This window comes from Phoca vitulina, unplaced genomic scaffold (genome assembly GCF_004348235.1).
Source record: "Phoca vitulina isolate PV1807 unplaced genomic scaffold, GSC_HSeal_1.0 scaffold1, whole genome shotgun sequence".
In the NCBI taxonomy this organism is placed as follows: Eukaryota; Metazoa; Chordata; class Mammalia; order Carnivora; family Phocidae; genus Phoca; species Phoca vitulina.
The window spans coordinates 101,040,056-101,111,560 of record NW_022589704.1 but is presented as its reverse complement, the minus strand read 5'-3'; positions in this window follow the sequence as shown (position 1 = coordinate 101,111,560).

The following is a 71,505-nucleotide window of genomic DNA, read 5'->3' as shown; positions in this document are numbered from 1 at the left end:
GGCTGCCCACCACAGGAAGCCACCAAGAAAGCAGTCTGGGGAGGGGGCTGTTGGCCATCTGGGAAGTTCAGACTGGCCCCCGCTCCCTCCCACACACGGGACACGGACATGGGACAAGAAGCCAGGCCTCGGTTTGATCGTCTGTACCCAGAAGGATTGGGATCAGGGGAGCCTGGGCCCTGCTAGCTCTTGTCCGCCAGGCCCCAGTGCTGGGAATTGGTGTCCATGGTTCTACCCCGGGCCCTCAGAAGCCACGCGAGCCACTGCCACGCCTCGAGGCTGTGCCAGAGCAGGGACCTGCCTGACCCCAGCCCGTCTGCACTCACTGGGCACCCCACCCCCCCCCCAACAGGAACAGGCAAAGTCACAGCAGGTGTGATATTCAAAATGTTTGACACCTGGAACAGTTCTGTAGCTTAAAATACCCACCCAAAGTTTTAAAATATTGTCTTTTCTTTGCCAAATATGCTATGCCTTTCCCCAATACTGGTTACCAAGTGATGCAAGTTGTAACACAGATTACTTACCAAGTCCATCTGAATTTCCCTTCACTTCTTCCCCAGACATGGTGGGTGAGATCTCTCGTGGGACATGGCTCTTTCCAGATTTTAAAATGCCCTTTATCTGAGCTGAGCCCTCATCGGATGCAGGGACATGCATCGCAGGCTTCCACCTCCACCATGAGCGTCTTCAGGGCCCAGATGGCCAGCGTACCTGCACCCAGAGCTTCCCACATGGCCTTGACCCAGACGGCCTGCTCACACGAGCGTGTCCGTAGCCCAGGCCGGGCCCCCTCCCTGCAGTCACCCTAGTAGTGGGGACTTCTGCATGAAGGGCCTGCATCAGGCGAGCCCCTCTACCCAGGCTATGGGGGCAGTAAATCCCCCCACTGGGCCCCTGGCTTCCTGGAAGGAGGGAGGGGAACCGGGCTTCGGGAAGATCCTGACTTGCCTTCCTACTGTCAGTCCTGGGGTGATAGCCCCGCCAGAGTCACTGGGCTCTCCCACTGCTTGCAGCTGCACCATCCATGGGGCCGGAGACCCCAGCTCCCCTCTGCCCGCTCCCTGTGGGGTGGGGTGTCAGCCATTGGCCAGTCAGCTCCAGAGGAGGCTCCCAGAGCAGGCTGTGGGGAGGAACCGAAGAGCTTCATCCGCAGCTCTTCCTACCACCAATGGGTAGACTGAGGCTCAGGAGGGAGGCTCTCTTCTCTGGCGTCAGACTCCGAAATAAATCCTCAAGTGCACTTTAAATCTGTCAGCGTGTGTACTCGGGGCTCCAACGGACCAAGTGCACCCCAGCTCTGGCATTTGCCAGCTGCATGGCCTTGGACAGCCCGGCAGGCCCCTCTGACCTTCAGCTTCCTCGTGCCTTCCTTCAGCAACACACGGTGAGTCCTGCGATGTGTTCCAGGTTTGAGCGCACAAACGTGCACAGATAAATTATAGATTCACAGATAAAAAGCAAAGCCCTATCCTCCTCGTGTTTTCAATCTAGGAGGTAGTCAGAAAGCAGAGCAGCAAGTAAATACACATGCACTGCAAACAATGATGCTTGCCATGGAGTAAAAAGAGAAGCAAGGCAAGTTTCAGGAAACAGGAGAGAAGAGCCCGGCGGGGAGCAGACAGGGCTGGGGGGAGCCTGGGAGGGGATGCTAAGGCCTTGGAAGGACTTAGCTTTGCTCCATGTGGGGTAGGAGCCCTTTACTCAGAGGAGCGGGGCACCTGACCTCATGGTGGGAGGGCCTGGTCTACTATGTGGTGCTGCTGGGAGAGGTGGGCAGTGAGCAGGGAGCTGCAGGAGGGCGAGGCTAGGCGCAGAGGGCTGGCAGGGGTGGGGCCTGAGAAACGACTGGAGTCAGATAGTTCTCTGCACCGGAAGTAAGGCCACATCCTTGGCCTGAGGTGACTGTGAAGAGCGGAGTCACACCCTAGGCCCTGTTTGGGGTGCACCTCGCCTCCTGGGCCTGCAGCACCTGGATGACCTCCTCACGTGCAGTGAGGACTCAGGGCAAGAGCCTGCCTGAGGCGACACAGCCAAGTAAGTAGCCTGACTCCATAAATGTCAGGAGGTCCCTGTCCTTCCCGGGGCCCGATCCCCCAACCCAGGCCACTGGCACCAGGGAGGGTGCCAGGTTTAGCAAATAAAAATATCAGACCCCCCAGTTAGATTAAATTCCAAGTAAACAATGAGTAAAATTTTTTTTTTTAAGTATACGTATATCCCATGCAATTGTTGGGATATACATATTCCAAAAATTATTGGTTGCTTATGTGAAATTCATATTTAACTGGGCATTCTGTATTTTCTCTGGCAACTGTAGCCCCAGGGCCAAGGTGAAAACTCAAAAGAACAAAAAAGGGCCACTCCGCCGTGTTGCACTCCTTCCAGGCTCTGGCTAAGCCCACCACTTCCAGGGAGCTGGCACGAGCTTCCCTGGCCCCTCTCCCTGCCAGAACCCCGCCCAAGCAGGTGCTCTCTGAACACGCAAGGCCTTTCTTGGCCAAACCGCTGACCCCTGCTGGGTTTTATCCAGGGTTTAAGCATGTTGATCTGGCCTCCAGGAGTCAGAGGACCTGGTCCCTGTGGTATGACCACCTGGAAGAGATCACCGGTTTCTCTCAGCTTCTGTTTCTCATCTCTGGGCTCCATTCATCTCAAGAAGTATGTACGGAGTGCCCACTATGTGCCAGGCCCTACGTGGAGCTCTGTGAGGGGAAAGAGAAGTCAGACACACCCCAGGAGGGAAGACAAAAGGGCAGTTGAGGCCAATGAGAACAGTACAGGAAAGGAGGTGATCCAGGGCGAAGGGCTTCGTTAAGGGATAAAGCAGTGGTCCTGAGCTGAGGAATCAAACCCCCCGTCCTGCTGCTTCTGCTCTGTGATCCTGGGCAGCTTACTTAATTCACCTCTCTGAAGTCTTGAATCCAAACTATGAAATTAGCGCTTTTCCCTTGCACATTCTTTTTTTTTTTTTTAAGATTTTATTTATTTATTTATTTATCAGACAGAGAGAGACAGAGAGACAGCATAAGCGGGGGGAGCAGCAGAGGAAGAGGGAGAAGCAGACTCCCTGCTGAGCAGAGCCCGATGTGGGACTCGATCCCAGGACCCCGGGATCATGACCTGAGCTGAAGGCAGACGCTTAACCGACTGAGCCACCCAGGCGCCCCTCCCTTGCACATTCTGTGTTATTCTGATAGTATTAGGTGCACTCTCACAGTTTGGTTTGTTTAAATCAGAGCACTCAGTGGTGGCAAGACTGGAGTAAAGATGTGGGATATGTGAGTATAAATTTTATACCGCAACCTGACACAGCACAGTGGAAACAAGAGTAGTCCATCAGGGTTCGAACCCCGGCCCCACCGCTGACTCAGCTCGATGAACTGGGATGTCTGTGCTGTGCCGTAGTTATCCTCCTGAATACTGGCAGCCAGGCCTTTACCCTCTAGGAAAGAAATCAGATTAATCTCTGTGGAATCTGAAGAAGAAAGACCCAGGTACCTGCCAAATTGTGTGGCTCCTTCTCCTGCTGGTGAAACTCACAGCCCGCGGACCACACCTGTGAGCGTGGAGCCTCTGCTCAGCTTTGTAATCTCCCATCTTAAATATGCACAGGAAGCCAAGGATTCCAGACACCTGGGGACTCCTCTAATGGAAAAGCCACCAAAACAAACAAGGGGAAAAGAGGCAGTCTGGCAAAGAGCAGCAAGGAACGATCATTAGTCCCCTCAGGAGGTAAGAGATTCCATTACATTCCAGAAACAAGAAGAGGATGCCATCAGAAAGAACATTCAGAGGGGCGTCTGGGTGGCTCAGTCGGTTGAGCGTCTGACTCTTGGTTTTGGCTCAGGTCATGATCTCAGGGTTGTGAGATCGAGCTCCGCATTGGGCCCTGCGCTCAGCACAGTTCCTCTCCCTCTGCTCCTCTCCCTGCTCTCTCTCTCTCTCTCTCAAATAAATAAATAAAACCTTTTAAAAAAGTGATAAAAGGAACATTCAGAGACCAAAAAAAAGGAGCTTTTGGAAATTAAAGACATGAGGGCAGAAGTTACAAAATTAAGGGGAGGAGCTTACCCAGCCTAGGGACCAAGGACAGAAAAGATAGAACATACAAAAGAACAAATAAGAAAATTTGAAGCCTAACCCACAAGACCTTCAAGTAATAGGCATTTCAGAAAGATAGGAGGGGAGAAAATTGCCACTGAAATAATCCAAGAATATTCCGCAGAACTAAAGAACATGAGTTCTAGAAAGAAAGAAAGACAAAAGGCCCCGCAGAGGAAGTGAAAATAGTGCATTAATTGGATATTCTCTGGGACAGAGAAAAGATCCTCTGCTCTTAAGAAAGAGCTAAAAAATAATCTCATACGGAAGGTCAAGAATATGAATGGCTCCAGTCTTCTCCACTGTTTTGGAAGCCAAAACACAAAAGAATAAACTCTTCGAACGTCTGAGGGAAGATTATTCCCAACCTGGAATGTCAGACCGCAGCAAACCAGCCATCAAGGGCTACAGCATCTTCGGCCAGGCCGGGGCTCACAAAGCAGCCACACTTCTTGGGAAGCTGCTAGAAGCTGTACTCCACTACCGAGAAGGAGTAAAGGGAGAAGAAGGAAGATAGAGGATTCAGAAATCCAAAGGAGAGGGACCAAGGGGCTCCCCAGGATGACGGAGAAGGGAAGCCATAGGATGGCAGCCGTGTCCCTATAGAGAGGCAGCCAGGCCAGTCTGGAATAGTCAAGCCTCTGGGAGGGACATCGCACTGATGAACAATGACGGAGTGTCCCACATAAGTGAACATCTTGGGACAAGATTTAGATGATTGACAGAGTCTGCGGTACAATGCGTGATAGGGACTTCAAAAACGAAGCAAACACTGAGAAAGAGAGACCCAGAGAGAGATTTATGAAAACAGTAAATCTCTCAGCAAAGGGAAAATACTCACAAGGTTCTGCATAGCTCACGTCTAACTAGGGGTCACAGCTATAATTTAATTTAGAAAAATGGTATCTAAGCAAAATAACACAATAACTATTTTTGAGGACGGGGGTGGAATGTGCGCATGTGAGGGAATGTGCGCATGCGCGTGCTTGGCAAGGAAGAAAAAGAACTCAACTCTCATCTGCCTGGCGGGAAGTGAATAGGTGATGGTTACACTGCGAAGCCCAGAACTAGCCCTACATGCATGGCATTTAGCAACCGAGAGGTAGGCGGCAAAATCGTGAGTTTCAATAATTAAAATAGACCCCCCCCCTTGGGAAAGAGGCAATCAGAGAAGAGGGTCCAGGATTGCTGTTTTTTGTAACAAGCCTTGTAAAACCAGGTGTAAATTCTGCCTACGTGTGAAATTGCTTTGAAAAAACTGAAACAGCAAAAGAGGGGTAGGAAGGAAGGGAAGGAGGGAGGGAAGGCGAGAAAGAAAAGAATGAAGACAGAGGAAAGAAAGGAAGGAGAAAAAAGGAGGAAGGCAGGACGAAAACAGACAGGAGAGCAGTCCCTGCGGGTGGTAACCCCTAGGTGATGAGGTTGAGGTCGCAAGTACTGGTTCTTGGTGGGGCGGCGTCTCGTCTCGAGGTCCCCACCTACTACTGCTGCTTTAATCCGAGCCCGGGGCGCCCGAGAAGCCTGGCTGGCAGCCTGCGCTGGCCGATGCAGCGCTGAGCCCTCCAAGCCCCTGCCGGGATGAAGGGAGCTGGGGCAGCCAAGTGCCAGGGAGGAGACCAGCCGAGCTGTGAGTGCCCACGCTGGCCCAGGACGGCCCCCACCCCCACGAGCCCTTAGAAAGCCCTGCAAAGAGCATCTGAGCAAGGCTGGGAGGTCCCCACTTCAAAGCCCCACGCTAATGCCTCCCGACAAGCGTGGCCGAGCCTCAGGGTGTTCTCTTGCCGCTGACAACGTCTGTTCCCAGGCAAAGCCAAGGGGAGCGAGGCGGTGTGAGGCCAGGGGCACGCTGCGACCAAGCAATGGCCTGGTGGGGGAAATGTGATTTCACCCCCAGGCCCACCGCCAAGCATTCATGCCCATCCAGGGTTGGGGCCACTTCGGGCTGGCCGGTCACGGGGTGTCTCCCCCAAACACCCTCTCCCCCTCCACTTCCCACCATGGTGGCTCTTGGGTCCCAGCCCCAACCCCACCCCTAGGCCCATCCACTAGGTCTCGAGTCACTTCTCTCCCAGATGGAGAGGGCAGGGGGATGGATGCAAGGAGGGCGGGTTTGGAGGAGGACAAAAGCCTGCTCTGTCACTTTCTCCAAGTTGGTGATACTAGGCAAAGGATTTAATCCCTGGTCCTCAGTCTTCGTCATCTGTAGCGTGGTGATCATATCTTCGTCAAAGGGTCGTTGCGAGCTTCATAAATAATGCAAGACCATGGCCTTGCGTGCAGCAGGATGTCTCGTTGTCTCTCACTGCCTAACGCCCTCCCCCAAAGCTGAGCAGTTAAAACAACCGCCATTCCATTTGCCCATGATTCTCATGGGTCGGGAATTTGGCAGGGTTTGAGAAGAAGGTCTGCTCCACGCAGCATCAACGGAGGCTCATTCAGCGGCTTCAGCTGGCCTATTGGCTGAGCTGGAAGGTCCAGAATGGCTTCACCCTTGCGGCGGGCAGTCCATCCTGCCTGCGGGCTGGGAGCTCAGCTGGGGTTGTCGGCTGGGGGCATCAGCTCTCCTACAAGTGGGATACTCCCCATGGCTGCTGGCTTCCAAGGAGGAATGTTCCAAAATGCAAAAGAAGACATTGCAGATCTCTTAAGGACTGGGGCTGGGCTTGGAAGGTAGGGTGTCACTTCCAGTACATTCTATTGGTCAAAAGGTAGCTCATAACCAAGGGGAGGGGGAAACAGACCCACCATTTGGACGAGGAGAGTAGCATCACTTTGCAGCCATCTTTAATCCATTCTTATTCCTGCCTCTTCTTGGCCAGGGTCCATGCTGTGGCTATGGTCAACACCCGTTCGTACATTCAGTCACTCAACAACAAATATTTATTGCGTACACACAATGCACCAGGAATACAATCAGTGAGCAAGAAGGTAGCAGTTGCTGTTCTATAGGAGATTAGACCCTTCCAAAGGAGACGAGCGTTGAAGCCATCAATTACGGTAAAGGGTGATGCAGAGTGTTTAGGAGGTCTCAGAGCACAGGGAAGGGGCGCCAGGTGAGGAAGGGCCTCCACAGACAGGACACCTAATGGGAGGCTGGAGCAGGCCAAGGAGTTGGCCAGGCACAGAGGGGCAACATGCTGTTTTCTACACATTTTATTATTACGTAGGTATGGCAAAACCACAGCCGAAGAGGCAGTGCCACTGAAGAGAGAACTGATTATACTCACGGATCCCAAGAGAAGGGGGCACCCAAGACATGGGGGGACCACGTGAGGAAGCCCTGACGCTGGTCAGGAGGCAGAGGGAACAGGGGAAAATGCGGGCCAGAGCCTTTATTGTGATTTCCGCAGGAAGGTGAGGCAGCGTTGGCAGGCTTAGGATTCGCTACTCCGTACCATCCCAGTGGGCCCCTGGTTGCCTGGTGCCTGGCCCTGGGGGATCAGGGCAGCAAGATGGCGGTCCGGAGTGTGGGAACCCACAGAGGAGCAGGCGGAGGGTGGGCTCCAGATGGGTTGGCTTGTATTTGAAAAGGCCACTCACAGATGTCTTTTTTTTTTTTTTTAAGATTTTATTTGTTTAATTATTTGAGAGAGAGAGAGAGAGGAGAGGAGCAGAGGGAAAGGAAGAAGCAGACTCTGTGGGACGTGGAGACTGACGCAGGGCTCGATCTCACGACCCTGAGATCATGACCTAAGCCGCAATCGAGAGTCGGACGCTTAACTGACTCAGCCACCCCCGTGCCCCACAGGAGGGTTTTCTACCAGGAATTAGAGGGGCAGTCCCTCCAGGGTCAGCCGTGCCCCAGATATTAAAGCAACAGAACACAAACTATAAAAGACAGGATTAATGCAGGTGCTCCTGGGCCAGGAGGTGGCACCAAAAGAGGACCCATGTGGTCCAGTGTGGCTGGAGATGCCTGCACAACCCCGTGAGGGTCTTGGGAGCTAAGGGCAAAGGTGCCAACTGAAGGGCTTTAGACAGGCGGCGCGGTTCAATTTTGACTTTACAAAGCCCACTCTGGCCAAGGGGAAGAGAGTGGGGGCAGCAGCGTGCCAGGCTGAGAGACGTCACCACACTACGAGACACACATGGTGTGTGAAGGAGGCAGGAGGGTGAGGATGGGGGGCGAGGACAGTGGGCTAGCTCGTGCCCAGGAGCACCATGGCCAGCATGAGGGAGAGGCTGGGGGAGGTGCCAAGGATGATGAGAGGTTCCTGGCCTGAGAGTAAGGATGGATATGTCCTCTTTCATCTAGATGGACAACATAGTCAATGAGCAGCGTGTGAGCGGTAGGGCCTCGAAGTGGACAGGCCCTATGGGATGCATCTGCCCGGAGTCCAGAAAAAAGGTCCGGACTGAGATACCAAATGGTGACTGTTGGCAAAGTCAGGCCAAGTTACACCTCAGTAACAAACCCCCCACAAATCTAAGAAACTTGGAACAGCAAGGGTTTCTTTCTGGCTCATGCTGTGGTCCATGGAGGGTGAGGCGGGACCCTAGATGGGCATCTCAGAAGGGCCCTGATTTCTTTCTTCAAAGAATAGTGTCCCGAAGGCTAAGGAATCAAGTCTGGGCTTCCCCATCCCTACCCTACGCCCCCCAAGGCCCGGTGCTGATACAAAGCTGGTGCAGGTGCCACTGGGGCTGGTTTTCTGAAACTGACCGATTGACCCAAGCCAAGTGGAATTGGTTGGAAGGCCAGGGGCTCCAAAGGATGGAGGGAAGCCAGTTGTCCCAACAGACCAGCCTGCAGCCTCCATGGGTGCCCAAGAGCAGGGCCAGCTAACAGACAGCCTCTGGAGTGGGAGAATTCCTATAGTTCCAGGCCTTTCTCCTTACTCTGACCAAAAAGCACATTCCAAGAAGGAGTGTCCACTTGGCCACACATAGCCATGTGCCCACCCGAGGCTGCATCCACTGATGCAAGGTAGGTATTTCCTGGAGGAATTTGGGGCATTGCAATCAGAATAGGGAAGCGGATAAACCAAAGCACATCAAATGTCCGCTACCACTCTTCGTGAGATTGTCTGGGTTCTTGTTTGTTTGCTTTTGTTAAGATAACAAACATACAAAAAGGGCCCATTTGCAGTTTCTGCATATGGATAGACTTGTGAGGCCAGTACCCAGATCAAGATGTAGATAGTCAGCCCTTCCCATTCTAGATGCCCCCAAAGGTGCCCACCCTTCTTACCTCCATCCCCATATTCAAGTTTGTCTGTTCTTGAACATCATATGGATAGAATCAGATAGCGTGTGCGTGTACCCCGCTGCCATGGTTCATCATTAGGGCCACGAGGGGCGCTCACATCATTACACAGGGCAGTAGTTTGTTCTTTGTTCTTTTTGGCTGCTATGTAGTATTTCATTGTGTTACTACGCCACTGTTTATTTATAATAATAAATATTATTGTTATTTATAGGACCTGATATCCTAATGATGGATATTTTGGGATACTGGCACTGTATATTTTTGTCAAAACCAAACCAGAGAAGGCAGACACACACTGAGGTCAATGTGAAGAGCCTGGTTGTTTAGTGGTTGCCGTGAAGTTCTCGATGACGTCATGCTCATCTGCTGCCTGGAGCCACCGTGGCCCCAGCACAGCATCCCCTGCGTGGGCGCTAACATGTGCTCATCCTGGACTCCTGGCCTCGTGCTCCCTGCACCCCGCCCTGGTGGCTGTCCCCTTGGAGAGCTCTGCTCTTGACTACCCAGTGGACACGTTAGGGTCTCATGTGGGCAGGGGGATGAAGCTAATCCCCTGAGGGCAGGTGCTGTCTGTAGCCAGCACAGGACGGACTAACACACGGTTAGTGTGTTATGAGGCTCCGGAAGTATGTGTGGAATAGATGGAATTGAAGAGAGTTGACACAGAGATGCCACCCCGGGCTGGAGGACCATGAGAGGGACGTGACTTGCAAGCTCCCAGAGGCCTGCATCCGCCTGGGCCTCAGGCCAGGTTCCTGCCTGGCAAGGACAAGGACGGACTCTGTACCTGTTTTTGCAACAGTCAGCAGAAGACCGTGTCTCGGTTCCCTCGGGCCAGGCTTTTGCAACCTGGCCTATCAGAGGGCTGAGAGCGAGGAGGGAAAGCAGAGGAACGGCCTCTCCAGACCCACTCCCGCTGGCTTCCCCAGCTGGCTGGCCACCCTTGCCACTGTGGTGAGAACCCCAGTGACCTTGCTTTCCCAGGAGAACCCAGAGTCAAGCACACTCCCCCCTCCCCCACCCCACCCACCTCCGGTTGAAACTGTTGCAGATCTCCACCAGCTCCTGGGACTTCAATGGGCCTGTCAGGAGGGTGTGCAGACTGAGCTCAGAGGGAGAGCTGAAGCAGTTGGCAGGGTAGGGGTAAGGGAGGCACATGCAAGAAATCCAACTCTGAGCAGCCCTCCAAACCAGTGACAGCATTGAGGGCTACTGGAGTTGGAGGGAGGGCATTGAGATTTGGGACCTAGGAGCCCCAGGAATGAATCCCAACTCTGCTACCTCCCTGCTGTGGGACCTCGGGCAAGTCACTTCACCTCTCTGAATCTCAGTTTTCTTAATGGAAAATGGGACTAACCCTAAACCTTAAAAGACTGTAAGGAAGATTAAATCACAGAAGGTCTGTGAAAAACAGCCTAGAAAAGGGGCTGGTAATCCCTCTCTTGTCCTTTTCGCCTTTGGATCTCTGCCCATTGGAAGGGAGTGGACAAAGGTGGGTAAATGGGACCCAGGAACCCAAGAGCAGCCCAGTTGGTCAACAACTGAGACTGATGGGCAGGGTTCTGGGAATTTGCTGAAGGTCCTCCCCTCTTCCAGTCCTTCTTAAAATCCAGCCTCTGGGATCAGCTTGGAGCATTGCTTTTTAAGAAAAGCCCCAGTCCTAGGGCACCTGGGTGGCTCAGTCAGTTAAGCGTCTGCCTTCAGCTCAGGTCATGATCTTAGGATCCTGGGATATAGCCCTGCATCAGGCTCCTTGCTCAGCAGAGAGTCTGATTCTCCCTCACCACCCCCCCTTATGCTCTCTCTCTTTCTCTCTCAAATAAATAAATAAAATCTTAAAAAAAAAAGAAAGAAAGAAAGAAAAGCCTCAATCCTCAGACCAAAAGCTAGAGATAGAAGGGTATAAAAAGAACCAAGAAGAAAATCAAGTTCTTTTCCCTAGACTAGGGTAATTGTAAATAAATGAATGAGTGAACAGGGTGAATGGAGAAACTGAATAAATGAGCGAATTGAAGAACAAAGAAATAATAGCTAATACATAAAACACTGTGTGCGTGCTGAGCACTCCAACAAGTGTGTGTCTCAAGCCTCGCAAAAGGTCCTATGAAGTAGGCACTACCATCATTCCCATTGTACAATTGAAGAAATTGAGGCACAGAGAAGTGAAGTGACCTGCACAAGGGCAGCCGACCTGTAAACGCTAGGTCCAGGACAGCAAACCCAGCCTGCTGGATCCTAAAGCTTGGACCTTGGTGCCCCTTGATGAGCACAAAGTGAGTAGCTGGATGGGTAAAAGGGTGGATGAGTGGATGGATGGAGGGATGATGGGTGGATGGACGGGTGTATGAATGCATGGATGCAGAATGAAGAAAAAAATAAACAGGTGAATGGGCAAGCTTGGATGACTGCAGGAAATGGGCTGATGCCCAAAGTTAATCACTGATTTGTTCCTGGCATCTGCCCAAAGGACAGGAGTCAGGAGGAGTTAGGATGATGTTAATCGATGCCTGGAAACCAAGGCTCAGCCCCACCTCCACTCTTCAGGCCTCCCTGCTGCTGCTGAAATCCCACAATTCCCAGTTCATTACTTCAGGATAAACATTGCCCTCAGCCAACCTACTTTTACACCTCAAATCCCATGGGAGGGGCCTCTCTGCAGTCTGAGCACCCTGTGGTCTGAGCATTGCTGGGAAGGGGATGTTGAGGGCAACCCCTGAGCTGGGAGGATGTGGGAGTGTCCCTTCCCAGGCTCCAGGGATTGTTGCCCTCTCTAGGCCAGCCACACCACTCCCTCCCAAGCAGCAGAGTCCCCACACTCCTGGTGGAGCCAAGCCTTGCCACAACAAACTAGATAACAACCCTCCTCTGCTCTCAGGTTTTCCACTAGCAGAAGACTGGATGCCACACTGTTTACACAGCAGGAGCCACATGGTAGCTTCCCCAGGCTTGGGAGCCACTTTGGGCAAGAATGCCTTTCCACCCTGTCTCCTAGGAAAACCCTGAACAGGGCTTCTAGCTCTCCCTGAAGAACACTTCCAAGCCCTGGACCTCAGTTTCCCCACTTTCCAAATAAGATACATTACCGGCACCATCTACCTCTCAGGAGTAATTGGTACTTGTTTCAAAGGGGAAGGAGGAGTTCAATTAAATTGCACCTGTGCTGGTCATTATTCTAATCCTTCTACAAATAAAATGAGTTTAATTTTCCTAAAGCCCTAGAGAGTACATCATATTATCTTTCCCCCATTTTATAGATGAGGCAAATAAGGCACAAAAGGGTAAGAGCATCAAGCCCAGGTGGTCTGGCCACAGTTTGTATTCCTAATGCCTTGCTAGACCAGCTCTACGCTGAGCCCAAACCAGCACCATACTTGTCCCTGCCCAGCCCCCCCACCCCTCACACCCAGAGGTCCCCATCCTCCTCATCCTCAGCCTCCTGTACCGCTAGGCTGACCATGGGGAGGACAGGCTTTCTTTACACCAACAGCCCACCCGCCCATCCTCAAGTCATTCCTCTGGACAAGCTAAGCACCCTTCATCCTCACTTTTCTCCCCTTGCCCTTCTTGCCCAGCACCAAAATCTGCATCTCCCTGACCCTGGCAATTCCATCAACCCCTGACAAATCCCTCTGCTTCCAGCCCCCCACATTCCTACCCAGTGGAGGCTACCCCATCCCTCACTCTGACTCCCATCCTCACAGGGTGCTACACTCTTCCTCTGCTGCTATTACCTCCTCTTTAGAGATGACGGGGGCTTTGCGCTGCTTTTTGGAAAGAGAGGGAATGCCATGTGAGGCTAAGCACCCAAGGAAAAGGGCCAAGAGTGAGGATCGTGTAGGAGCACAAAGTGTATCTGTTGGGAGCTATGTGCTGCTAGCATGGCCAGAGATGCCCAGAGCTGCCCACCCCCATGGGAAGCTGTGAAGAAGTGACCATACACTGGCCCTAGAAATTCCAAAGAGGATGACTTCTCTCAAAATCAGAAGAAATGCCAAGCTTCAGTTAATCACAACAGAGTTCAGTGACAAAGGGACTGCTTGCAATTAGGAGTTTTTATTTCTTTAATTCTTGCTTTAAATTGTGTTCCTTTTTTGTTTATGTGTCTTAGGGTGTTTAGGTAATAAATCACACTATTATTTTAATATTCTGTTGTAAAGATATTTAATTGTTTTAATATTGTGTTTTGTGTGCATGGTTAAAAATTTGATGTTTCTGTTGATGACACTCGGGGGCCATATAACCCTTGGGCCTCTGCAGCCAAACTCAAGAACCAGTTTTCCTGGGTGCAGGCACAGTGCTGAGAAGGCAACCCCAACCCTAAAAATCCAGACCTGCACAGAGCTGCAGGGAATAAAGAGAAGCTAAAACAGACACCAGTGGGTCTGGGAAAAGAAGAGAGGAGGAAAGAAGAGTAGGGGGAAGGAAGAGAAGAAGTCTCTGGGAACGTGCTTGGAGGGACAGGGATCAGTGCAGGCTGTGAGGAGTGGTGGGATTACGTGACCATCTTAGAGAAGAGGCATTCCAAGTGGAGATGACATAGGAGTGAGGATGTGGAGTCAGACCAGGGTCAGGGGAAGAACAGTCAGAATCCAGCCAGTCTAGAGAAATCAAGCACATGGAGATATAATACAAGGTGATACTAGGTTAACTAAGGAAACAGGAAAGCACTTGTTAAGACACAAAAAACACAGACCATAAAGAAAAAGAATGATAAATTTAACAACATCAAAATCAAAGATATTTTAAAAGTGAGCAGATTAGCCACAAACTAAGAGAAGATATTTATAATGCATATATCTGACAAAGGATTGCTATCTAAGTAATATATATAATAAACTCTTACAAATAAATTGGGAGAAGATGGACAACCCAATAGAAAAATGTGCAAGAGATGTGAACAGGCAATTTGGAGAAAAGAAAACCAAAGTGGCCAATAAACATATGAGAAGACATTCAATTTCATTATTTGTCATGTTGTATTATGATTAAAATTAAATAAATTAAAACCATAGTAAATTACTATTTCTCAAAAAATAAAAAAGGGGAAAGTCTGACCATAGTAGGTGTCAGTGAGAATAGGAAAACCAGAAACCCTCACACCTTGCCTATACCTCCACTTGGGAGAGCAACTGGGTAATACCTGGCAGAGTCAAAGATGCCCATGCCCTACAATGCAGGTGCTGTGCTCCTGAGTATGTAAGTAATGCAGTTTTTAAGAATGTAAATTACTTGACACTCCTCTTATCCAGAGGTGGGCTCTATGTTCCTTCCCCCAAAATATGGATGGGTCTATGACTGCTTCAATCAATGAGTTCAGTGGAAGTGATGTTAAGTAACATAAAAAGCCACAGGGCTTCTGCCTTGTTTGCTGGGATACTGACCCCTGGGTCCCTGAGCCTCCACATAAAAAGTCTGATTACCCAAAGACTACTATGCAGGAGAGATCAACAATAGATGCTCTGGTCAACAATCCCACTGAGCTTAGTCTTCCAGCCAAACCCCCTTCCAGACCAACTCAGAGTAACTCCATCGAGTGACCCCACTGAGTGACCACAGTCAATGCCATGTGGAACAGAAGCATCTCCCAGCTGAGCCCTGCCCCAAATTCCTGATACACAGCATTGTGAGATATAAAATGGTTGTCGTTTTAAGCCACTAAGTTTGGGGACAGTTTGTTATGCAGCCACAGATAACTGGAACCACATCCAACAGAAATCCATGCACGTGTGCACCAAAAAATATGCACAAGAATGTTTATTGTATCACTGCTTGCAAAAAAACAAACAATTGGAAACAATCTAAATCTCCATCAAAAGTAGATTTTAAAAAATCATGATATATTCATGCAATGGAATACATTTCAGCAGTGAGAATGAATGAATTGAAGCTACATGTGTCAACATGGACCATCGCAAAACAATATTGGGCATAAAAGCAAGTTGCAGAAGGATATGTACAGCTTGGTAGCATTTATATAAAGTTTCAAATTATGCAAAACAGTACAATATCTTGTTTATGGATACTTACCTATGTAACAAAAACATAACCACATGTAAGGGAATGAAGAACAGCAAATTCATTATGATGGAGACAGAGTGGGAAGGGGTCCATAGGGAGCTTCAATGTTCCCAGTTGTTTTATTTTTTTAAAGAAAATCTGGAATAAATATAAAAATATGTTCTGCTCTGACAAAGCTGAGAATGGCTCCTGCAGGGGGATATTTCAAATATATAACAACTCTTAAGATAGTGGCACCCAGGTGTGCCCCACATCCCACCCATGGGCTGGGCCAAGCATTAACCCTTTAATTGCCAGGAGGCAGAGAGGTCTAGGAGGTCTTCATCTTGGAAAGCATGGTAATCCAAGGGCTCAGGATGGCAGCTACATACCAGCCTGTATGAATTAGTATTTTAACAACCTGGACATCCCAGCTGAATACAAGCTTGGGATTCAAGAGTATTAATTACATTAATTAATTATACTATTCTCAACTTTTCTGCCTGTTTGAAATGCTTCGTCCTTTTTAAAAGGATGTAGGCAGGAAGGGTGCTGACCATCACAGGAGTCGAGGACAGGGAGGCAGAGCCTCCTGGCCATGGTAGAACAGGGGACACGGCAGGAAGTAGCCTTCGCCCTTCCTAACCAAAGCTCCCCCTGTCCCTTATAGCCAGCACTCCTGCCCCTTTCTTTATTTCTCTGGTTCATTCCTCAAACACCAAGCCCCCACTGAGTGCCGGGCCCTGGGGACACAGGAACGACTGTTCCTGCCCTCAATCTCTTATGCTGCAGCCAGGGGACAACAGGGTGCCAGCCACAGGAGGAGGAGCCCTACATCAGGGTAGAGGGGTAGCTGGACAAAAGTGACAAAGGGCTTGTAGGGGTGAATTGGGTAAAGAGGGGGAAAGGCTGAGCAGGGTGATAAGGTGTAGAACACAGAGGGTTGAGGTATGGGCAGTGTCTCCAGGACACCTGCCTTCTTAAAGACGATCGGCAGGCAAGACAGGGCAGGACAGGACCACCAGTGAACTAGACTGCCAGCAGTGGGATCAGTGGTTGGGGTAAGACTTGGAGCAGGGCATCCATTCAATTCAATTCTACCTCCCACCTGGAGCCTGGGAAGACCCTAGCTATCTCCAAGGGGCCTGGGCAGAGCTGTGGGGCCTGCCTTGAGGCAAGTGGGATGGTCAACCCTGGCAGGGCACTGCTCACAGCTGGCATGCAGGGATATGAGGTACCCGTTGCCTGCCTGAGCCTTATCCAGCAGGGTGGAGGCCAGGAGGGAGGAGCCCGGTGGTATGCAACCCAGAGCTGGGATCCTCACTCAGAGGCCACCAAATGACCATCATGTCATGGCCTAGATGTCTGGAAGGGCCTTTGAGGTCACCCAGAACATCTTTCCTCAGCCCTGCTATAGAGCCCATAACACTGCAGTAGTGGGGCACAAGTGGGAGGACAGATCTTTCCACTCCGGCCAGCCTCAGCCCAGGAGGCCTGGGTGTGTCTGAGGGTATCCAGGTCTGGTCCAGGAGTTGGGAGGCATCCAGGAAAGCTGGAAGGGAAGCAATGGGGGCTGCATCTCCTCACTCTTGGCCCACCATCATGGAGTTGAGCCTGGATGAATTCACGGCTCTGCCCCAATTACCTGCCCATACACACACACACACACACACACACACACACACACACACACACACTGGCCTCCTTGCCTCCCGCAAAGCCCTGGTCGGTCATCCTCCACTTAGCAGCCACACTGGACTGTCTTCTTATATCACTTTATTTTATAGCATTTTTGTACCTTAGGTGCAGAGACCCGAGTTAATCATAATCCTCAGTAAAGCACACACAGACATTTTCTTGCTTTGTTTTGTGTATTTTATTTCCCTTTTGTCTCATCCCCCTCCCACTCCCCTCTTGTACCCCACAGGCACTGACCCAATATATTTGATCTACAGCCTTGATATGCCTGAAGGATAAAATGTGTAGTGAAATTTTATGTGTAGGGGTGCATGGGTGGCTCAGTCGGTTAAGCATTTGCCTTCGGCTCAGGTCATGATCCCAGGGTCCTGGGATTGAGCCCCGCATCGGGCTCCCTGCTCCACGGGAAGCCTCCTTCTCCCTCTCCCACTCCCCCTGCTTGTGTTCCCTCTCTCGCTATGTCTCTCTCTGTCAAATAAATAAATAAAATATTTTTTTAAAAAAAGAAATTTTATGTGTATTTATGTGTTGTCAATAAGCACTTAATGCAGCAGTTCTCAAAGTATGGTCCAGGGATCCACAAGGTTAAAACTATTTTCATAATACTAAGACATTATTTGCCTATTTCATCTCATTCTCTCATGAATATATGGTGGGGTTTTCCAGAGTCTACATGATGTGTTATATCAGAACAGAATGAATCCATAAGCAGATAGAGGAATCCAGCTGTTTTTTATAAAGCCAGATATTTAAAAGATTTACAAAATGTTAAACAATGCCACTTCTCACTGTATTTTTTATTTTGGAAAATAAAACTGTTTTTAATAAAATATGTTAACAGTAATGAATTTGTCTTTTTTAATAAATTCATAAATGGCTTAAAATTTTCAGTTTCTGATTATGATAAATACAGAGCTATAACCCACATAAGCAAAATCTCTTTGGGGTCTTCAATAATTTTTAAGTATTTGGTTCTGAGACCAAAGTTTGAGGATTGCTGGTATTATGCGATCGAGCTCCTCTTTCCACAATTTCGCACTTGGCAAGCGACTTGAGACTCTCCCCCGGGCTGTGTCATTCATCACTCCTAAGGGTGCTTCTGCTTCCATGGTGGCTGCTGCATTCACGAATCCACTCCCTTGGAATGTACAAGGATGCCAGTGATTTCTCGCTGCCATAGCCAATGCCACTGTGATTATCCTCATTCATGCCCCCGTCTGAAGAATTTTGCTGGGACATATACCCAGGAATGGGATCTCTGAGCCAAAGAGCATACACATATTTATTATAATAAAGATTTTTTTTTCCAGACTGGCTGTACCTGTTCACACTCCTACACTCAGCGTGCACAGAGTCCTCAGCTCCCCACACACCTGCCAACCCCTGGTATCCATCATCCACCCTTCTAATTTGCCGTTCTGATGGATACAAATGTTAACTCCTCGTTTTGATGTGTGTTTCACTGGTTATTGGTGAGTTGGGGCATCTCTTCACATGTTTCAGTCACTTGGAATTCCTCTTCTGAGCATTGCCCATTCATATCCATCACCCATTTTTGTATTGGGTTTCCTGTTTTTATCTTGTTGTTGGAGTTCTTTGAACAGTCTTGGTCAGTGCTGCTCAAAGAGGGGACCAGCTGCCTAAGACATGTCTGTTAAATCAAAGTACTTTGATCAAGAAATTTTTTTCATCAAGAAATTCTTGCTATTAAAAGCAAAAATCTCAGCTAAACTAAATAGTATGTCTAGTGACCATAGTTGATTGACATCTCCTTGCAATTTCTAGATAGAATTCCTTGTCGATTTTCCTTATCTGCCATTTCTTTTTTCAATGTCCTTTACTAAATAGAAATACTTAATATTGATATTGTTTTTTGTTGTTGTTGTTGTTGTTGTTTGCCTTATGGTTTGTACTTTTTAGATCTTGTTTAAAGAATCTTTGCCATTTGAACTCAAGCTGGATATGAGATAATAATATTGAACCAAGGGGTTCTTATCACTTTTGTGTAGGTATAAAAATGTAAAAAAATAAAATGGTCTTTTCCCATGCCAGGTCACACACTAAAAAAGTTCTCTACACCTTCTACTATTAACCTTATACATTAGTCATTCTCATTTAGATCTTCAATTTATCTGGAGTCTACCTTTATATATGATTTAGTGTATGAATACAACTTTATCTTTTCCCATATAGTCAATTGTCCCAGTATGATCTACCAAAACCTGTTCTTTCCTGTTGTCCTGTGTTGCTATCTTTAACACTCTATCTTGTCCTTGTATATTCATGGGACGATTTCTGGGCTCCTTGTTCTGGTCTATTGTCTCTGTGTGTGTGTTCCTGCTCCAGCACCCCATCTTACTACTATAGCTTATAGTATTCTTATTGTCTGGCAGAAGAAATACCCCTTTATATGAATTAGGATATTGGTTTGGCTGTTTTAACGGAGATCATAAAGCAGGAACTTTAGCAAAATGAAAGTCAATTCTCTTTTGTATAAATTCCTGAGCTGGTAGGCAGTTCTACTGCACAAGGTCACCCAAATTTCCAGGTTCCATCAACTCTGTTGTTCCTCTGTTCCCTTGGACATGATCCTCATCCACTGGGAGATGGTGGCTCACTATTCTAGCATATGAAAAAGAGAGAGATGTCCTTTTAAGGACATACAACTACTCACATTTCATTGACCTAAACTTGGTTACAAGCCACACCTTGCTGCAAAGGATTCTGGAAAATATGGTGGTTGACTGGGCAGCCATGTGCTTGGGCTAAAACTGGGGAGTTCTCTACAAAAGAAAAGAGTGTAGAAAGAATATGGAGGGATAAAAAGAAGTGTCTGCCACACAGACTCAATTTTGCTACTCTTTTTTCAAAATTGATTTACTACTCATGGACCTTTATTTTTCCATATAAGCTTTAGAATGAATTTGCTGGCTTCTTTGAGAAACCCAGCAAACTTTTTTATTAAGATTGCTTTTCACTTTACAGATTACTGTGGAGGTTGTTAACATCCTTACGATGTCAACTCCTCTCATTTATGGATATAGAATACTTCTTTATCTTTTCAAATCTTTTAAAATTTCCTTCAGTAGACAGCCTGTTCTCTCCAAGAGAGCCTTGTTTGTTTTCTGTTAGATTAATTCCTAGAGAGTTCATAGGTCCTATGATGTTGTGAATAGTGTCTCCGTTTTGATTATATGTTCTGGCCAGTATTGCAGGTACAGAGCAGGGAGGGGCAAACTATGGCCCACAGCTCCAATCCAACCCATGGCCTGTTTTCATATGACCCATGGAGTTAACACTTGTTTTCATGCTTTTAAAGGGTTCTTAAGAAAAGAAAGGAAAGGAAAAAGAATGTAGGATAGGAACCATCTGTGGCCTGCAAAGCCAAAAATCATTAAATATTTAGCCATTTATAGATAGTTGGCCAACCCTTGGTAAAAAGGAATGCTGTTGATATTTTTAAGTCAGTCTTTCATCTTGCCACGTCATGAGTTTACTTACCAGTTCTCATCATTTTTCTGTTGATTTACTTGGCCATCCACGCAGTCAATAGTGTCTTCCACAAAGGACACTCTTTTCTCCTCCATTTCAATCCTTACACTTCGTATGCCTTTTCCTTGCCTTACCGCTTTGGCCAATCCCTGTAATACTATGTTAAAAAAAAAAAAACACAGCTGTGACAGTGTAAGTATAGTTGTCTTGTTCTAAATCTTAATGGGAATGGGGCACCGGGCTGGCTCAGTTGGAAGAGCATGCAACTCTTGATCTTGGGGTCATGAGTTTGAGCTCCACGTTGGGTATAGAGATTACTTAAAAAATAAATGAATTAATTTAAAAAATCTTAATAAAAATGAACCTAAATTTTCTCAATTGATTATGATTTTACTGTAGGTTTTTGTTATATAAACTTTATCAAGGAAACTCCTTTCTATTCTTGGTTTTCTTAGAGGCTTTTTTTTTTTTAAGCATATTATTTTTTTTTCCACGCAGTATGTGCCCTCTTTAATACCCATCACCAGGCTAACACATCTCCCCACCCCCCTCCCCTCTAGAACCCTCAGTTTGTTTTTCTTAGAGGCTTTTAATCAGAAATAGATGCTACAATTTCTTAAGTGCTATTGAAATAATCGTATGAGTTGGTCCTTTCACTCATTAATGGGAAGAATTGCATGATAGATTTTCTGATGTTAAACTATCCTTGCACTCCTAGAACAAACCCCATGTCCACTGTGCTCGTGAGTTAAATAAGTCTATAATTTCGTGTCCTGTCCTCATCATGTTTCAGAGTCTAGGTTATACTAACCAGCCTTATTAAATTAGTGGGCATCTTTCCTTCTTTGTCTAACCCTGGAACAAATTTTTGTAAGAGAGCAAGTTTAATAAAACTCACCTATAAGACTGTCTGGACCTAGACTTTTTTGTAAAAAGAACTGTGCTAGGGGCGCCTGGGTGGCTGAGTCGTTGAGCGTCTGCCTTCGGCTCAGGTCATGGTCCCAGGGTCCTGGGATCGAGCCCCACATCGGGCTCCCTGCTCAGCAGGAAGCCTGCTTCTCCCTCTCCCACTCCCCCTGCTTGTGTTCCCTCTCTCACTGTGTCTCTCTCTGTCAAATAAATAAATAAAATCTTTAAAAAAAAAAAAAAAGAACTGTGCTAGCATTTCAATTTTTTAAATAACTATTGACCTATTGAAGTTTTTTCTTTCTTCTCCAGCTTGGTTATCACTTTGTGTTTTCCAGGACTTTATTCATTTTGCTCAGGTGTATCAGTTTATTATCCTGTGGCTATTCTTACTATTATTATAGTCTTAGAATATCATTCCTTTGTAGTTATTTTCATTTTTTATTATACATTGTATTTGCATACTTATTCTATTTTTTTTGATAAGTCATATTGATTTATTCAAAGAAGCAACTTTTGGCATTTGGTACTCTTTTTTGATCTCTATTTCCTCGAATTCCTTATTTTATTATTTCACCCTTTTTCTTCTGTTTGCTTTATTGCTCTTTTCCAAATTCTTGAGCTGAATGCTTAGCATGTTTGTTTCATTTTTTTCTTGTTTTCTGATAAATGTATCTAAAGCTGCATATTTTCCTGAGTCTTTTTTTTTTTAAGCCGTGTCTCAAAATTTGGCCATATAGAATTTTTATGGCCATTCAAGTCTAGGTATTAGATAATTCCCCCTGGTGATTTCCTCTTTAATCCGGGTGTAATTTACTAGGATGTTATATAGTTTCCAGACATTCAGAATGTTTGCAGTTATCCTTCAGTCCCTGATTTATGATTTTATTGCGTGGTAATCAGAGAACATAGTTTTATGAAGTTGGTTCTTTTAGGCCTGCATTGGGGCTTCCTTTGAGGCCCAGCACAAGGACGGTTTTTGCAAATGCTCCATTCATGCTTCAATAACATTTGCATTCTCTGTTTGTGCAACATTTTATATGCCTATGTAAAAGTAAGTTTATTAATCACGTCTCTCAATTTTTTACATCGTTTTTGGTCTGCTTGGTCCATCAGTCTCTAAGACGTATTAAAACTGACAACTACAAATACCAGTTTACCGAAACTGTCTTCCTAACACAAAAATCCAACTCCATCACTCCCATTGCTTTCCAAAAAAAAAGAGAAAGAGAGAGAGAGAGAGAAGCAAATTCTCGGCTGGGCTTGAGCTAATGCCTCTCTTACCCAGGCCTGGCTCACCTCCTCCATCGGTCCAGCCTCTTTCCATCAGTAGCCCCCTCCTAACACACTGTTCAAGCTCCCACCGCCGTGAACTCTTTGCCATGCACAAACATGAGGGACGCCCTTCCTCTCACGCCCTGTGTCTGTGCATTGTGACTCTTTCCCCTGGAATTTTCTCCTGAGGCTTATCTAGCTCCTCATAAATATCCACTTGCCCTTCAAGATTCAGCTCAGGTTTTTCCAACCACATCCACCGCCGTGGCCCCACAGACACCTGGACCGCAGCCAGACCTGGCCACCTCAGGCTCCCCTAAGGTGCCATGCCCTCTTCCACCTCTGAGCCTCTTCCCCAGGCTGCCGCTCCTCCTGGGAAGGCACTTCTCGAGGCGCTCCTGTGGCTGCCACATCTTCTCAACCTTCCCCCGACCTCCCTTTCTCTTACAAACAATTCCTCCCCCTGCGGTGCATGCCTCCTTCAGATACAGCTTGCAAACATTCATTGGGTGTCCTTCCCCTCCCCACCCCCAAATTCTCCCACCTCCCTGCCCGCATGTGCTATACTTGTGCTTGACCCTGAGTAAAGGGATAAGTGAGACTCCAGGGCCTTCCCAGGAGGAATTTATATTCTGGAACCAGAGGTGGCAAACTCAAATGCAAACGGGGTCCAGGGAGGTGCTATAAACCCATCAGCAGCCAGATGGGTACCGTGAGACCCCATCCTATGTGCCTCAGTCACCCACCACTGTTCATGTTTGAAAATGTGGGCCCCGCGTTACCCCATGGCCCAACTTTTTAAGAAAAGCCATGAACTTTAAAACGTTGCTAATGGGGTGCCTAGGTGGCTCAGTCGGTTGAGCGTCCGACTCTCGGTTTCGGCTCAGGTCATGATCTCATGGGTCATAGGATCCAGCCCTGCGGCGGGCTCTGCACTCAGCATGGAGCCTGCTTGAGAATTCTCTCCTTCTCCCTCTGCTCGCCCCACCCCATACTCCCTCTATCTCTCTCTCTCTCAATAAACAAATAAATCTTAAATAAATAAATAAATAAATAAAACACTGGCAACTATTTGGAATGTTTCTGAAACTGCACTGAGCAAACAGAGCAAGCCTGTGGCCTGTTGCTGCCCAGGCTTCAGCCTCGGGTCTGGAAGCATATGGAGAGGGCCTCGGATCCAGCCAGAAGGGAGGTTCCCTGGGGAGAGGCCACTTGAGCGGGTGCTGGATGATGAACAAGAGGGAACAGTACAGAGGAGCTGGTGAGGGGGGAATGTTCCAGGAAGAGGGATGAGAGATCAAATACTAACCTCAATGGTTCTGATCAGCACCCCACCCCACCAGCCCAGGAGCAGGGAAGGCCTGGCAAGCCTCCCTGGGAACCCGAGTCTCCACCTCAGGTTGCATAAAAAGGACAGCCCACTTCGCGAGCCCCTCGCCCGCCTCCACCCCAGGCCTGGCCCTTTCCGCAGGACTGGAGGAGACAGGGCCTCCTTTTCCACGCCTGGATCGGCACCAGGGGAAGCCGGATTCAGGGACCCAAGGCCAGGACAAGAGTGAGGCTTACTTGATGGAGATAGAACCCTGGCTTTGGGGGTGGTGATGGGTGGGGCAGGCCTGCAGCTCCCGGACACCCCCTCCACAGACCCAGTACATGCCTGCTGGAGGACAGTGTCCTCTGTCACTATGAGCTCGGCCAGGATGGCCCAGGAGACAGGTGGATGGGAGATTCAAAGAGGGACATGCCCTCTACAGCACACTCCCTCAGATGGCCCAGCTCCAGCGGGTGTGGACCCCACTGGGTTGTTTTGTTTTCTGCGTTTAATAGACCTTTCTGTTTTCTGAGGGGGTGGGGAATTATTGGAAGGCTTTGTGCAAGAGCAGACAGAAGAGGGGCTCCCAGGTTGATCTGGCTCAGTGCCGCAGAGGTGAGAACAGGTATAAATGGGCTCGCTGTGCCGGGTCGGAGCTTGGCAGCGGGGGCTCCACCACCCACCTCGGTGCCAATTCGGGAGCTGCACACATTCACTAGGCACCTCCTGTGTGTCCGAGGCTGCCCTGGTGTGTGAGGACGCAGCTGACGCTCCACGAACATCTGCCCCCAAGTGTCTTGAGTGTGGTGGGCGCCTGGGGGCTGGGAGGGGCTTCAGAAAAGAATACAGAGCAGGAATGGCAGGCAGGCTCTGTCTTGAGAGGTAAGGGAGTATTTACCCAAGTGATAGGGAGAAGGGCATTCTGGGCCGTGGGAACAGCTTGGCAAAGGCACGAAGGTGTGAACACCCTGCAGTATTAGCAAATGCCAACTAGCTCTCTTGTGGGGATGTATAGGTCAAGGGAATGAGAACAGAGGGACTCAGAGATCTTGGGGAATGCTGTGGAGGCTGAGCCTCACCTTGCAGACAGTGGGGGACACCAGTGGCCTCCGGCCTTAGAAAAGCCCAGCTGGGCAACAGAGGTGAGGGGCAAGCCCCGCGCTGCGGGCCAGACGCTGTGAATGAGGCAACAGGTGAAGTCTGCTGGAGAGAGAGCCAACAGGACTTGGTGGTGAACGGGTGCTGGGGGCCAGGGCCTGCTGAGCAGCCAGCCCCCCCTGCTCAGGGCATCAGAGGGCTGCCAAGCATCCTCTCTTCCCAGAAGGCAGAACTGGATACCAGGGAAAGACTGGTTGACCAGAAGGTTTAGCCACAGAAGCTCTCCTTGTGCACTGACCTTTGTGGGGTCACCCTCTCTGAAGACCCGAAGGGACACCTGGCCTCAGTCAGAGCCCCAGGGATCCTGTTCCTAGGACTCTGAAGCGGTGTGTCCTCCTTTGGAGCCTCAGGGCCCTCTGCCGTGCCAGCAGGAGCCAAGGGACCCAGGCGGGCGACGTCCAGGACACACTCTGCGGGGTGCTTTCGGAAACGAATCCCTGCCCATAGCAGCAAGGCCAGAGGAGGGGTGGGGGCTGGTAGTCAAATAAGCCGACCGTTTCATCCAGCTCTCACTCGGAGACAGTGTGACCCCAGCCAGGTGTCTCTCCTTCTCTGTTTCTGCAGGCCAGGCACTGTGCTAACTGACCTCAGGCTTAATTTCATCCAATCCTCACAAACTTCCGGGGCAGGCACTTGCCCTTGGCCTCATCTAATAGATGGGGAGACTAAAGCTCTAGGAAGAATCAGCCTCTTGTCCCGTAGAAGTTATAATCGCCCGAATCCCCCTGCACCAGAGGCCGAGTTGTTCTGTATCTGTAGGCCTGCTAACCCGGACTCTGTGGGCTTCTCGGCCTGGCGAGGGAAGGAGCCCGCCCCTGGGAGACACTTGCCTCCCACAGCAGCTCCCATGCCTACCATCCTGGGCCCTGGGAAGTTGTCAGGCAGGCGGAATGGCCCGGTCCCAAGTTACTTTTCCTATCTTATTTGTTCTTTCTGCCTCAAAGCAGAAGACAATCCTCCCCCCCCTCCCAAATTCCTGAAGTTCCAGAAATTTTCAAATAAACCTCCTGCAAAAAGACATGGCATCAGTACCACGTGACCTTGGGCAGGTCACACGGCCTCTGTAAGCGTGGACCGAGAGAGGCAGGTGGGGTGAGAAAGCTTCCCGAGCAGGAAGGTCGTCCCCCCACTCCTGGGGGGTGGGCTGTCAAAGCTGGTGCCGCGTGCGGAGGCACACGGGGCCGGCACACACACTCCCAAGGGCACACACTTGGATGCACGCATACTTGTGCTCGCAGTCATAGAGCCCCTGGGGGCGTTTGGACGTAGTTGAGGGACCTGCTTCCCCCAGCCTGGCACTTCCTCCCAAGAGGAGCGTGGGCTGGGCTCAGGGGCCCGGGAGAAGCCTCTGGAAGAAGGGGAGGCAGAAGGATGTCCTTTCCACGCATCCTCTTCTTTCCGAGGCCCCCTAAGCCTCCAGCCCCTGACACCGCCTTAGGTCAGCACATCAGCCAACCAGGCTCAGTTCCTCAGGCCTCCAGCAAACCGCAAGTTTTCCCTGGGGCGGTGGGTTCCAGGGCTAGGCCTGCACCCCCCCAGCCTCAGCCCCAACACCTAGCACTGCAGCATCACTGAAGGGAGACACAGGCTCCCAACACGCCCAAGTGACTTCACTCTGCATCCCTGTGGCCCCACGCCCCCGACACACTCATTACCATACTCCCACGGGCACACACCGTCACATGCACGCACATTTGCACACCAGTACACATGTACGCACACTCACACATACGCTCACACACAGCCTGGCAAATTTCAACTCACACGTTCTTGTCCCCAGCGTGGGGCCGGTACCTTTTAGAGAACACCAGCTCCGCCAGGAGAAGGTTATTCCCTTTTAAATCAATTCTTTTTCAACAGCTGCTAATTGTATCAAGGGGTTCGATGCTGGCAAGCTTGAACATCTTTCGAACATTGCATTTGTTCAACAAGGAGGGCCAGCCTCAAGCCCAGAACCATCCCAGCCAGCCACATCTAGCTAGAATTAAAGAGTCATTTCCGTTTGTGTCCCTTCCCGTAAATGGCAGATGATAAGGTTTTCTGTGTATGGTAGTGGTATGGTTTCCTTTCTAATTGAAGGGTTTTTTTTTTTTAATGAATTAATCTAGGGATGCCTGGGTGGCTCAGTCAGCTAAACGTCTGCCTTCGGCTCAGGTCAGGATCCCAGGGTCCTGGGATTGAGTCCCGCATCGGGCTCCCTGCTCATTGGGGATCATGCTTTTCCCTCTGCCCCCCACCCATGCACACACGCGCTCTCTCTCTCTCTCAAATAAATAAATAAAATCTTTTTAAAAATGTATTAATCTAGGGGCGCCTGGGTGGCTCAGTCGTTAAGCGTCTGCCTTCGGCTCAGGTCGTGATCCTGGGGTCCTGGGATCGAGCCCCACATCGGGCTCCCTGCTCAGCGGGAAGCTTGCTTCTCCCTCTCCCACTCCCCCTGCTTGTGTTCCCTCTCTCGCTATGTCTCTCTCTGTCAAATAAATAAATAAAATCTTTAAAAAAAATGTATTAATCTAAAGAAAAATATTACATAAGTAATGATATAGGAAGTTCCAGAGAATGGCTCAGGTGGCCAGATTTGACTCAAGCATCAGCTCCAACGAAAGGCCTTCTCTGACCCTCCTCCTCTCTGGGGTGCTCCACAGTCTCGGGTGGCTGTGTTGTTATGTGTATTTCCATCTGCCACCCCTACAGACCCTGAGCACCCTGAGCCAAGCCCATGTCCCCTGAAGCCACCGCGTGCCCGGGGCTGTGGATCTGCCAGGTGGGTGCTGGGTTTTGTGGAGTGAATGCCTTAGCACTCAGACCCTGGGCTCCGCCCAATCTGCCCATCCTGTTCACTCTCTTACACATTCCTGCCATCTTTGGAGCCAGCCCTGTCAGACAGATCGGCCCCCAGTCCAGAGGCACAGTTGCCCAAACCTAACCTTATCTCTTTCTGAGAAGCCTTGACCTCTCTCCTGAGGCTTGACTCAACCTCCCCGCTGCCTGCCAGACCCTCCACTGGGATGTCCCCCCACCCCCACTCCTCCAAACCCGCCACCAGCCTCCCTCCTCCCCAGACCGCACCACTGCTCAGCTCCAGCCCTGCCTCAGTGTCCCAGATGGAAAGCTCTGGTGTTGTCTGTCTGTCCATCCCTTAGGGTCATCTCCCAGTCAGGATCATGAGGCCTGTGGTATGCACCTCCCTCCTGCCACGGCCCCCTTGCCTCAGGTTCTGCTCACTGCCTCCCGGAACCAGCGCCCAGGCCTTTGAGCAGCTCTGCCTTCAAGACCCTCCCTGCACAGTTCCGATGATGCTACCCCCTCTTCAGCCCACCATGGCTCCCCAGCACTCACGGAGAGAAGTGTGAGGAGACTGGCATCTTTGCGGCCCCTTCCGTCAGCTGTAAACTGTGTAGGAGTTCCACACCCAGCACCTCATGTAATCTTCACAATAGCCTGCCGCCCCTATGTTACAGATGAGGAAACTGAGGCTCAGGGACGTGAAGTCAGGTCTTGAAGGACAGAAGTGTAAGAAAGACAGTCTGTGTGGAGGGAATTGTGTACAGAATGGCACAGGGGCATGAGGGTGTTTTGTGAGTTGGGGAAAGGTCGGGTGTGACTAGAACCAAGGGTCTATGCCCAGCAGGGAGGCCCAGGGAGCCGGCCTCCCACCTCAAGGGGAGCAACAGGCTGCAGAGTGGCGAGAACAGAAGGTATCTTAGGAATACAGGAGGGAGGGGGAGAGAGAGGGCCAGACCCAGGTAGCAGGGAATCAGGAGGAAGGGGGACTCACTTCTCTGCTAGGGTTAGCCAGCTGGGGGTTTCAAGGCCCGTGGAGGAGGTTAGAGGGTCTCCAACCCATCCGTCTGGAGCACAGGGGCCTGGCACTCTCGCTTTCTTCTTCTTACCCTCGTGCCACCTGACACCTTGTGCGCTGGTTTATCTGGCTTTCATCTCTCCCAACCCCGCCCCCACCCACACACCAAAATGTGAATTCCATGGAGACAGGGCCTCCCTCTATTTTGTTCCCTGCTGAATCCCCAGTGTCTGGCCCCAGGCCGAGTTCAACAAAAATATGAGGAATGAATGAACGATTAAATGAATTTGCCGTGGGGCACCTGGGTGGCTCAGTCGGTTAAGCGTCCGACTCTTGATCTCAGCTCAGGTCTTGATCTCAGGGTCGTGAGTTCAAGCCCCACGCTGGGCACCGAGCCTACTTAAAAATAAATAAATAAAAAAGAAAAATAAATAAATGAATTTGCTGTATTTGTATCTGGGAAGACAGAAAAGGAAATCCATTTGAGGAGAAAGAAAACCAGCTCCCCTCCTCTCCACTACCTCTCCCCCCACACTCAGCAGGTGATTCATGCTGACCTGGAGGGCGTTTGTTAGCAAATCAGTTTGACTCTCTTTTTCCTCCTCTGAGTCTCCTTGCTCTCCAGCTAGACCTGGAAGGGCAGGTGTGCAGCACACACACCTTTGACTACCTGATGCAGGGATGGTGGGCAAGACGGCAAGAGACTCAGGAGTTACCCCCCATCACCGCCCCCCACACACACTGCTGACCCCCGGCTGAATTTCCTCCCTGAACCACAGTTGCCTAGTCAGCCTGGGGGGTGGGGGGATGACACCTCTTTACCTCCCACTGCATAGACCACGGAGGGTAGGACCTCTGTCCTCTGGTTGTCCTGTTTTCTTCTGGGATGGGGTCAGCCTTTAAAGGGCCCCCAGAGACCCACAGACCTACCCCCCCACCTCTGGACATGTCTGACCATGTGGCAAGGCCAGAGAAGGAGGGCTTGTCCCTAGCCTCGGGGTTGTGGTCTCTGGAACCCAGCAATGTGCCCGACACATGGTAGGTGGTCAAAAAATATTTAGGAATGAATGAATGAATGTCACTCTAGTTTGTTTTCCCTGTCGTGTAGAGAAGCTTGGGAAAAAGCTTTGACTGCCAGGTAGTAACAAGAGCCTTCATACTAACCATGATCAAAATGACCCAAAAAATGAGAAACCACGAGAGTCATCAAGCATCGGTGCCATGTCTTCCTATGAGTTTTCCTGAGTGGACAGCAACTCTTTCAGTTAGGACAGAAATCACATGCCCGTCTTACACGTGGGGACAGCTCTGAGGGTCACTGGCAGCCCAGGAGGGGAAACAGGACATTCTGAGGCCCCATCCAGCTGTGTACTGCTGGGAGAAACCTCTGATCCCGGGTGTGTCACTGGGGACGGGTTGTGGGGAGATGTGACCTCACAGGGCAGGAGTGAAAGGCCGCTCAGCTGGGACATAAATGCTGGGCATGAAAGCCAAGAGCTCCTGGCATTTCCCAGGTGGGGGGGTGGGCAGGGCAGGCAGCAGGGTGTGAGCCTCACTAAGGCATCCTATTGTTTCCTCTTTTAAAACACCAGGCTGAACAGCCCTTCCCAGATCCGTGTTCCTGGGCCCATTGACCAGAAGCAGGGGGGAGCAGGGACTCCATGCCGTCTGGGGCCCTTCACGGGCCTGGACCCCCAGGTCACATGGTCCAGCCCTGACCAGACCTCCCAGCTTCTTCGTGTCCAGCCTGTCATCATTCAGAGAAATCTCGGCCTCTCCTGGGAGACTCCAAGCTCCCTAAGGCAGGATCAGGGTGCAGTCTGTGGGCTCCTGTGTCTCTGGGTGCCCACTCAGAGTCCCACCCTAGCTGAGAGAGGGAGAGGGAGAGGCTTCACGGTCTCCTGCTCCTGGGGGAGGAATTTGGTGAGTGCTGAGCTTAGACCTTAGGCACTGTCCTGGGTTTGCCTCCCAAGCGCCCTGCAGGCTCAGCTGTTGGGGGTCGGCTTGGCTGGCAATAGCTTTAACGCGGTTGAAGGCAGGCCCTCCAATGCAGGGTCTAGAGCCTGTGGAAGCAAGGCTGGACCAGTCTGAGCTGAGGCCTGGGCCGGGGGCTCTGGGACCGAAGGTAGAAAAACCATAGGAGCCACTGGAGCTCCTGAACGCCGAGAGAAAGGACAGGAACCACGAAGGGAAAGGGAAGTAGAGAGAGGGGTGGCCCTGGCCCAGGAGGGAGAGTGCAGGGGAGAGGGGTGGAGGTGAGCACGGCACCCTCAGCAGCCTTGGTTCCAGAGGCTTCCGGTCCAGGCTGCGCATCTGCACAATGACCCCGTTTTCTTCCAGCAAATGGCCGCATCTCTCTCCTCAAGACCCACATGGCCCTGCCAGCACGCACCCAGCCCATTCCCTCGCCATACTGGTTTACTCTGCATTCAGGGGACCTGTGGCCCCAACAGACGGGGCGCCAGCCTCCTGCTTTCCACATGGAATCTGCCTTGCAGCCAGCTGCTGGGACGCATTCGGGGAGAAGGATGCCCGCTCCCCGTCCGGGCCCTGGGTTTTGTGATGTTCATCATTAACACATGGAAATTGAAAAATCAGCTTTGTGCCCAGAACTCACAGCACCCTCAGAGCAGTATTGCAATAAATACCTTGTGCTGGAGTCTTTAAGCCCCCAGGGACCGAGGACCTTGTTTTGAGCAACATCCCAGAGTCTACCACAGTGTCTGTGCTTGATAAATACTTGTGGGGATGAATGAATGAATGAATGAATGATAGAAATACTAATATTCACTTGCGATACACTGGGTCCTATTTGGGCTGCTTTTTTGTACTACCTCAGCCAGCTGAAGGGTAGGCATTGTTATAGTGCCCATTTACAGATGGGAAACCGAGAGGTTAAATGGTTTGCCCAAGGTCACTCGGGCTCCAGAGGACAGAGCTAGGCCTTGATCTTACCTCCGGAGTTCTTGCATTCTGACCTGCTCTTCCTGTTGAAAAGGCTCCGGGTGAGGTTTCCTGGTGCCTTGAGGGGCTCCGGGGATGTCCGTTATCCTGGCTGTTTTATAACCAGCACTCGGACACCTGCCGCTCCCCTTCCCAGGCTCCTCTTGTCCATTTGCTCCAATCCCACTGGGTCAAAGGAAACTGTAAGTCACCCACAGCTGAGCTTGAATCAGTTATGAGCAGCTCTCAAGCCCGGTGGCCAGCTTCGGGCAGGCTGGGTTGGGGGGGGTGCCTCTGCAGCCCCAGGCCTGCCGTCATGTCTGCCATCCATTCTACAGGACACCCCCACCCCTCAGCAAGGTCCAGCCTAAGTCAGGCTCTGAGCGGGGCACTGCGTTGAGCAGAGGATGAGCCACAGAGCAGCCCGCAGGCGTGCCCTGGGTGGGGGGTGCGCAGCCGCAGAGAGCCACCCGGGGGCTCCAGAGTATGACCACCTCACGGGGCAGTGATCAGAGCCAGCTTTGCGGCATAAATGAACGTGTGGATGATGACTCAGCTGCCCAACAAGTTCGTAAATATTGTGTCCCTCACAGGCTGGGAACCATGGAGAGAGCGCTCAGTGAGGACATATTAAATTGCCTAGCACTTGGTGAGTCTGTGTTCAGATAACCTTCCTCAGATCCTTCTCTGGGCCAAGGCAAGTACAAAGATGAAATCAGTCCAAGTGCTGCCCAGGCTCTGGGCCCGAAAGTGACGCCCCCAGGGTTGGCAGGGTTCAGAGCACCCTCAGCCTGCACACCCCCACCCCCTTCACCATTGCCCTCTCTAGGCCTTGGGAGCCTCCTAACTGCTCCGAGACTCAGATGCCCCTCTTGACATGGGGCAACGGAGGCTGACTTCTGGCCCACCCAGAGCCCCTTGGCTCTCCCCTAGGATCCCCTGTGTTTCAGTGAACAGTTCCTGAGCACTGGGATAGCTTCTAGCCTGGGGTCTGCCCAGCAAAGGCAGCCCTCTGTGTGGCCGGGGCCTTCACCAGCAGCGACACATCCAGCACCCCTCCAATCCAGCCCCCCGGCTCCCCTACATCACCCCTGTCCCAGCCAGGGCAGGGAAAGGCGGAGGAGAATCTCTTCCATCTCCATATCCCAAGAAGCGTCCTTTACAGGTATTCCCTGTGCAGGACCCAACAACAGCCCTGAAAGGTCAGCAGCCTGGGCCATCATCCCCACCTGACAATTGGGGGAAACTGAGGCTCGGGTCATCACGAGGCCAGTGGTAGAGCTGAGAGCAGCCCTCAGGGTTCCAGGCCCCTTGTGACAGACATCCCCCATCCGTCACTGACTCCCTGAGAGAGAAAAAGTGGCAGGTGGACAGGATGAGCATTGCCTAGCTGGATGGTGAGCCCCTGTGGGCAAAGCCTCTCAGAGAATGCTAGAAGGAAGCCCAGGAAAGGGGCACACTGCCCTGCCTCCAATGAGATGCTTATGTCGTTCGAGTGTTGGCATGGGCGCCGACCCACAGAATGAACTTATGCAAGTCACATAACATTTCCGTCCATATTCTTGAGCACACACGTGCACACAGCCGAGGGTGCACACACAGCCCCGCCCTCCACCAGCACTCCCCAAGTGCCCCGCGTGTGTGAGTGAGAGAGTGGGTGGGTGCCTGAGTCTCTGGAGCTCGCTCAGAGCCCCCCGCTCTTGGCTCAGCATCCGCTGCAGCCTTATGCACAGGCAGCTGCCTCTGGAGAATGATTTGAAGGCTCCCAGAAGCAGTCTACCCCTCAGAAACATCCTTCCCCCTCCCCCCAGCCTGCCAGGGGCCTTCCCAAGCCCCTGCTGAGATCCAGGGTGGGAGGGGACCCCAGCAGCAGCCCCACGGTGGGCCAGGTGTTGTGCTGAGAGATTTACACACACCCTTCCACTGTACCCCCACAACAACCCTGCAAGATAGCCATTATTTCCGAGGTCACCACGCTCTTGGTAGAGATGAGAAAACCCAGGCTCAGGAAGGCAGACAGAGTGGTTCAGGTCCCAAACGGAAAGTGGTAGAGCCAGGATTGGAACCCACACATCCCAGGTCTTCCCCATCAGACTAAGAAAAGAGGCCAAATGCCCAGGTCCTTTGGGGACCCTGGCCCGGCTCAGAAGAGAGGAGTCTCAGGAGGCCACAGGTGGAAAGAGAGTAGAGCCCCAAGATGGACTGTGGGGGCCACCCTGAAGGAAGTTTCTAGATTTGCAACTCAGCTACCGCAGTCCTATAGCTCTTTAGAGCAGTAAGATCTAGAGGTGGCCAGAGCTGTGCTGTCACCAGATGTGCACACATACACACGCTTGTGTGCATGAGCAAATACACAATGTTCCTGTGGCAAGAAGGATCCTGGGAAGAAGGAAATGTCTGGGGGCTGGGGGCAGGGAGAGGGTTCTGGTACCCTAATCTGGAAGATGCCTGTGGACAGAGACTGATACCTGAGAAAGCCCCCCACACCCCATTCCTCAAACTCTCCAGACAGCTGGTGTGTCTATCCAGCAAACCCCCAAGGGCCCCCCACCTCGGGCTGGACCCTGTTCTGACTACATTTCATTTCACTCACTTCAGACATGGTTAAGCAGCATCTAAAGAGGACATAGAGCTAGAATCTGAGCCTGGGTCTTCTGACTCTACAACTCTGGGTGCTCAGGGTGTTTTGGGTCTGGGGAGGTTTGGGAAATGGAAGGAAGAGGTAAGACACTGGAGCCCAAGGTTCATTGGAAGAGGGAAGTTGCAAAGGGAGATGGAGGTCCCGACTCCCAGGGACCTCTCTTCTGAAAGAATTTTCTAATCAAGACAGGGCTCAGAGAAGGGCAAGGCCCACGGCGGGCCCCCTAGAGGGGTTGGTGTCCTTTCAGCCCAGGACCTGTCATCTGGGGAGGGCTGATGCCAGCAACCAGGACCCCTGAGCAACTGGGCTGGGACACCTGTATTGGTGGTGGGGGTGGGGGTGATACCAAATCAGACCCGAGATCATATCCTGGGGGTCTAAAGGCTAAATTTGACCCTCAGGTGTGTTGTCTTTGGCCCATACAATGCTGGTCCACAAATGACATTTTAAAAATCAAACTAGTTGCCAACATTTAAAAAATCAGGAGGTTTTGAAAATCTAGCATTCCTACCAGGCACCAATCTGTTGCAGGTGAGTAACATCTGTCCACTATAGAGACGTTAGCACCACTCGCTGCAGTCCCCACCCCTCCCTATTGCCTCCCCCTGGTTTCTGTGCTCATTTCTGCCAATCCCTGTGGGTCTTTGATTTTTCCACACCTTGACTGGATGGTGTGCCTTCCAGCGCTTAGATGCCAGGTTCTCAGGCAAGTAGACCTATTTCCAACACCTCCTCAATGTGTCTGGACCTGTAGTAAGCCCCCGTGTGTCAGAGACATACCAAGTGGCACAACCATGTGTACGAGTAACTTGCCCTCCCATGGGCAAACAGAAAATCAAACTAAATGAGAAGGCCCATCCCAACACAAAGATTCTGTGATACTGTGAATAGATAGAAGTGGGAAAAGAAGGAAAGTAGAGGTGGCGGGAAGATATAACTGGAGGCTTGGTGGTGAGAATAGGTGGCGAATACGGCTGCCTTTTAATCTCTCACAGTCTCTGTGATGGGTCCGTTTGGTGGGTATGAGTGCATCATTTAGCTAGACCATCCCAAAACTTACGGGCTTATAACAACAGCCACTTAGGGGCACCTGGGTAGTTCAGTCAGTTAAGCGTCTGCCTTCAGCTCAGGTCATGACCCCAGGGTCCCGGGATCGAGCCCCACGTCAGGCTCCCTGCTCAGTGGGGAGCCTGCTTCTCCCTCTTCCTCTGCCCCTCCGCCTGCATGTGCTCTCTCTCTCTCTCTCAAATAAACAAATAAATAAGCTTAAAAAAAAAAAAACAGTAGCCGCTGACTTAGCTCAACATTAAGCAAGTCAGTAATTTAGGTTGGGCTTAGCTGGGAGGTTCTTCTGGTCTTGGCAGGCTGGAGGCTGATCTTGGCCAGGTTGTTCATGCATCAGAGATGGGTCAGCGGGGGGCTGGCTGGACTAGGATGGAGCATCTCACATGTCTGAGGTTGGCCGGTGGTCAGCTAGGACAATGATGGAGACTGAGCCATGTGTCTCTTGTTGTCCAGCAGGCCTGCTGGGCAGGATTCCAAGAAAGTGAACAGAAACATGCAAACCTTCTTGAGACCAAGACCTGGAACTTTTCCATGGTCACCTCTGCTATATTCTGTTGGCCAGAGCAAGTCACAAGGCCAGCCCAGATTCAAGTGGGGAGAAAACCAACTCCATCTCTGGTGGGGGAGCTACAAAGTCACCCTGTGAAGAGTGTCAGTATAGGAAGACATGTACGATATAGCTATTTTCATCATTGATCTACCGTAAATAGAAAACACATGTAAGTGGCCTAAGGAAGATAGACTTTTATTTTTCTCTCATATAAAGAAGTCCAGAAATGATAGGGCAGCTCCTTAAAGTCCTCAGTGACTCAGGCTTCCATCTTTCTGCTCTGCCACCTCAGGGCAGCTTCTACCCTGAAGGTTGCCTCGTGTTCCAAAATGGCCATTGGAGCTCCAGCCATCAAGTCTTCATTCCAGGCAGGAAGCAGAAAGAATTGGGGAAGAAAGGCGAGACAATGCACTAAAGAGCGTACCTTCCCACCCAACAACTTTTGTCCATGTCTCCTTGGTTAGTACTAGCTGTAAAGGGGGAAAAGACATGTGGTCTGTGAGTTGGGAACTTTGCCACCTGAGTAAAATCAGGTTTCTGTTAGAGAAAAAAAAAAAAGGTAGAAGAAATACTAGGTATGAAACTAGCAGCATCTGCCAAAGGGAAGAGAGGTAGAGGGGAAGATGTGGTAAAAGAAGTTAGAGCCACAAACTTCCCTTCCTGGCATTTTAACTATCTAGAGGGCAATCAAGAACTCTTTTTCAATTATTTTATTTGTGAAGTTATATTACCCATATCAAAGTGTGTATTAAATATATATGTGCATTGATTAAAGAACATAAACTTCCATGTACCCAATAGGTAGGAAAGAATGATCAGTCATTACCTCATCAATAGAGCCTACAGACCCAGGACCTGTCCTCTGATCATCCCTCCTGAAGAGGGGACACCCCAACATAGTAAGTCTCCCCCAGCACCCCTATCTCTCCACCTGAGAAGCCCCGGGGGGGAGGGCCCAGCCCCAAGCAGGCCCTGACTCATATCCATGTAGTGCCTGCAGGGAAAATCTGGTAGCACTGCCGTGCCCTGGGCGGCGGGCGACTCCTCTCCACCATCAGCCCCCCAGACCTGCCAGGTTCAACTGTATCCCCATCTCTTACAAGACTTGCTAACTCCAGATGAGCCCTGCCAGGGCCCTAGAGAGGACAACAAATGTCAGGAAACGCTGTCATCAGGAGTAGGTGATAAAGCATAAAATGCAGATGGGGCTGCTCAGGTCCGGCCCAAACACACAAGCCCCACCATGACTTCCCGCCTCAGAGCGATTCCCTCTGACCTCTGCGTCTCCATGACACCTCAGACAAGGGGCTGGACCCAAATCAGGGGACAGAAGGGCCTGGGAGTCGCAGCCTCAGGGCAGCATCTGGGCAAGCAGACCAGAGTCAGAGCCAAGCCGCAGCTCCCTGGAGGGCGTTCTTCCCCCGGCCCAAGGAAGAGCAAAGCTTGTTCCATTTTTCATCCAACGGCGATTGACCGGACACCCACTGGAGCCGACTTCCTCTGCCAAACTCATGTGGCCACCTCCGGGCACAGAGCTCTTAGCTGACATCAGGCAGGAGGGATCTGAGCCAGCAAGGGCCACCAGGAATTCTATGGCGTAGCCGAGCCCATGTGGAATGAATAGTGTGTGTCAGGATCCCCAGGCGTACCTGGCGACGGAAGGGTGTGCTGGGCAGGGGCCTCAGAGCCGTTCCATCAAGCATGTCCCTCATCTGTGGCTCCTGCCAAGTATTTCCTCTGAAGAAAGGGCTCCCAGTCATGAAGGAATGAATGAGCACAAGAAGAAGGCTGTTGGTCTGCCCCACAAGGGCTTACCAGGTGGTGCCTGTGTGAGCAGATACGTGCGCAGGGGCTGGGGTACAGAGAGGACAAGACCAGCTCTGCCCACCATCCCTGGACAAGACAGTTCAGCGGGCAAGGAGACAAGTCCATCAGAGAGGAGAAAGTAGTGTATCAGGCCCTACCGCTTCTCATCACCTGTCTGCGAGCCTTGTTGTCTCACCCCCACCCCCAGTCTTGTACCTGCATCCCACTACCCCACAGGCTGCCCTATGTTCCTTTCCCAGAGCCGGGGGATGGCACCCACTTCTTGCTGGTGATCGGTACGGATGTGGGCCACCAAGGCTGGAAGAGAGGTTTCTGGGGGCTCCTGGACTCTGGTTCCTCTCTCTTCCAGAGAGCGTCCAGAATCGACCCTCTGCCTCCTCTTCCAGCCACTGTCCAGAGAGGCACGGACCCGGAGCCGCCGCAGGGCTCTCACTCCCTGCCCAGAGAGGCTGCCAGCCCACAGAAGAGGCAGAGCCAACATTACCGTGGACAACATGTGCTGAACCTTCCCCAAAGCCCCTGCCCCCGGGCCTGCAGATCTGTGAGACCCAGGGCATCCCACCGCTTAAGCCTGCTAGTTTGGGGTTTCAGCACCTTGCAGCTGAAGGCATCCCCGTGATCTGGCCTGACAGGGGCCATAACAGAAGGGGGGCTTTCCTGCCCAAAGGGGGGGACGTTTGGGCAGAGTTTGAAAAGCATGAGCATGAATTTGCCAGAAGGATAAGGAAGGAAGAACATTTCAGGCGAAGAGAATGGCATGAAGAATAACATGAAAATCTAAAGAGCCTAACTTCCTCAGGGTGTGGGAAGGGAATGGGCTTGGGAGGTACAGAATGATGACAGCTGAGTATCACTGAGTGTCACCCCATGTTGGGACTCTTCTAAGGAATTAAGCTCATCTAATACTCATGGTGACTTACCAGGACATACAAATTTGGTCCCCACTTGAGAATAATAACCAGCTTTACCCTCTGAGGAGACTGAGGCACAGAGAGGGTGAGTAACATACCCAAGGTCACACAACTGCTGTTAGAGCTCGGATATCCAGGCAAGACCCTGGCCCCAGGGTCCTGATTCTTAAACATTCTGCTCTGAATCCTGACTGTCATGTCACCTGCGACAAGTCATTTAACTCACCCAGCCTCTGTCTTCTCAACTGTGAAATGGAGCTATGAAGTCCTACTGACAGACCAGAGACCTGAGCAATAGGATTGTATATCTTCTGTGCGTGTTTAATTGGGGTCCCCTAGCCTTTCTCCCTGAAGGAGGCAGTCTTGGGAAAAGGGGGGGTACCTGGGTCCACAGGCCTGAGTCTGCATCCCTATTTGACCAATTTCTTCCTAAGCAGCTTTGGGCAAGTATTTGAATTCACAGAACCTCAGTTTACTTAGCTGCAGAATGGAACTGATGGAGCAAATGGAACCCGCCCCACTGGGTAACTGACCAGGGGTCTGACTCCCAGGAGGTCCAGCGCGCCTGGCCAGTGGCAGGGTGGGGAGGGCTGGGCATTTAGGAGCCCAGAGTCTGTCCCAGGGGCTTTCAGGGGGGCAGAGGAAGCCATGGGAGCTTGCATCCCAGGAGAGCATGCAGCGAGAGCCCAGGGAACCCCACAGGGGGCGGAGGGAGCAGAACCTGCCAAGGCACAAGGGAATGGGAGCACAGCAGGTCAGGGAGCTGCAGCTGCCAGGAGCCAGGAGCAGCCAAGGAAGCGGGCGGGTGGGCCGGCGGGCCGGGTCAGCCTCCTCAAATGCCACAGAAAAGGCAACTGCGATAAGAACCCCCAAGTGCCTGTCAGATCTGGCAATTAGGAGGTCATCAGTGACCTTGGCAGTGGCCATGGGGGCAGTGGGAGGACAGGAGGCAGGCGAGGAGAGAGTGGAAGCTGGCAAGGCAGGAAAAGCCCTCCCGTAAGAGAAGATAACTAGTAACACCAAACAGCAGTGATAAGGCAACAGGCTGCGTGGGCCACCACGTTCTCAGGCTCACCGGCCAGGAGGGGATGGCCAAACCCCGCCACCACCGCAGCGAGGACATCCCAAGCCCTGCAAAGGCAGGACAGGGACTTCCAAGGACACACAAGTTTTACCTCTCAACTCACCAGGGAATCACCTTAAAGCACAATCTTCCAAGGACCTGGGGCATGTCTTGCTCTAACTTTGGTGTTATAAGTTACCGTAGACACTTGGGAAGATAGATGTGGCCATACATCCCAGATGGATGCATGCACGGATGGTTGCAGTCCTAACGATAAACGAAAATTGTGCTATTTCAAAATCTAAACCTAGCTAGTAGCCATTTAGTGACTACTGAAAAACAGACTCCCCTGCATCCTGCTGATGGTGAGTGTATGGGAAACACATAAAGGCAGTGGCTAGCTCTCCAGCCCCACCCCTCCCACTGGATTATTTAGATGGATGGATGGATGGATGGATAGATGGATGGATGGATGAAAGGATGAGTGGATGGATGGATGGATGAAAGGATGAGTGGATGGATGGATGGATGGGTGAGTGGATGGATGGATGGATGGATGGATGAAAGGATGAGTGGATGGATGGTTGGATGGATGGATGGATGGATGAAAGGATGAGTGGATGGATGGATGGATGGATGGATGGATGGTGAAAGGATGAGTGGATGGATGGATGGATGAAAGGATCAGTGGATGGGTGGATGGATGGATGGACGGATGAGTGGATGGATGGATGGATGGGTGAGTGGATGGATGGATGGATGGATGGATGGATGAGTGGATGGTTGGAACGCTATTGGGGTATATGGTTTGGGTGCAATAATAAGTGACCACCCAGATCACAGAAATATTTTGAAACAAACCAGAAGTACAATGTGCTTTTCTATGAATAGAGAAAGTCAGTTGAACTCCCCCAGCCCTTTCCTCTAATTTGACCATCACTATTATGATTATAAAGCTCAAACATTCCTTCCAATCGCAGTCTGGGAATGAGACAATATTACTGCTACCCCCACCCCCACCAATTTAATTTTACTTACTTACAGGTCCCCGACTTGAAATAACAAAGTAAAGTTGCCCCTATGCCAAGTGTCTACACACTGTTGGTCTGATTTAGAATGAGTGGAATGTAAAGACGTTACTTTCGCATCTGAAAGACAGGAGCGTCCATAGCTCGCCCCACCCCCACAGCACAGGGGTCTATTCCCCTCTTGGAGCACCCGGGACAGGGCCCAGCATACAGTAGTTGCTCGATAAATGCTGGTTCTTATTTTTCTTCTTAGGCAAAATCGTCACCCATTTCAGGGAGTCCTAACCAAGTGGTTTTCCCAGGACTAGCGTCTTGAAAGGCATCCTAAGAGCCACGCTGACCAACCATAACAGCATCAGCCTCACCAAGGCCCCCAGCAAGCCCCCAGATTCTCACCACTCAGGCAAAGAGAGGTCATTTCTCTCCTGAAGCCAGACTGACCTGCTGCAGGCCAAGAGAGCTGCCTCCCCCCTCCCTCCCCAGGCCCATGGAAGGGCATCTCTGCAACCAGAAGGACTGAATCCAGTGCTGGCTCTCTTCTTACCCAGCTGTGTGACTTTAGACCTGTGACTTAACCTCTCAGAGCCCCATTCCTCTCACCTGTGAAATAGGGACAATAATAGCACATGGGTGCAAGGATGCTTGTGAGGATCACTTGAAAAATAAGTGTAAAGCATTTAGCTCTGCACCCATACAGTGAGAATTTAATAAATGGTACGACAGTGATAATCATTTTTATTTTCTAAAATAATAACAATTCTCCTGAGATAGATCACTCAAAATTATACAGATGAAGTGGCCCTCCCAATCATGGTGAGACAGGGCAGAGGTTCTCATTCAGATTATGTCCACAAGAAAATGCACCGATCAGAAAGGGTTAGAGACTGGCCTGAGGTCACACAGCAAAAAGACCGACATCAGGAAGATGCCCCCAACTCCTGCCCAGGCACCTTCCCAGGGCCCCTCGTGAAACCTAGTAAGACATCCTTTCTGACTGCCCAGGGCCAGGCCCTGCTCATCTTTGTCCTATCTTCCCCTCCCCCTTCTCCAGGCTAACATGATTTCATTCAGCCCCAAACGTGTGAGAAGCTTGGGCTGATGCATAATTCATGACGGCAATTTGCATTCTCTCCACCAGGCCTTCAGCCTCCTCCCCCACCGCCCCCAGCCCAGCCCAGCCGCTCCTCCCAGATCTAGCATCTGCGTTCCCAGTGACATTTTTCTAGCAGCAGTGGTCTGGAAGCCCCATCCCAGAGCTGGAAATGTTTCGTGAATCACAAGGCAGTTCTTCTCCTGTGGACCTTGTCAAAGCAATTCGGGGGCCTGTCCTTGGGGATCAGGAGTCAGGCCTCCTTCTGAAACCTCTGTCGGGCAGGTGGGGCAGGAGGAAAGTATGAACACAGCATTTCAAAGTAAGCCCATGAAGGGGGGGTGGGGGGTGGGGGTGGTTTCTTCTCCTCTTCCCCCTGCAGCAGGTACACACATTCCATTTTGGCCCACCCCCCAGGATGCTCGAGTCAGGTTCACTGACCCCCGGCCGTTGTCAGAGCTTGTCCTCAGATGAGAAGATGAGTCTGGTTGAGTCCAAACTCCACACTCCCTCTGTGGCCTGGACGTGGGGCCCCCAGGCCTTTGCAGAAGATTTGGCTGAGGCCTGGGGAGGATGACCTTGACTCTGTGGCTAGGATGGGGGATGGGGGAGAGGGGTATAGTGGGCAGGGGGTGGTTGGGGGGTGGGCAGACACCCCAGAACTGCCCGATGGGAGATGCAGAAAGGTCCAGTGCAGAGACCTGCAAGGCCAGACTCCCCCATCCAGACTCCCCCCAGGGACCAGGCCCAAGGCCCTCCTAGATGGGGCCCCCAGAATGGACAGACATCAGGACACGGTGGCACCCTCTGGGACATCAAGGAGGCCTGTAAAGGCCCACAGGGGCTTGGCCACCTCAAACGAGTGTCCTGGTGTGGCGGGTGCTGGGGATGGCTGGATTGCCCAGTGTAGGGAGGGGTCTCTGGGGGTGAGGGCCTTTTCGGCCCGATGTCTCCATCCCTGATGTGGCGCACAGTAGGTGCTCAGCCTTACAAAATGCTTCTGTGGCGACTATCTACTATGTGTCAGGGGTCCTGCAGAGCAGCAGTCCCCAGTGGGGAGGTGATGTGGTCCATCCGAAGTCACACAACTGGGGAAGGACAGCCTGGCCCTCTGCCCCACCCCAGGGCCTCAGGGAAAGGAAGAAGGGTTGGACTCACTGTTCCTAGCAGAGGAGAGCCCCTCCCACCAGCCCCGGCGAGGCCAGGCTCCGTTTGTTCAGACCCCGGCTGCCCAGCGAGCGCGGGAGGGAAGAGATAGTTCTCTCAACCTCATCGGGCCTTATCGGTTAGTAGACTCGTTGAGGTCAACGTGTGGCTCCTCGCCCTTCACCTCAGCCCTGCCCTCCCGGGCCCCTCTGTTGTGTCTCCGAAGGGTGAGTAGACTCAACTGTCTATCTTGCCATCTTCAGGCCAGAGCCAGGGAGTCCCAGATGAACTCACTCGCGGGCACCTCCGGCCTTGGAGAGCCACAAGAGGTAAGAAGGTGCCCTGAGGCTTGCCCAAGAGGCCCTGGGAGCCCAGTGCCCTTTCTAGAGACAGCCCTTCAGAGAGCTTGACCCTGGTCCAGAAGACTTCCTTCCCTTGGTGCTAACGGGTAAAATGAGGCACAGATCGATGATGTCTCTTTGCAAGCTCCGAGAAAAAGGGGAGTCTCCAGCACACATTTTGTGTCTCCTGACTACCAGCTGTTCCCTTCTTTAGCTCATGGAATCCTCACAATGATCCCCTGGGGCAGGTGCTATGGTCCCATTTCTACAGATGGAAAAACAGAGGCCAGGGAAGTCAAAATGCTAGGTGAATGAATGGTACAGCTGGACATCCGGGCCCCGGCCAGCTCTCCACCGTGTGCCTTTGACCATGTCATCACAGCCTGCTGAGCCTCAGGGTGGCCTGGCAGTTCGTGCCATGAGCCTGGAGCCCAATGGCTGGGTGCAAACCCCCAGCTGTGTGACCTGGCCGCATTCCAGTTTGTCCATCTGTGACACGGGGTCGTGACCATGACTGCCTCACAGGCTGTTATGGGACAAGGCGTGTCAGGTGCTCAGGGTGCTCAGGCATGTCAGGTGCGTGCAGAAAATGCTCAAAACACATCAGCTCTGGCTGTCACATTACTGTTACTGCAGAGGGACTGAGCAGAGTTTCGAACGTCTCAAACCTCATAGCCGAGTGGTTTTCAAACTTCCGAGCATCAGCATCACCTGGAGGGCTGCGCTGCCCCCAGTGCCTGATTCAGCAGGTCTGGGGTGGGGGCTAAGGATCTGCATTCTTAAAAGTTCCAGGTGAGGCTGAGGTGCTGGTCTGGGGTCCACACTTGGAGGCCACAGTGTAGAACTTGACATTTTAACAATTCACAACAAGCCTCGTGGACTGGAGGGAAAATCTAGCTGCTGGGCTCTGGGGGACAGCTTTGGGTATGTCCCCGGAGGCCCAGAAGCAGGAGGGCACAATTAAGCCCATAATTGTGCTCTAATTGTTGAGCATTTAATAGCCTTATCTCTCTGGACTGTAATTGTCCCCTGTCCCCAGTTATCAGCTAGAGTAGTGCCAGGTGGCTCTTTTGGGTGGTGTTTGCTCTTGGGCCAGACCTTGGGTGGCAGGTGATAGCCAGTTCTCTTCCCTCTCTCCTCCCCAGGCCCAGCCAGGCACACAGGTAGCCAATCAAATGGCGCTGTCATTCGGATGAAGTGCTGACCTCTGGCCACTGCTTCCCCCAGTACCCACTGACGCCTCCCATCAGCTGGGAATAGATATGGACCATCTCCATGGTACAGAGGAAGACCAAGGCTCAGAGAGGCCAAGTGACTCGCCCAAGGTCACACAGCCAAAAAGGGACCAGCCTAGTCACAAGCCCACAGCGCTTTTCCAGCTCCCTGGTCATCCTTGGGATATCCGCTCACATTTCCCAGGGCCCTCTCAGACCAGGTTTCTGAGGCCCCCTGCATAAGCCCCCTTTCTCCTTCACAACACTGACCACCGCTGTAATTAACTCACTCTGCTTCTGGGGCACCTGGGCGGCTGAGTCAGTTAAGCAGCCGACTCTTGATCTCAGCTCAGGTTTGAGCTCAAGGTTGTGAGTTCGAGCCCACACTGGGCTCCACATTGGGCATGGAGCCTACTTAAAAAAAAAAAATCACTCTGCTTCTGTTTGAGAGTTCATGCCTCTCTCCTGATAGACTGCCAGCTTTGTGAAGGCAGAAGCTGTGCCTCTTATTCCTCACCAAGCCCCCAGAGCTTGGCACATTGCCTGGCACAAGGTGGGCTCTCCCTCAATCATGAATGATTGCTGAACCAGCTGGCGCCACAGAGCTGCCCGGGACAAGTAGCAGGCCCTCTGGAGGTCGGGATTCTGAGCTCCTGCTTCCCCCTTGAGCACCTTTCGGCAGTGGGGAGCAGGAGCCCAGGGGAGCTCTCTCTCATTCTCAAAGACTTCCCGATCCAGCCAGCCCCAAAGCACTCGGACACATCCCTAGAGCCCACAGCCCACTCAGAGATAACGCTCATTCCTGGGCCCCAGGGGATGGAAAGATCCGAGTGGGACCTGCCCTGGCCTCTGGCATGCACCTGTGCTTTTCCAAGGACTTGTCATACGACAATGATGGCAGGATGCCTCACCATCTAGAATTGAAGTTCTGCCGACCTCGCTTTCCACACCTGAGAAATGGGATGATGACCCATGACTTAGCCTTGTGGCGATCTTGAGGCCTTAGACAATTCTGTACCCGAGGCTTGTAGGGCGACCGGTTGTCCTGCTTTGCCCAGGACTGAGGCATTTCTCGGGGTGCAGGACTTCCAGAGCTACCTGGAGCAGTCCTGGGCAAAAAGGAACGGTTGGTCATGAGAAGTTTGACGAGCACTTGACATGTGAGTTTTAGCTTTCAGGCTGAGGAGGAGAGCTTAAGGGATTCGCCCAGCAAGTCAAGCCTGAAATTGGCAAAGACCCCGATTGTCTTCCTGCCTCCTGGGTCCGCTCACCTGCCGGACGCCCCTGCCACCTGTTCTCTGTAGCTGCACGTGGCTAGGGAGTGGGGAGCTCCCCAGGCAGAGAGAACCCTGCAGGGGTTCAGCAAACAGAGGGGGCTGGGCGGGCTGCCCCTCCGCCCGACTCACAACCTCACCTGCTCTTCCCCTTAAAGCATTTTCCACCAGCAAACATAATCAAGTTCAAAATAAACATTACTGTTAAACCCAGCTGTCAGCCACGGCGTGGCCACTGTGCGACAGGATGGTAGAAGAAATTGCTCCCTCTGCTTGGAGGGCTTGGGGGAGGCGCCAGACACCCCGACAGAGGGGACCTACACCAAGCTTAGGATCAGTACACCCTGGGGACCTTGCAGGGTCTTCAGATGGGTCCACCTATGGATACCGCAGGGCATGGCTCTCTGAAAGCCAAGCCAGCCAGTTTGGCCAAACGGACAGGTCGGGGGACCAGAAGAAGAGGTGGCTCAGAGGACTCAGGTTTCCTGGGACTCCGGCATTCCTCAGGCCCAGGTTCAAACCCAGGCTCAGCCACCTGCCAGTCAGTGTCCCTGGGCAAGTAGTGTCCCCTCTCTGAACCCGCTTCCTCATCTGCTCATCTTTTGCGAACAGCCTTCCACGTGCCTGGCACCGGGCTGGATGCTGTATGTGAAGTATGTCGCTTGCTCCTCAGTGCAACTGTGCAAGGAAACCGGGGAGAGGTGAGGTGACAAACCAGGTGGAGGTCATGGGCTAGAAAGTCAGAGCTTAGGCGCAGAGGACACTAGCAGGCTCGCGGGGCTTTTGCACCAACCGGTAAAAGCACGTGTTTCACCTGCGACACAGAGCAGGAAAATCAATGAACACGGCTTTCTTTCCTTCCACCTTCTTACTTCTGAAACCCTGGTGCTGCGCAAGCGTCAGCCTATAGGAAGTGCTCGGAAAAGGTTTCTGGACTGAATGAATGCACCGCTTCCTCCCGTGAGTGCCTGTAGCAGATACGAACACACCAGGAGGCAAGCACTTTGCCATGGACAGCTTGTTGTGGGGGTGGGGGTCTGGTTCTGCAGGCACTGCTGTCTAAGTGCCCGTGCACATCCCCAGCAGCTGCTCTGGGACACTTCTGGCACGGGGTTGGGCACAGCACCCACTAGAAGGTGGCTAGATCCACGATGGGCCGATGGCATTAGGGACTTGAGGGTGCCTGTCCCAACCAGCTCCTTGCTCTAGCCCCCCAGACTCCCCCACCTTCCCTGCTCACCCGGGACTCTGGCCTTTGCTCTGAATTGCTGGCCTTGCACCTGGCTACCCAACACCCCAGCCCCTCCCCCTGTCTTGCTGCCCACTAACTTTTGGGATTAGTGTTGTGTCTCAATTAGGCAGGGCAGCCACCAGCCCAGGCTCCCTCTCCACAAACCAGCTCCAGGGTGGAGTTCCTATGGCAGAAGCCACCCCTGGGGTAGGCTCAGTTGGTCCTGGGGTTGGTGGGAAACGTTTGGGGGGCTTCCCAGTGCATGCATACCTTCTGGAACATCTTAAAGGGATCTGCCTGCGGTAGGACCCACAGCCCCACTGCCGGCCTGGGGTGTGTGTGTACTCACCAGCCAGACTGGAAAACAGGAGACTCCGTGGCCAGTGCAGAGTCCTGGTCCTTGTTCTCTGGGTCTGGACCAGAAGGAAGTCTTGGGCCCTGAGGGCCGGCCTGGCCCCAAGATGCTCAATGGGGGACAGTAGGGGAGTGGGGGCTGGAAGTGCCAGAAGTTAAGAGGTGTGAGTCATCTGCCTCCTTGGAGGTGCAGAGGCCACTTGTCTCCCAGATTTACACCCCCTCCCACCATCCCTCCCCTCTAGTCCACATAGGTCTCCAATCCCCTTGCCTTCTGCAGCCCACTTGCTCCTTACCTCTGTCCACCTCAGGCTGCTTTCTCCATGCCCTGCCCCAGCCTGAAAACCTGCCCACGATGATTTTCTGTTGCTTTCCAGATTAAATCTGGAGTCTACAACTGAGGGTAGCTCTGTGACCTTGGGCAAGTCACTTAACCTCTCTGAGCCTTGTTTTTCTCCAATGTCAACAGTAGTAAGTACACATGAGACCACATGTGTTTAAGGGCCAATATTCTTTCCTGCCCTTCCCTCTCTTTCTCCTTGGATGGGTACTGAAGGCCAGCATCACCCCCCAGCTCCACCTCTAACTTCTTCCCAATGTGCAGCCTTGGCTCATGCTAGGCCAATTTCCTGACTATTCCCCATTTATACCCAACCACGCCCACCCCCTGGCCTTCACCTTTATGGAGCCCTTCCCCTGTCCCTCCAGTTACCCACGCCCCACCCATCACGCCAGGCCCCTAAGCTAGTCCCAGCTTGACCCTGGGAGCCACCCCCGCCGCCCCTAGTCCTCCTGGTCATCCATCCCCCTCTCTGACCCTCACTGCCAGGACCGTAATGGCCCAGTCTAGCCATTGCTCAGAGCAGCACACAGGAGTCTGCGATGTTTTCTCCGGGACCCCTCTTGGCGTGCTGGCTGTTGGGAGATGGGGAAGCATTTTCTGCTTCTCTCACAGAAGCCCTGGGCTATACACTCAGCAGGCACATTGCTGGCCTGACCTACCTCATCCCCAACCACCACCCACGTCAAGGCTCCCTCCCAGACCAAGGGCCCCATAATCATAAGGAAAATGATCATTTGTTGCCAGCCCACCATGAGTCAGGCATTTAACAAATACTGACTTGCTTAATCCTCATAGATCTGCATGTAAGTACTTATTAGCCCATTTTACAGACAAGGAAACTAAGGCTCAGAGAGCTTGGGTAAGAGGCGAGAGTCCTCAGCTGAGATCCAGCACGGTCGCATGCAAACTCGGCTCTGTCTGCTTCTGTTGCTTCCATTGCACCGAACAGCACCCTACAGCGCACCCTGGCAGGCTAGCCCTTGGGTGCCCAGACAGGGATCCCCCAAGGGGGACAAAGGAACGGGCTCTTGGCTGGACTGAGGCTCTTCCGGTCTTAGGACTCTGGCCATGAAGCTTCGCTATTCTGCCTGTAAACGGGGTGAGGCCAGACCTGCTAAGCCATGTGAGAGACCAAGTGAGGCGAGGCCCAGAGGAGAGCGCAGGGTGGAGGCAGCCCCCGGGCCGCGGTGGATGAATTGAGAGAGAGGCAGAGGTTGCCCGGATGCCACCAGGAGTGCAAAGGGAACCGCCAGGACAGAGGTGTTGAGGCTGGAGACCACCAGGCACATTCTGGGGTTGAAAGGAAATGTGTGTGTGTGTGGAAGCAGGGTCAGGGCGGCGGGGGGGATGCCCGAATGTGGAGAGCGGGGCAGAGGCGAGCCTGACGGTGGTGGCCTGGCTGGGAGCCCCTGGAGGCTACGCACTAGGATTTTACTCTTCGTTTTACGAGCTCCCTCTGTTCACAGGGACGAAGGCTGGTGCAGAGGACCAGGGAACAAGTGAGCCCCCCTAGGAGATGTGGGGGGTGGTGACGGTGGCCTGTAGTGAGGCACTGGTCTGGGGACAGGGGAGACCAGACAAGCACAGACAAGACGTTTCCAGAATTAGAATTCATCGTCCTGGTTGGGGGATTGGGTGTGGGGCAAGGCCCAGATTCCCGGCACAAGTGACTGTTATTTATTGAGAAGCCTGGGGGCAAGGGACAATTGAGAAATCTGGTTGGCCCTGTTGAGTTTGGGAGATACTCGAGTGGCAACGTCAAGTTGGCAACTGGGGAGAGGCTGGGATGCACCGCAGCGGGCCTGGAGGGCTCACCTCGGGTGTCCCTACAGTGAGGACAGGGCCGAGGACCAGGCCCTGCCAGAGGGTGAGAGCGTGAAGAGTGAGCTACGAAGGAGGAGGATGGAGCAAGATGGGGACAAAGAATCGGCCACCAGACCTGGCAGCCTTGCCGTGGGGGCGTCTGCCCTGAACAGATGAAGAGGGAAAGAGGCCCGAAAATCAGGCTGGAGAGGACTCAAGCCCATTTGGAGCAGCTCAGCCTGGATGGGACAGGGAGGAGGAGGAGGAGGTGTGGTTAGAGGTTGCTAGATCCTGTCCCGGGATGGTGGGCCAAGAGAGGGGGTGCCACATAGCACAAAATTCTCAAGAAGTCAGGGGGGCTGGGGCGCAGGGCCCAAGAGGAAGGAAGTTGGCCTGGGGGAGGAGGGCCCTTCCCCACTTGCAGCAGGAGATGAGAAGATGAAAGGGAGTGAATTGGAGTTTGAGAAGAAAGAAGTGGGGGGATCCCTGGGCAGGGGCTCCTGTTTTCTCAGGGTGAAGTGTGGCGAGGGCATCACATGGGGTGAAGCATCTCTAAAGGCAGAGGAGATGTGAGGAGTAGCCTCCAAAAGGTGCTAAAGGCCGGAGAGGGGCTCTGAGGGCATATGGGCATCACCCTCCCCACTGTGTCGCCTCAGGGGCAGCTGCAACAGAAACCCAACTTCCGGGGTCCTGCCAGGGGACAGGGGCTGGGCAGGGATAGAGCCACACGGGGCAGGAGAGGGGAGTATCTGCAGGACAGCTTCCCCACTCCCCGTCCTAGGGGGCCCGCTGCTGAGCGTGTGGGTAGGACTGGAGCTGCCAGACCCTCGTGCGGTGGGCAGGGGGGTGGGGTGGTACACCCTGTGGGACCTGCCCTCCCCCCTTGCACCTCTGCTCCAAGCAGGGATAAGACCAGACTTCACTGGGTCATGTCCAGGTAGCACTTCCCGAGTGAAGAGGGCTGGAAGGGCAAGAAACACACATCCCAGGTACCATGCCCGATAGGACACAAACAAATCCCCTTTTGAGGGACATGCTATGCCCCCATTTCACGGACAAGGGGACTGAGGCTCAGGGAGGCTGCATCAGCATTATGGTTCAAAGCTTGGGCTCTGGGGCCCATGGACTTGGGTTTAAACTCTGGCCCTAACCAGCGCTGGTTTGGGGCAAGTGACTTCACCAGCCGTGCCTCAATTTCCTTACTTGTACAGTAAAAATAACCATCCCTCCCCACTCAGGTTGCCTCACGGAGCATGGGAGAAGCTCCAAGCCCAGTGCTGCGCTCACAGTTGGTGCCGGCACACGGGGTGGGGGGGAGGGCTTACAAGGGGGGGCCCACAGTGAGTACCAAATGCCAGAAGCAGCGCCACACTCAGGGGAGCCCAGCCTGACGTGTTGTCCTCCTTCTGGGCTAAAAGGTGCATCCACCTGTAGGGTGAGTCTTTCTAAGACGCCATTTCTTCGTGTTGGTTTATTTTTAAGCCAGCCAAGAGCGGGGGAGGGAGAAAGGCAGAGGCCACGGGCCCTGGAAGAGACAGGAGAAAGGGAGGGAGCCCCCAGCTGGGTGATAGAGCAGAGGGACAGGGGCGGCCTCAGCGGGCAGAGGGGAGATTAGAGCCCAGAGCAGGAAGGAATGCCAAGGTCACCAGGATTGGGCCGGCTGGGGCCACGGAGACTGCCTGAGACCCAGATCATGACCTGGCCTTCTGGGCTGAGTCACCAATGTGGTACGACTGGGAGGAGGGGCCCCAGAAAGCCCCTCACCCCTCAGGAAAGCCTCTCCTCTGTGGTCCTACCCAGCTGTCCCAGTGCCTCACTTCCACATTAGTGCTCAAGCCAGTCAGCGACGGAGCCTGGCTCCGAACTCACGTCTGGCCCCAAAGCCCAGGGTCAGCCATGGCTCTGGCACCCGATCAGCCAAAGCCCTCCTACCTTAAATGTGCATCTTTAAGGACCACACCCGCCCCCCCCCCGCCCCCTCCAACCTCGGGCTGAGTGATTCTGGCTTATCAGCCCCGGAGGGAGACTGCAGCTCAGACCTCCCTCCCCTGCCAAGGCGCAGTGCAGGGTAGTGTGTGGAGGGAGCTGTGGCTGGCTGGGGAATGGGCCAGTGCGGGGACGGATCACTGCAAGGGGTCAGGGGCTCACAGAAAAGGCTCCAACACCCACCCAGTCTGAACGACTGATTCCTCAGCTATTGCACACTGAAGCTAACCAAGGTGGGGCCCGGCTGGAGGTGGGGGTCCTGCCTGAGACATCATATAGTAGGGGCTAGACGCAGACAGGGAAGTGGGATCTCTGGGCGCCTGGTCCGTTGGGCATGCCGAGCTATTCCAGCCCTTCCCTGGGGGCTGCAGGCAGGATCTGGGGTGCACTGTGTCCTGGCGAGCGGGGATGAGAACCAGCACCGGGGCTGTCCAAAGCCACACATCAACAAGAGAAGTAGCAGGGTTTTGGGGTCCCTGGCAGAAGGCCAGGGCCGGCTGCTTATCATTCCATACCACCATTCCACACATCCCAGGCACTGCCAGGAGGAGCTCAAGGGCCCGCATTTGGGGGAATGAGAGAGCATACGCTTAGGGGACACCCAGTGTCTCAGCCCAGAAGGAGGGAATAAAGCCGGTCTGGGGTGCGGGTCCATGGCGAGTCAGTCAGGCTCTGGCAGCGCCCAGGGCTCTGCTTGTTCGGACAGACTCGTGAGCTGGTCCTGCAGGCCCTGGGGGTCTGGCAGGATGGCGGGAGGGCAGGGGAGCTGCTGCCAAGACCTGGGGCAAAGGAGAGATCCAGCCTGCCCTGGCCAGCCCCCAGCAGCTTTGGAGAGCAAGAAGCCCCCAGCCAGCAAGACACAACAGCGATAAGGGGTTATCTGGGGCAGCGGGTGGGGCACGGGAGGGCAGCCAGCCCGCCGCCTCCGCAAGCTCCCGGCAGCCCCATCTCACCAGCTCCCCAGGGGCCCGGGGAGTTGAGGGAGGATGTCTCTTTGAGGTCGATTCAGGGAGGAAGCAATCTAGGGCCATGCCCTTTAGAAGTAGATGCCCCCGACAATTGTGGTGGGGACACAAGTGTCCCAGACACACACACTGTCCAAATTCTGGGCTCGCCAGCTTGAGCTCCTTGGCAGGGTGGGTGACCGGGCAGGGAAGGTGTCTTAGGTGGAGGAAAGCTCCCCAGCCAAGAAGAGAGATGTTGTCTGACGTACAGGGCCATTAGCCCCAAGTCCATCCTTAGCCTCAGGAACGTCCAGGGTGGGGTCGGGGGGGCAGTGTTATAGTAGATGTCCTTTAAGATGCCTCATCGCTCATAGGGAGGACATTGAACCACCCCTGGGGTCTCCCAGCCCCGGGGTCCAAGCTCCACCATGCCAAGCCCAGTGACCACGGGCAAGTCACTTGGACCTTCTGTGCCTAGGACAAGAATGGCCCCTTTACAGGGTCTCTGTGGGTGTTCAAATGCGCCACAGGCTGGCTGCCTTCTGACCTCGGTGGTCGTTCTCTGTCCCCCCACCGTCAGGCCTCCCCCCACGGCCTTATTTCTGGCCACCACCCTTACTGGCTGTTCTCTGCTAGGGACAAGTTGGTGCTGAGGCCCTGGGATCTTAGTGGACCCCCAGATAAGGCACACCTTCGGAACCACCACAGTCCCCACAGAGAAGGGTCACCTCCTTCTCCAGCCTTCCAGGCCCCATTGCTGGGGGGGGGGGGGTTACATAGAGGGACTGTTGCCTCCTCCAGTCCCCTCTGGGGCCCCTTGTCACCACTGCTAACTGCACCTTTCCCACTCCCTTTCACACGGGTCCTGCCTGCAAGAAGCATGGTGGTTAGGGGCTCGGCTGTCGCTGCTTGCTGTGTGAGCTCGGGCAATCTGCTTTATGTCCTTGTGCTTCAGTTTTCTCATCTGTAAATGGGGGCGATAGAGGGCCTGCCCCGTGATATTGCCCTGAAGTCCATTTAAAGTGCTCGGGGCAGAGACTGGCATTGATGAGCACTGTAGGAACTTCTTATTTATGATTATTCATTATCATTATTATCTCCTTTGAGCCTTGGCCTCTGCTGTTCTCTCCAGGATGCCCTTCCTTCACCTAGATAACACCGGCCTAACCTGCACGACCTGGCCCATTGTTTCCCCCCAGACATCCATGTCTTACTACTAGGTGTCTGTCTATCCATCCCCACCCTACGCCACTCCCCTTAGCCATCCCCACCCCCACCCTGTGGGCAGCCAGAATTTTTTCCCCCACATAAAAGGAAAAGTCTCTGTTTCCATGCAGACTTCATCCACCCCATGCTGCCCCAGGAGTGACCAGGTTCATTTCACTCTGGGATCCTCCCTAGCACAGGCTTAGCAGGGGCTGGGGTCCAGGAAACACTCTCATGCTCTGCGCCTAAATGTGTGAGTTGATGTTTCATTGTAGCAGCTCCACCTGCCAGACCCTGGAAATCTTTCCTTTTTCTTTAAAAAAAAAAAAAAATGTTCCTTTTTGCATTGTAATTAATTTTGTTGCAAGTTAATTCAGGAAAACCTTATTCTTGTGAAACAACAACAAGAAAACACAAGACATAGAAATGATGAACATCAAGCTTAGAAATCAAGCCCATCCGAGGACCGAATACTCTCCCTCCCCAGATGTAACCACAGGCAAGGGAGATGGAGCCTTCCTGATGTCTTTTGTTCTCTCACATACATGAGTATGTGTCCAAAGGAAACAAATAGAACTCTGTGTGTGTGCTCACACTCACACAAATGGAACCCTTCCACCTCTTGCTCTTTCTCCCCAAGAATCTGACTTTGACCTCTCCCTGTGTTGACACCTGGTTAGAAATCTTTTTGACTGCCTTCTCTCTCCCCAGCCATTGGCTCTTCTGATAGCACACCTGATCCCTGCACTCTGGTAGCTTCTCCCAGCCTGGGACTGGAGTTGAGCCCTGGGGACTGTCATGAGGCCAGCATTTCCCAAGGTGAGATATGGGGATCATTGGGCCAAGGAGATGCCATAAGGAAAACACAATCTCCTAGTCAAATTGAGTGGGGAAAATGTAGTATGTTAGCCCTCTCTTGAAAACTCCCAGGGAACATAACAATAGAGGCCCTGAGAAGAAGCTTATTGACTTTCCTTAACCCAGGATGACCCAAGCTTGGGAGACCATGGAAGCCTTCAGGATATTTAAATCACACCTGGTGATATGCTGAGGAGCAGGGGCCCTGGAGAGTTCCTTCCAGGTTGACACTGAGGTGGTACATTCTGACTTTTTTTTTTTTTTAGATTGATTGATTGATTTGAGAGAGAGAGAGCATGAGCAGAGGGAAGAGTCAGAGGGAGAGGGAGAAGCAGGTTCCCTGCATATGACCTGAGCCAACGGCAGATGCTTAACCCACTGAGCCACCCAGGAGCCCCTGTACATTATGAGTTTTTAAAAAAAGAAGCCACCATCTTTAAATCTACTTCCCCACACTCCACATTTCTCCAAGTTCGCAGGGGTGCCTTGAGAGAATTTATCCCGTGCCCTGCTGAGAGCTCCTTGCAGCATCCACACTGTAGCAAGCTCCCAAGCTAACCCAAAAAAAAAAGCAAATGAGAAGCAGGCCACCTGGATGGCACGTGGCAACCCCTTACTTGTTCCCCTTGGTTACTGTACATCTCCTGATTTGTCTCAAATCACTGGCTTAGCCTGAGTCCTGGAATTTGGCAGAGCTTGACATGATGTTCATCCCCATGGAGTTTCTGGGATTATTTCCCTCTTTCGAACCTGGAACTTTGGCTTGTCTCCACTCACCTGGCAACACTCCTGCTCTCGAGAAGTCCTCAGAGCTTCTCAGCAGTGGTTCTGCAACCTCCTCCGCCAGGCTTGCCCATCCTGGGAAGAAGCAATTTGCTGGTGTGGGGCCTGACATCTATCTGCCTTGCATTGTAGGTAGGTTGCCGTCAGGATTGGCCAACAACAATCTTACTCTTGCCCTGCTGATCTCAGGAATTTCTTTCTGCCCCATACACAGGGACCCTCTGAAAGAGAAGCCCTGATGGTCCCCAGATCCACATGGAGCCTGCCCTCTTGCTAGATTTCATGGTGGCCTTGACCTTGCAGACGCTACTTGAACTGCCTCCTTGCCCTGGTCTCAGGACTCTGCTTGCTCCATGACGACATGTCCTCATGACCAGAAGCCCTGCCCAGGAACACCAGGGGAAGTGAGGAGGAAGCTACTGACCTCAAGGGCATGGCTGAAGTAAAAGGTTGAACCAAGAGGGGCACTCTAGGGATTGAGAAGAAACAGAATCTGGGAGACGGAGGACAGCACAGGAGTCAAGGAGTTGGGAAGGCATCAGTACAAGTCAGCAATGAAAGGCAAGGAAATAGGATGAGATGGAATGTGGGCTCAGGTAGATGCTCTTTCTGTGCAAAAGCAGATGCACTAAAGGTTCTAGCCAGGGCACTTAAGCAAACAAAGAAAGAAAGAGAGAGAGAGGAAGGAAGGAAGGAAGGAAGGAAGGAAGGAAGGAAGGAAGGAAGGAAAGAGGGAAGAAAGAAAGAAAGAAAGAAAGAAAGAAAGAAAGAAAGAAAGAAAGAAGAAAGAAAGAAAGAAGAAAGAAAGAAAGAAAGAAAGAAAGAAAGAAAGAAAGAAAGAAAGAAAAGAAAGAAAGAAAGAAAGGTAGATAGATCATCCAGATTGGAAAGAAAGAAGTAAAACTACCTTCATTGGTAGATGACATATAGAAGATCCTCAAGGAACCATTGTAAAACTATTATAATAAATGAGTTCATCATAGTTGCCAGAAACAAGATTAATATATAAAACTCAATTCTATTTCTGTATACTTGTAACAAACAATCCAAAAATGAAATTAAGAAAAACAATTCCATTTATAGTAGTATTAAAAAATAAAATTCTTGTGAATAAATTTAACAAAAGAAGTACAAAAATTATACTCTGAAACCTACAAAAAAAGGTGGAAAGAAATAAAAGAAGATCTAAACAAATAGAAAAACATTCCATGTTCATGGACCACAGAACTTAATGTTGTCAAGATGGCATCACTCCCCAGGTTGATCTACAGATTCAACACAACCCTCATCAAAATTCCAGAAGACTTCTTTGCAGAAATTACAGGCTGATCCTAAAATTTATATGGATACTTGAGAGACCAAATAACCAAAACAAAGTTAGAGGCATCATATTTCCTGTTTTCAAAACTTACTACAAAGCTGCAACAAACATGACAGTTTGTCACTGGCCCAGTAGTAGACATATAGAACAATGGAACAGAGTTGACAGTCCAAAAATAAATCTTCACATTTCTGGTCAACTGATTTTCAAAAAGGGTGCTAAGACAGTTAAATGGAGGAAAGGATAGTGTTTCAACAAATGGTGCTGGGACAACTGGCTATCTATATGCAAAAGAATGAAGCTGGACCCTTACCTCACACTGTAAAGAAAAATTAACCCAAAGACCTAAATGTAAGAGGTAAAACTATAAAACTGTTAAAAGAAAAACAGGTTGAAGTCTTCATGACCTTGGATTAGACAATGGATTCTTAGATAGGATGACCAAAAACACAAGCAACAGGAGAAAACAGAGATACTCCGGACCTTATCAATATTTAAAACTTTCATGTTTTAAAAAAACCCCATCAAGAAAATGGGGTGAATACACAGAGTGGGAGAAAATATTTGCAAATCACATGTCCTATAAGGAATCTGTATCCACAATATATAAATAACTCTTATGCCTTGATAATAAAAAGACAAATCATCCAATTTAAAAAAGGGCAACAGATCTGAATAGAGATTTCTCCAAAGAAGATATGTAAAGAGATGAAAAGACGTTGGTGTTCGCAAGCCAGCAGGGGAATGCAAATCAAAGCCACAGTGAGCAGCTCTTTGTACCCATTAAGATAATTGTAATCAATTACAAGGATTGGCAAGGACGTGGAGAAGTTGGAACCCGCATACACTGCTGGTTGGCGTGAAAAATGGCATGCCTACTTGGGAAGACAGTCTGGCGGTTCCTCACAAGGTTGAGGGTTACCATATGATCCAGCAATCCCATGGCTTGGTATATACTCAAGAGAACTGAAAACATGTGTCCACATAAAAACAGACACAAATGTTCACAGCAGCCTTCTTCACAATAGCCAAAAAGTTGGAACAGCCCAAATGTTTATCAACAGCTGAATGGATAAACAGAACGTGGTATATCCACGCAATGGAATGCTATTCAGCCATAAAAAGGGCGGAAGTGCTGATGCATGCTACGACAGGGATGTACCTAGAGAACGTGCTGACTGAAAGAAGCCAGACACAAAAGGCTTCTTCTGTACTGAATGATTTCATTTATGTGAACTGTCCATAAGAGGTAAACCTGAAGAGGCAGAGAGGACGTTAGTGATTGCCTAGGGCTGGGGGTGGGGGGAGAGGAAAAAGGGGAATGACTGCTAATGGGTGTGGGGTGGGGTTTTTGTGGGTGACAAGAACATTCTAAAAATTGGTTGTGCTCATGATTGCACAACTCTGTGATTATACTGAAAACCATTGAATTGTATACTTTATCTTTTTATTTTTTTTAAAGATTTATTTATTTATTTATTTATTTGAGAGAGAGAGCACGAGCAGGGGTGAGGGTCAGATGCCCCGCCGAGCCGGGAGCTCGATGCGGGACTCGATCCCGCAACTCCAGGATCATGACCTGAGCCGAAGGCAGTCGTTTAACCAACTGAGCCAGCCAGGCGCCTGAATTGTATACTTTAAATAGGTGAATTGGATGAGATGTGAATTTTATCTCAATCTTACTCTTATAATTAAAAAAAAGAAAAAGCATCTCTGGACTCATAAAGGCCTGGCATTGGGGTTAGGGGTCATGGGCAGGAACCCTCCTCAGTTGTACACACTCCTTTCTCGTTCCTTGCAATCTACCTGACCCTTACATGAGAATTCCTCCCCGGGCCCTCCCCACTCCTTCTTCTTCTCATCCAGTGACCCCGGATAACCTCACCTTCTCCTTGCTTCCTCTCTCATTTCCGGTGCCCTTGATGTGAGGAGCACTCTCCATGCCCTCCCTCTATCCAGGAGCTGCTGGGTGCTGAACCTGTGATCTCTCTTGATTATAATGACAGCGACAATGATGATGGTGCTGATAATAGCTAAAACACTTATTGGGCTATTACTATGTGCCAAGCCCTGTATCTGCATGGAAGTCCTGAATCCCCCAGGCTTGCCCGTGCCCACGAGGCTGACCCATTCAGGCCCTCAGTGTTTCCTGGGATCGTGGAGCAGGCTCCCAATGGCAGAAATGACTCAGGCCCACCCACTGATGCCCAGCTCTGTTCCAGGAACAGTGTTTTAAACGAAGTGACTCAGGGCTCAGATGAGTAAGGCAGACATTCAGTCCAACAGACAGACAGACGGAACATTGCAGCCGGTGTGCGTGGCCTGCAGGCCATAGACGCCTCAGGGCCTCACCTGTCTGAGCTCACACACTCAGGAATTAGGTTCAGAGGATGAGGCCTGATCCTACCCCTGGGGACCCAGAAATGCCCCCAGGGCTGGCCCCCAATCCCAGCTGCATGGAGGAGCCCCAGCCTACCTGTCTGCTGACAGAATTGCTTATTTTCTGTGCCAAGCGCAGCCCTTCCCCAGGGCTCTGTGATCTAGTTTTTCTTTTCCTACCTTAGAAATAGCTCATCGCAAGTTTACCCACAAGCCCTTCTGAGGGCAGAGGGCCCCCCACCCCCTGGAGGAGAGGCTCACAGATGAGGAATTTCTGAGGGCACAGCCGGCCTTGTAGTGATACTCAACTTTTTTCTTGAGTGACAAGGAAGGAAGATGAGAGAAAGGGAGGACGGGAGGGAAGGAAGAAAGATTCTAGGAGCCCCTGGTTCGTTGAGTGTCCTTCAATTTGCCGACTGGCTTTACTCTCGCTGGCCCTCCAGTCGCTGTGTGACCTTGGGGAAGTCACAGAGTGTCTCTGGGTCTCCTTCCACCAGCAGTCAGCGAGGAGCTAGTAAGATTAGGCCATGGCCTACCTGCTGAGATAGCTGGCGTGTGATTCCAGGCACGGGGACTTTGCCAGGCCTTTTCAGTGCTTGGGGCTGGCTTGGGTGGATCTCGTCGTCTCCACAGCTCATCTCCCTTTCCCAGCAACCTCCCCCATCAGCACCTATCCGGGTCCTTGCTGTGCAGTTGGGCTGCATGGAAGGTGCCATGCTGAGTTCCTCAGGCAGGTCAGCAGCGCTGGGTTAGAGACAGAATTAAGCCCCCCTGGGAGAATGGCTTGGAGAACACATGCCCCCTCATGGCACAGGGGCTTTCAGGGAAACATGGCTAGATGACCCTCCCTGCCCCCCCACCCCCGGCCAATCCACACACACAGGGTCTACACATTCTCGACTTTACTGACTTGTGGCTCCCCATCATTGCATTTCCATTGAGTCCCAGGCTTCTGGTGGGCAGACTTTGGCCCCTTGACCATGGCCGGGCATGGGAAATTCAACCGCTCACCATTCTGTGAGTCTGGAAACTGTCCTGATGCCTGTGTGGGGGCGGGGGGGGAGGCTCACCTGGGAAAGAATCTCAAAAGCTCTGCCCAACCTTCCACCGGCTGACTGCTCCCCCTTCAAACACTCTCAGGATACGGCTGCCCCATCCCATGCAGCAGCCCCCCAAAAGCCAGCATCCGCACATGTGCATGCGTGCCCACACACAGATACACACACGCACCAGCCTGGTCTCTCAGCCCCACAGTTGCCCTGGAATTCTGGCCAAGAGAAGAGTCTATCCTCCTTCACAAGAAACGATGCCACGGACGGCCGAAATGGAAATGCAGCTTGGTGAGTGCACTTGGTGACCCAACAGGAACCGTGGGCCATCTCCCAGCCCCAGGGACAGGAGGGCCCCAGGCACATAGATAAAACACCTCAGTTTATTCTGGAGCATGGCTGCAGGGCCACCTAGCAGAGGAAGGAGTCAGGACCGTGGAGGGCAGGTCCCACATGGCGACCACAGCCTCCTACACCAGCCCTCTGGCCCGGGCTTCCTGCTGCCCTCTCCACACCAACACCCCGACCTTCAGGGTCCTAGCCCCTCCCTGCTCACCGCCCAGCCCTGCCTGGCCTGCCTTCAGAGTCCTGCCTGACTGCAGCCTCTTATGTGTACTTTCTCGCCGCTACCTGGTTCCAGCTCCCTGGGCTCTGGCCTGCCAGTGCAAGACCCTCCTGGCCGGGGTCCCTTCACCGGCTTGCCCTGCAAAGGTCCATTCTCCACACGCCAGCTGGGATGGTCTTTTGAAGACCCCCTGGTGCTCCATCACACACAGCCCAGCACGATCAAGCCCTTGGCCCTGACTTCTGGTGGTAATGTCTTCTTCCTGCTCCCCTCACTTAGACTCCTCTAGGCTTCTTTCAGTGCCTCCAACACGAAAACCTTTTCTTGCCTCAGGGCCTTTGCGCATGCTGTTTCCGCTGCCTGGACTGCTCCTCCCACCCCGCCCTGACACACCTCTTCCATGATTAGCTCCTTCCTCAGCACTCCGCTGAACTATCGCTCTGAAGCGCAGCTCCCCCGACCACCTCATCTGAATCAGGCCTCCCCGGCTACAGCCTGTGAGGGTGTTTGTTATTATCTATGTGCTCATGTCCATCACCCTCACCGGGCAACGGGCTCTGGGAGGACAGGGACCACATCCACTTTGCTGGCCACTATGGGCCTGGCCCCTGCCACAGGCCCAGCACTTGTGGACGCTCATAAGAAGCTGTAAATGAATGGAGGGATCCAGGGAGCAGCCCAAGGACACCAGAGAGATGAAGCCACACCACAGGGAAAGTCGGAACGGAGATGGCCCCACCTGTGCCCCGGTTTTCGGTCACCCAACTGCCCCCAGCACTACCAAGGCCGACTTCTTGCTGAGTGCCATCCGCCATGTGTGGACTATCTCAGTCAATCCCTATGAAATAGGACCTATCATGAGTGCCCTCTACTGAGGGGAGATATGAGGCCCTTCTGGGGGCCCAAGGGGCTAGAGAGGAATGACCCAAGCCAACCAACACTGGCTTTACGACAGACCACAGACCCAGAGTGAGGCTGGTCACATGCAAGCTTTAGGGGTCCCCAAGGGTGGCTGAGAACCACAGAACTCTAGGCAGCTCTGGAAGCACCATTGCAGGGGTACAGGGTAGAGACCATGACTGCAAATCCGCCTGGGACCCTCAGAAGGCCCCCACAAAGGGCCTGTGCTTCCCAAAGTGCCCAATTGCCCAGGACAGAGGAGAAGTCCTGACTAGTAAAGTCCCTCCCAGGACCCAGCTGTGGCTGCTAGTGGCCTCACGGGAAGCCCGGCTGCTCAAAGTGCCCCCTCCCACCCGGGAGCTCCTTGGAAATGTAACATCTCTAGCCCCACCCCAGACCCACCAACCAGAGTCGGCTGCCACAAGACCCCAAAGGCCCTGGACCCCACTAGGGTTTCAGAAGCTCTGCTCCCACGCACCCCTGTGGCCTGAGTGCAGAGGGGCATTGCTCACTGTTCCAGTGCCGTTCCGGGCAGTCCATATGCACCATGGACAACGAAGTTGCCGCAAGATGTTCACCGTAGCGTTCTTTACAAAGGAGAAAATTTGGAAATAGCCTAAGTATGCAACAATGGAAGAAAGGTCCTAAATTAAGAGACAGCCATCCAAGTGCTTCTGCCAGAATGTTTGATCGCCTGAGGGAAAAGTTCTTATGCTCCTACTGCTGGGAAAAGCCGGCTTGGACCCGCACACAGGTGTATACAGCGCAGTCCCACGCGTGTGCACATTAACCGCGGGCACGCTCTGACTACTGAAATGAAGGCGATTTTTCTTGTGTTTCCTTTTACTTTGATATGTTTTCCTAATTCTCTCAGGGAATATGCCTTACAATAATGATAATGAAACCACCAGTAAATGATACTCTTTAAAAACAAATGATACTCTAAACAAACAAAACTCTTTAAAAAGAAAGAAAGAAGAAAAAGAAAGAAAGAAAGAAAGAAAGAAAGAAAGAAAGAAAGAAAAAAAGAAGGAAGGAAGGAAGAAAGAAAGAAAGGAAGGAAGGAAGGAAGGAAGGAAGGAAGAAAAAAGAAAGAAAGAAAAGAAAGAAAGAAAGAAAGAAAAAGAAAGAAAGAAAGAAAAAAGAAGGAAGGAAGGAAGGAAGGAAGGAAGGAAGAAAGAAAGAAAGAAAGAAAGAAAGAAAGAAAGAAAGAAAGAAAGAAAAGAGGGAAGGAAGGAAGGAAGGAAGGAAGGATGACTATTCCTTTGAAGAGGCCCTCTTGCATCACTGTATTCTGCCAAAGGGCCTGACGATCAGGTTTTGTACACCACCTGGGACAAGGCCCCGAGGAGGGAGTGCGGGAGGAGGGGAGGTCGAGAGGGTGGTGTGAGAGGCAGGGATTTCGTGGGCACTTCCCCTGGGAAGGTTGGCCTTCTGGAGGCCTGGCTGGGGGTGAAGGAAGCCAGGGGAGCAGGGAGCACTCCAAGGCCAAGGCCACCCACGGTGGGGTCTTTGCTCCTCCTGCCTCTACTTTCTAAAACACCTTTCCCTCTAGCCTCTTCCCTGGCCAGCAAGACCTGACTCACAGACCACCTCCTCCAGGAAGACTTCCCTGATACCTCTGCCCCCTGGCCTCTGGGCAGGGTTAGGTGCCCTCCTGTGGGCTCCTATAGGAGCCTCTGGGGTCCCAGACAAAGAACTGTGAAGGTATGATGGAAGAAGTCTCATGCATGCATTTAGGACCCTGTCTAGCCCCCAGAAAGCCCTCAGTAAACAGCTACCGTGCAGACCCCAGCTCTCCTTCTTATTCCTGGCTCACCTCGATTCCCCTGCGTGAGTCTCCACTGGTCTTCTTCCAGTTCCCTGCTCTGGCCTACGCACTGCCCACTCCTTTGGGCTCTGCCTACCAGTTTACGAAGGGCCTCCACGTTAGGCAGGGCAGTTTTATGAAAGCCTTTAGAGATAGATGCCAAGCATTTCTGGCAGGTCCTGGTGCCTGTCCAGCCCCTCCTCAGCCTGTAGGTCTCAGAGCCCCACTTGGCAAGGGTCCAGGCTCCAAGCCTTTCTAGAGCCCCTCCAGCCACTTGGTCTGGGGCCTTGAGGCAACTGCAGACAGGCAGGAACTCATGGTGCCTATGTTTCATTGAGTAATTGTAGAAGAAAGGGAGATGGGAAAATCCCCACTCAGTGCCTAGCAGAGAGAGCATGCTCGGATCCTGCAAGTTCACATCTCCCTCCAGGCCTGTAAGGAGAAGGGGGTGGCTCTTCTAGATGGGGCCCAGGTGAATGTGAGTCCTGCGGACCCTACCCAACCAGCTGGCCTGGGCCAGGCTGTACTTCGAGGTGACCCAGCCTCAGACAGACCTGGTGTCCACAGTGGGAACATCGACCTTCTCTCGGGAGGATCCTTGGGCAACGCACTCCCTTAGGGGCCACCCTTGGCATCATTTCCAGGGTTTCTCGGGCTGGTTGTGACATCTGTTTCTGGATTCAGTTCCAGGTGAGATCTGACATCTGAAGGGGCAGGGCGCATACACCCACTCACTCACAGAGAGAACTTCATAGGTTCAAAAGGCCAAGATGAGGTGTGCCTTTGAGCATCTGGCCCCCTGGAGAGGAGATGAGGTCAGTGGGCAAGAGGAAGCTGCTGGCTACCGCCAAGGGGCTTCGGTGGGCACAATGGTGGGTTTTTTGCATTTTTAAAAAGTTTTACTTGTGGCAAAATATATATAACATAAAATTTACCACCTTAACCATTTTTTTAAAGAATTTATTTGTTTGAGAGAGAGAGCACATGAGAGAGAGCATGAGTGGAAGTGGGGGCAGGGAGCAGCAGTGGGAGAGGGAGAAGCAGGCTCCCCGATGAGCAGGGAGCCCGATGCGGGGCTCGATCCCAGGACCCCGAGATCATGACCCGAGCCGAAGGCAGACGCTTCACCAACTGAGCCCCCCAGGCGCCTCGCACCTTAACCATTTTTAAATGTACAATTCAGCATTAAGTACACTCACACTGTTGCATCACTGTCATCACCATGCACCTCCAGACTTTTTTTGTCCTCCCCAACTGAAACTCTACCCATTGAACAACAACCCCCCAGGCCCCCTCCCCCAGCCCCTGGCAACCACCCCTTCTACTTTCTGCCTCTGTGAATGTGACTATGAATTTGACCACCCTAGGTACCTCATATAAATTGAATTATACAGTATTTGTCTTTCTGTGACTGGCTTATTTCATTTAGAATAACGTCCTCAAGGTTCACCCATGTTGTGGCACGTGTCTGAATTTCCTTCCTTTTTAAGGCTGAAGAATATTCCATTACGAATACACCACATTTTGTTTATCCACTCATCTGTCGGTGGGCACTTGGGCTGCTTCCACCTTCTGGCTCCTGTGAATAATGCTGTTTTGAACACGGGTGTATGAATACCTCCTCGAGCCCCTGCTTTCCATGCTTTTGGTTACCTACCCAGGGGTGGGATTCCTGGATCATATGGTAGTTCCATTTTGCCACCTGCTTCCCATGATTTCTCTAGCCCCACCCTGTACCGGGCACTGGGAGGGCTCTGAGGAATCACAGAGTATACCCTCAGCCCTCTAGGACCCTTCCTTCTAAATGTTTAGGAGACACTCACTCATTGTGAACTTCACATTTAGCGGACTGTCTTAGCCAAGGTCATGTGTCCTCCTCTGCCCCCATCAACACTGGAAGGTCCTAGAGGTATGGTGGCCTCTCAGGAGGGGCTCCCAGAAGGAGGATGGAGGAGAAACACTACAGTGGCCTCCTGGGACATCTGCCCAGGCAAAGGGGCGTCTAGATCAGTGGTCGGCTAACTTTTCCTATAAAGGGTCAGGTTCAATATTTGAGGCTTTGCAGGCTGTATGGGTCCCTGTCATAACTAATATATAATGAATGAGGTAGCTGTGTGCCAATAAAACCTTATTTACAGGCACTAAATTTGGATCTCATATCATGTCATGCAAAATTATCCTTCTTTTGATTTGTTTTCAACCATTTAAAAATGTAAGAACCATTTGTAGTCTTGTGGATTTGGCCCGCTGGCCGTAGTTTACCAAACCCTGTTCTGGAATTGACGTGGCATTGGGAGGGCCCCGGGCCCCGCTCTGCCCATGGGGCGGGACTTTCCTCGAGCTCTCTTCGGGAGTCAGGCAGCCCCAGGCAACCTGGTTCCACGGGGGAGCATGGCTTCAACAGTGAGCAGTGCCGGTGTTGGCCCTCAGGGTCCGTTAGCATGGCCCCCCAATCCGTGCCTGGTTCTGTGTCCTCTGAATCCATGGGCATCTACTAAAGGAGAAGATTCGCGACTAAAGATAGGGAATAAGATACCACGAACTGTTGGGGAAATGGGGCTGGAATGCTTCAGGATTTCCTAAAACAATCCCAGAACCCTATCTCAGCCTTGACCTGGAAGGAGGCTCACGGTCATCCTGGTGGCCCTGATGGGGCTAGCCTGGGCTCTCCAAGCCCAGGGGCAGGCAGGGGGGAGAGAGGAGGTTTGCCCAATTCCCCAGAATGAGCCAACTTCACGAGGCCCGGCAGGGTGCAGACCCCACAGGCCGGAGCCCCGTGCCCCCTGGGACCTGAGACTTCCTTGTGGCTCTTCCCTATCAGATGGTGTGATCCCGGGCAAGTCACGCTGTCTGCTCTTGGGTTTCTTCACCTGTGGAATAGAAATAATAATACTCCCTAGAGCCCTGGGAGATTAGTTGGGTGAAAATGTGTCCAGGGTTTAGAAGCGTTCTTGGCACATTAGGAGCACTCAGTCAGTGGGAGCTATTATTATTATTATCTCATTTAATCCACACAATTAGCCGGTAAGGTAAACACTATTATTAGCCCCATTGTATGAGGGAACTGAGACACAGAGAGGTTAAGTAACTAGCCGTAGGGCACACAGCTAGGACAGGGTGGGGCTCGAGTGTGGAAATCCACACCACTATCTACCTAGCTCTTAGCCACTGGCCTGTGTGGGTTTCCCCTCTTGGGAAACCATGGGAGCCGAGAGCCCTGGGCCCAGGGAGGACTCTGCAGGAAGGTGCCCTGGGGTGATGTGGCCGAGACCTGCCTCCTCCAGAGAGTCTTTCTTTGCACTCCCACAGCCCCACCTCTTGCCTTCGGGCACCATGTACACACTGCTGTATATCACAGGCCAGGCGAGGATCACATCTTGGAGGGTCAGACTGCCTAGGAGGGACCTTGTAGCCCTGTGCGCAGAGCAAGCACCAGGTAAGAGTCTGGCCTGCTCAGTTGAGCTGCATTAGCTGTGGGGCCTCAGGCAAGTCCGCAACCTCTGTGTACCACGGTTATCCCTCTACAGAATGAGAGCTTGGATGGGCTTCTCTACAGTTCTCTGATCTAACCAGCTTCTGACACATCTGCTTTCAGCAACCGGTCCCCCCACCCCCACCTCCCCAAACACTAAATCTCGGGGCCTGCCTTCCCATGACTCACAGAAGACGGAACAGAATGGGAGCTCTTTTTTAACTTTTACCCGGAAGTGCCCCCCTCGTGGGGAGACGCCCCCGCTCCCGCCTCTCCAACACCAAGCCAGCACAGATATCTCTTGGCTGGCCAAGCCACTCATTTCTCCCTGTCCACTCCAAGACGGGCCATAGGTGAGAGCCCATCGCAGCCTGGTGCTCAGAAGAGGCGAAATACTGTGTGAAGGCACCATTCTGTCCTACCACTGTGGCTGAAGCCACGGCATCCCCAGCCGCCAAGGGACACAGAATAATCCTGTAAGTGGATGTCAAGGGGAGGCCCGGTCTCTGCCTGGGAGGAAGTTCGCATGAAGTTCACGTGAAGCTGGCTCAAGATAACCTGCCACTCTGAATGCAGGGCCCCCCCCACCGGAGCCCCAGGGCCTTGTCTTTCCCAAGGGAATGGCTGTTGGCCGCGGCAGGGGCCTATGGGAGCTGCAGGTGACTGTCCTCAAGGAGAGATGAGTGCTGGCTCTGGGGTTCTGACACATAATAGGCACTTAGGGAATGAAGTGAGAAAAAAACAAGGAATGACTCAAGAGATGAAGGAAAGAATGAATGAATGAATGAACCATCTAGTCCAATCCAATATCAAGGGAGAAAAGTCTAGGCTAGAGGGGGCAAAAAACGTGCCTGAGATCCCAGGCTTGAGGGGCCGGGATAAAGCAGTCCGCCAGCAGCTATTTCCCGAGAGCACCTGCAATGTGCCGGGCACGGATCCTGCGCTGGGGATGCAGCGGTGCGCAAGCAGACGGCCCCCTGCCCTGGGGAGGCTTACAGTCCGCCTCCCGAGTCCAGCTCCCTGACCCCTCATCCGGGGCCCTTCCTCACACCGAAATAGCAAAGAGGACGCACTGCCCTGGGGCGTTGCTCAGACCCCCTGGGGAGGGGGTGGTGGGCTGGCCCGCAGAGCTGACACGGCACCATGCACCTTCCACTCCTCCTCGGCATGGTCGGAGCATTAATTATTAATGCTGGAATACTTGACACTCATTACTGTGCCAGTCACCTGCGGGGGAGCGGGGCCCACATTAACCAATTCATCTCCCAGTGATTGATTAATTAAAGCTGAGCTTTTATAAGACACCCTCGGGTGGCAAACCACACTTTCCCAGGAGTGGAATCCCAGGGCAGGGAGGGATGCCTTCTTCGGGGTGCCACGAGCCCCCGGGGGGGGCAGGAAGCCCACATGGACACTTTATTGGAGCCCAAGCTCTTGGTTGCCACCCAGGCAGATGGGCATTGCGTTTGCCTAGGGCAACAACAGAAGCTTCGATATGAGGCAGAGCTTCACCACGAAGCTTGAACACTCGGGGCAAATTACAGGTCTTTTGAAATGCTATTGCATGAGTCACCTGTGGGGCACGGGGTGCTCTTAAAAGGGAGAAAAATAACAAAGGCGTGGTCAGGAGCACCGACCCGGCCAGGAGCGCTAGCTTTGGGTCTTAGCCAGCTGAGCCTCTCCCTGGGTCCTGCTGGCCCCTTCCGCCTCGGTTGCTCCATCAGGGAAATGGGTGAGTGGAGTCAGACCCCTCCCCCTGAGCGTGACTGTGTTCCTTCATTTAACAGTTGTGTGTGGAGCCCTAATTCTGTCCCAGCCGAAGGACGGTACAGTGGTGAATAAGACAGACCCCACCTTCCCTAGAGTCCAGGAAGGTATGTGGGTGACCATGCCAGTAAGACTGGAGAGGAGGATCGTGAGCCTTGGGAGTCAGGGCTCCGATTCCAGAGCCCCAAAGAGTGAAGCACAATTACCCAAGAGGGGGAGAAAGGGTGTTGGGGGCAGGAAAGGGCACTTGGAGACACAGGGGTGAAGATGGTGAGCCGCAGATGGGAACTGAAGGCTGAGCGTGGCGGGCAAGGAGGGGCCTGCGGGCTCCAGGTGGGGAGGTAAGCAGCAGGCCTGGGGCCCTGGTGAGCCCATGAGCCACCAGACTTCTTCCTGGGGCCGTGGGGCCCTGGAAGGATTTTATAGAGGGGAGAGACAGGGCCCACCAAGTATTATGTAAAGTATTACCCAGGAAAGGTGGGAGATTGCCATGGGTATGTTTTGGAAAAAGACCTGTGACCCGCCAACTGCAGTGCTGGCCTGTGCTGCCACCAGCCAGACAGGCCCTCTGACAGGGCCGAGGCAGCCCCAGGCCCTTCCCAGTTCCCACAGAGGTACGACTTACTTACAATAGGTCTAAGGTGTCACCCCCTCCCCAGGGATTTATGCACCTGAAGGTCCCCTTGCGTGCGCAGTTAGTCCCGAGAGGGTCACTGAAGCTACTCTCAGGCAGGGACGGGGCTGCAGGCTGTCCCCAGGCCCTCCCCGACAGCAGGGAAGTTCGGAGGCAGTCTCAGAGCCAGTGTGGCGTGTTTACCTGCTCAGGGAGCTCCGACGTCCTGGAAGTGGGAGGTGGCCCCAGGAGCCTCATCTGTGGATGGGGTGAACGGCAGTGACTTACCTCCCTCCCAGGGCTCCTGTGAGAAGTGAGGTGACACCCCAAAGCCCCAATACAGAACCAGACCACCCTCAGAATGTCCTCTGAGGCCTGGGGCCGTACTCCTACTGGGTCAATGACAGGGTTCCCAAGTGGCCTAAAAACCAGGGCTCTTCCATGAGGCTCCGAGCTTCCCAGGGGGTGGACATGTCTGCCAGATTCTCTCTCTCTCTCTCTCACACACACACACACACACATGCACGCACGCATGCACACGTGTGCCCACACCCACCCACGGGGGGCCAAGAAGAGTCTCCCCTTCCCACTGGAGGACCCCAGGGCCTTGTGCTCTACCCAAAGGCCCCACAGTAATGAGGAAGGGGAGTGAGTCGGGGAAACTCAGCCCTGCCACACCCTTCATTCCAGACCAGGGCTGGAATTAGCACCCAGGAACCTACCCCACGCTCACCACCATCCCTGAAGCTGGGGAGGGAGACACAGGGCTGAGAGGGGCTGGGCAGGGGAGGCACAGGGAACGGAAGCTGGCTGGGAGGCCTGGGGGAAAGAAGGAGGTGGGGAGGGGGCAGAACAGGAGCCTGCCTGGAGGGGGAGGGGGAGTGCTAGCAGAAATGTCTGACTACACAAAACCCCCTGAGCTGACGTGGATTTAGAGGGTCCCTGTAATTGGGTGTGGGGAGTAACGTCTCCTCCTGCAATCCTCTCTCTCTGCGCCCCTCTCTCCCCTGCCTCAGTGAAGGGGTCTAAGAACCCATCCTTGAAATCCCACTTGCAAACGTGTCCAGTGTGCATTTTCGCAGTGCCTCTGTGGGTCTTTGCGCCCATCGGATTCTCTGGGGGTCTGCAGTGACCTCAGACAGGTCCCCATGTCTGCTCATGGAGTGGCCCTTCTACCAGGTGGGATCTGCAGGTGGGCAGGCACCCGGAGGGAGGGGGAGGGCTGGGGGACAGCTGAAGGCTTCTAAAGGGCCTCTCTAGGCCACACCCAGCAGCAGCCCCAGGTCCCCTTGGCCCTAGAGCAGGTGTCCCTCCTACCTCTTCCTCCATCTCCCCCAGCCCCTGGGGTTCAAGGGCCCCGAAGTTCTCTTGAGAACACTGAAGGGAGAGGAAGCAGCCTCTGGAAGGCCACAGACGCCATCCACCCTTGGAGTAGCTAGGAGGCCTCCAGCAAGACAGTCTACTTCCTGAGCCTCACCTCCTCATCAGTAAAATGGGTACACCTCACCTGCCCAATGGGGAGGTTGTAAAGATTAACCAGTGTTGTGAAGCATTATAGCTGATGACTGTAAATTCTCCATAAATGTCAGCTAACATCAGCGTCAGAGCCCCTGTGAATATTCACTGAATGAGTAACTAAGGATGAAAGAGGGGTATCCCAGAGGGCCTCTTGGAGGAAGGGCGGGGCTCTGGCAGGACACCCCGCACCATTCCTAACACAGGGAAGCCTGCTGGAGAACAGCAACCACACCGGATCCTGGCCCTATTCTAAGCACCTCAACGCTCACGACACCCCCTGAGCCTCTGGGCCCCATGATGGAACTGTCATTGCCCCCATTTTACAGATGAGGACACTGAGAGGCTAGGTCCGGCTGTGATCACAAAACCAGGTGGGCGGACCCTGAGTGCATGCTTCCGGAGCCTCTGCTCCGGGAAGATTGTCCAGACCATGCACGCCACCACCACCCCGTCCCCACCCCACCCCCGCCACCACCGGACCAGAGACAAAGTCACCAGCTTCTTGCCCCTCCCCCCCACTCGGCTTTGCTCAATCCATAGTCTGTTTTCCAAGAATC